The sequence below is a fragment of the Hermetia illucens genome, chromosome 6 (genome assembly GCF_905115235.1).
Source record: "Hermetia illucens chromosome 6, iHerIll2.2.curated.20191125, whole genome shotgun sequence".
Lineage (NCBI taxonomy): Eukaryota > Metazoa > Arthropoda > Insecta > Diptera > Stratiomyidae > Hermetia > Hermetia illucens.
The window spans coordinates 80,062,653-80,134,741 of NC_051854.1; the positions used below are offsets into that span (position 1 = coordinate 80,062,653).

The 72,089-nt window shown below is 41.4% G+C and overlaps 2 protein-coding genes and 2 non-coding genes across 6 annotated transcripts in view; 2 read left to right on the top strand and 2 right to left on the bottom strand.

Moving 5' to 3' along the window:
* Positions 1-1,645: 1,645 nt before the first annotated feature.
* LOC119658754 (C2 domain-containing protein 5) lies at positions 1,646-48,531 on the top strand. 3 transcript variants are annotated; one of them, XM_038066444.1, is made up of 15 exons: positions 1,646-2,260; positions 20,844-21,145; positions 21,210-21,370; positions 24,927-25,111; positions 25,536-26,679; positions 27,487-28,816; positions 38,033-38,047; positions 40,440-40,601; positions 40,756-40,924; positions 42,165-43,217; positions 43,272-43,359; positions 43,476-43,823; positions 43,885-44,052; positions 44,116-44,220; positions 47,563-48,531. In XM_038066444.1, exons 1-15 carry the CDS (start codon positions 2,097-2,099, stop codon positions 47,623-47,625), a joined length of 5,457 nt encoding a protein of 1,818 aa, XP_037922372.1. In that variant the 5' UTR covers positions 1,646-2,096; the 3' UTR covers positions 47,626-48,531. The 3 variants fall into 3 exon arrangements, with proteins under 3 accessions (XP_037922372.1, XP_037922375.1, XP_037922373.1); XM_038066447.1 differs by having other exon boundaries at positions 2,097-2,260; positions 27,517-28,816; XM_038066445.1 differs by lacking the exon at positions 38,033-38,047 and having other exon boundaries at positions 2,097-2,260.
* A 2,806-nt stretch (positions 48,532-51,337) lies between these two features.
* On the bottom strand, positions 51,338-51,411 carry Trnat-agu. Its single transcript has one exon. It is a non-coding gene; the product is annotated as a tRNA-Thr (tRNA).
* Positions 51,412-56,105: 4,694 nt separating this feature from the next.
* Positions 56,106-56,178, bottom strand: Trnaf-gaa. The gene has a single exon. It is a non-coding gene; the product is annotated as a tRNA-Phe (tRNA).
* Positions 56,179-61,592: 5,414 nt separating this feature from the next.
* LOC119658903 overlaps positions 61,593-72,089 on the top strand; it is a 24,325-nt gene continuing 13,828 nt past the window's right edge. The window contains exon 1 of the mRNA XM_038066709.1: positions 61,593-62,187. Coding sequence (XP_037922637.1) covers positions 62,049-62,187 — 139 coding nt within the window. The 5' untranslated portion in view covers positions 61,593-62,048. The remainder of the gene's footprint in view (positions 62,188-72,089) is intronic.

Below are 72,089 nucleotides of genomic sequence, written 5' to 3' on the forward strand. Positions count from 1 at the left end.
GACGAGCAGACGAGCGATGGCGTAGGTCAAATTTCATGGTCCTCGGCGCAAAACTGGGATGCCTGGAGTTCCTTATTAAGGCAGGCCTAGACCGTATACCGGTTGTTGCGCCGTTGATGATGATGATGATGATGGAGAGGAAAGGAAGACGGAGCCACTCGTCGCGTAGGTGCCAGAGTCAACTCAAGGCTAATCCTTCGCCCTCCACGCCACGTTTTCTTTGTGATTTTGTCCCGTCCCTTATTAGGTCATTTCACAGTTCAGCTCCTTTTTTGAAAACAGTTTAGGTGGTATCAACACGCCTCGAGACTACACATCTCTATCAGTAGTTTACCCCGGGTAGGTTTAGTTTTTTTTTTTTGGTATTGAGTCTAGGCACGTGAGTAAAATCTCTGTGTGTCCTGACAAGGAGATAATATTTGTGAAACAAGACCCCGGCCCTTATTTCGCCGAACTACTAGCATTCGGGTTAGCTCGAGCACATGCCGTCTGATTCCACATATTATGTTACACAGTCGGTGTTCAGGACTTGTAAACCTGTTAGGGGAGTTTGGTTGGTTAACAATCTTGGTTATCGTGTTAGTAAAAAAGTGAAGTAACGCCTACTCTCATCGTTACAGATGGGAACCTCTTAGGATGCGCCTCACCATACATTTCAGGCAAAAGTAACACTGATCGAGAATGTGATTCGTCGTGAATCTTTCGTTCTCAATCGCGGCACTCGGGCTCCGGGTTTTACTACTCAATGCGCGCAATAGAACCGGTCAATTTTTTAATTTCATTTCAGATTTAGCTCGCGTGATGTAATTTCGGTGCAGATCCATGCATAGGAAAGGACCCGTGAGAATCTCTCACTGCCGACCCTGGGTAGCGCAAAGTCGTGCAAGTACGCGTGGACGGAGCACTTCCATGGAGCTTCTATATTTGCAGGCGGAACTTCACGGTCAATTTCGCCAGCTTTTTAGATTTTTGGCATATCTCTCCCTTCTTGGTCGTTTTCGATCACTCAGGGTAGTCGTTTGACCATCACCAAACTCCTCAATTTTGCCATTATAATTTGCCTTGAAGGATGAAATTTCTTCTATGGATTGGGATATGTGGAACCCATAAAAAGCACTATCAGCGCTATTCTTCTGACCTATATTCCTATATCCGATTTCAACTAGGATCCTGCAATTTGTATAATCCTATCTCCAGCGTCAATTTACACCTTAACAAAGATTAATGTTTTTTGTTTCCCTTTGCTTTGTCTTTGGCATTTAAATTTTAATTTTATAGATTACTTGTTACTTGTAACTGTCCTTATATTGTACACCTTGCTTGGAAAACAAATAATTTTCTTTTTGAATTCATAAAATATATTTCATTCTTTGAAAGAATCGAAGAATTAATTCAGTTTAAAAAGATTACCGTTACGTTACGTATCCGGTTAATATATCCGTGCACCATAAGGAGGAAACTCTTCAGGCTTTCAATGAGAGCTTCAATTTTTTTAGGTATAGTCAGGCAGATTGAGTATATGCAATTAAAAAAAGGAAATTTAAACAAAAATTATTTCTTTTATATTTTTTTTCGAATTAATGTTGTTTTCAAATTGCAAATCTACCGGAACCATGCGTTCGTGAGAACACAACAAACAACATCTGTTTGGGCGGAGTCAAAACAAACATTTCCTTCTGCGCATGCCAATCGGAACTTGGGAAATTGGAACGATTGGCTGTTTTGACACTGACAGTTCGCACTTTTCCAAATGTTTGACGTTTCACTTGTGAACTCTGCTCTGCAGAGATTCTTCTGCTTTCAGTTCTATTTTCGGTTCCTCCAAAAGTATTTCCCGATCGCGAGGCTATAAATCTTCGATTTTTCGTGCGAGTGGTCATTACGAGGAGCCACGCTACACGTTTGTTTACAATTTCCTCTCGATGTTTTCGCACCCAATGTGAATTTGTGAAAATTTTCGCCCTCGATAAATTCGGTCACGGTTCCTAACCTGAAAGCGGGTTGTGCAAATTTGGTTGCGTAGTTCTATTTCAGCCGCCGAGAGTTCGGGCATTTTCTATTTGCGTCGTGTACAGTGTATTGTTGTGAAGTGAAAAATGCCCGGAAAAGTTGGTGTGAAAATCAAAGCAGGTCGCAATCTGCCGGTGATGGACCGTAGCAGTGACACCACCGACGCATATGTAGAAATCAAATTGGGAAATGTTACTCAGAAGACGGACGTGTGCCGCAAAAGTCTGAACCCACAATGGAATACCGACTGGTGAGTGTCTATACCGTAATCAGCTTAATCTATTTTTATCTGTCCCCGTGAATTGCTCATTTGGCATCCATACTCGGGCAATAATTGGCACTGATTGATAACTGTTGGTTGGTGGGTTTCTCACAGGCGGGGAACGCACGGGGTTTCCATAAATTTTTCAGAGAACGCTAATTACTCAATTTACTGTTGCTATGTAAACAAAACGGCGGATCTATGCTGAGCCTGGAAATACTGCTCAGTTATTCCCAGGCTAGCATCTGGGTGGGCGGGAAATGCCGGACACTTCACGGAACAACTCGCGAATTGTTTACATTCTTGGCAGGAGACTCAGTAGCCTGATTGTGTACATAAATCTGTCAGCACGTCGATAAAATCGAATATTGTTTACAGCCGAGATGAGGGCGACTCACCTTGGCATGGTAATTTTCTTGCTGCAGATTTACACCCCAGAGGCAGGAAGTTGCTTGCTAGCCCCGCATCAGCTCGTGTATTGCTTTATAATATTCACCCGGGCAAACTTTTACGTTGTTGCAGCACGCCTGATTCACCGTATCCTGGTCAGAACTCGCGGGCGATCGCAGTAGCAAATAGAAATTGCGTAGAACTGTTGATTATTTTCGTCGAAATGTTTAAGCACACCTGCCATGAAAGACGAGAATGAATAAACACTGAAAGAAAGAGCTTTCATCACTGGCAAATTTAGATATGCGTGCAAAGCGTGGAACTTTAATAGGCAACAGCTAATTAAGTTTCTTTGGTGAATTTCTTCAGAAGTCTCTACTCCAGATACAGGTGATTGCGCGCGCTTTTCCTCTGATATGATTTCGATTGCCAAGGACACTTCATCCTTTAATAAGTACTGGAAGAAATGATTTTCGATTTAGGATATATATACATGGCTGTGGTAACCTAAATTCTATAAGGAATAAAGAGGTTGGGATGCTAGCCTCTACCAACATTACTCCAGCCTTGCCACTGACGCTTGTGACATTAATATCAGTGAGGGACCCGTTCATAATAAGATCCCTCTCCGTACCTTCAGGAGTCCCGCGATTGAAAGGGCTTTCCTCCGTGGAAAGAGTTCATCGGGAGAAAGCCGAAAGGTGGAAATTCTAACGTCTAAACATCTGAGAGATAAAACATAGCGACTAATTCGCAACGGTTTTCATCACACTAAACAATAAGTTCATGGAACTTGTTAAAGAATGCCGGAATATTCACTAGAATATAAGGACCATAATAAGGAATACTATGTTGTCCTATGGCGAGTTGGTCTGGAAACCGAAAAGAGAAGATTCTGACGCCTCATCCCCCAGCGACGTAAGTTGTAGCAACTAATCGGGAGAGGCCTTTCTCATAAAGCTATACGAGTTTGACTGTTTGCAAAATATTAGGGCTGCTATAAGAGGAATGACAAGCAACTGAAGATACGCCCATCTATAGTACGGACAAAGTAGAGCAGGTGAGGAGAGTATCTGAAACGGTGTCGATACGCACAGCTGCGGTGCCTGAGAGAATAATTAGACCGTTAGAAGCGTATACCAATTTCTGGAGAATTATATATACGGTTGATATTTAACCCTTCCTGGGGTGTAACGCATCAATCACAACTACGTGCCTTCATAACCGGTTCGGTTGAAATGCGCTTCAAACCGAAACAAACAACAAACTTGTTGGCCAGCTTGGGAATTTGGGCTCTATTGCATAGTAGTAGCCAGCAATGCAATTGTCGCCCCTCCTTAATGTATGACTTATTCACTACCACTTTGCCCTCCGATCGCACCGCCCACGAATTATTGGCTTGTGCGCTGAATAAATTCTTTTTTTGAAATAGTATCAGGCCAGCATAATTCGATGATACGTTGCAGACAGGTGTTCACAGAGGTTTGGAGCTTTTCAGTGACGGTGGGGATCACTTCCGATGTGCTACTTCCATACAGAAAGGACATTAGCACAATCTCATCTTGATCTTGATGTTGGGAGAAATGCATTTGCAGATTTTAGAGAAGGCAGCGAAAGCAACTCTTCCTAGATATTGAAATTGATTGACTCTTTCTATGTTCTGTCCATTACTGAAAACAGGGAGAGTTCGTTAGCCCGTCAGAGTGAAAACATTAGTTTTGTTGGTGTTTATCTCTACTCCAACTCTACTTGCCTTTCTTTCCAAATCCAAAGCCATTTCTAGAGCAAACAGCTATCATCAGCGTAGCCCAGGTGTTTGTGGAAAGACATTATAGTCCATTGAACTCTTCTGTGTCCTCCGGACGAGGTAGCATGATGATCGTCATCGATAACAAAAAGAGATAATATCGGTGACAAGATCCTGGCGGACTTCGCTTTGGAGCTCAAATTCCTCTAAGATTTTGCATCGGTGATGATAATGGCTATTAGTTTCTTTTAAATAAATTCTGCGTGAAGCATTCCAGATACACTTCCTGTTCACGTTATTGAAACCTTTCTCGAAATCACTGAAGAGCATATGAAACGAATATCTAAACTCCGTGCACTGTTCCAAAGTGATCCGTGTGGTGTTGTAATCGTGCGGTGATGTGGTCAATACAGGAGGATCCGGATAGGAAACCAGCCTGCTCTCTACCGATGAAGCTTTCTAGTAGTTCTTTCTTGCGTTTTCGGATTATTTTAGCTATTATCTTGTAGCAGAGATCACGCAAATACCCCTCCAATTGTCATATTCAAAACAGATATCCTTTTTTGAATCTGGAACATTATCCTATTTTCCCATTCTCTGGGATAGGCCGTGGATTCCAACGATTCCTGTATGAGTGGAAGTAGCAGACCTGTAGAAACTGCAGGTGCAGCAATGAATAACTCTACGGGAAGACCGTCAAGCCCTGCACATTTACTCTGTTTGAGTGCATTGATGGCTCAGATGATCTCGCCCTTGTTTCGAGAAGCTGTCCGTATACGCATGTTAGCGTGACTAGCCATTTCATCCACAAAAGGTGGAACTTCACCCGATTTCATACGATTGATAACCTTCACTTCTGCACCTGTTCGTTATTGATGAAGGGTGACCGACCGTTAACATCCTTCACAGGACCATTGAAAGGTTTGCGACAACATGCAAGTCTTTTTAATTACGTTGTATACGATTGTGAAATCAATACGATCTGCGGTACTCTCTGCTTCCCTGACCAGCATACCATACAATACAGTCAAAAAATTAAGTTAGTGTTGTATCATATCACCTAATTCACTTGCTTGATAGAATAGGGAAGAGGAAATCTAGAAATATTTGACCGTATTGTCACAGGCGACTACAGGTGATGGTACTGATTGATATATATAACGTGAATATGAATCATAGCGAGCGGCGATACCATCCGGTTCTGGCTCTAGCTGTTTTTTTTGAGGATGTCAGTTGCTTTTAAATTCAACTATTTTTGATGGGTAATTGTCTCCTAAGAATTTTTGGCCTCCTACATGAGGATGGATGATTCCGTAGCCTACATACCGACGAAATCTATGAGCAATACCACGACCGTCAGGTTGTGGATAAAATCCGGCTCAACAGGTTGCGGTGGACGGATCACTTAATCCGTATGGATGAGGATGATCCAGCCTGGAAAGTCTATAAGGGCAATATCTATGGTAGAAAAAGAAGACGACGCAGACTCTGCCTGAGATGGAGCGATGGCGTAGGTCAGGACGTCAGAAAACTTTTAGGAATATCGAATTGATGGACCTCGGCGCAAAGCTTGGAGTTTCTTATTAAGGCAGGTCTAGACCGGATACCGGTTGTTGCGCCGTTGATGATGATGATTAAGAATTGGCCCATGTCAACAATTTTCTCTTGTTGTTGATTACAAAATAAAAATCCATGTTCTCGTCTTCATGTCCGCTGATCCAACAACTTTACTTGAACCATATGGTAATCACTATATCACCACCTTCTCGGTGATTGTTTCTATTTACAAGTGGAATTCAACTTGTGTTAAGACTCGGTCATGCTCCTCATGTAGGGGACTAAAAATTCTTCTGAGGATTCTTCTCTCGAACGCGGGTAGAAGAAATTATCAACGGTCCCAAAGTTGTAGTCTCCTATTTTTAATGTTCTGGTTTCACTAGTGTGATTCGATGTTGTTGGTTCTTTGGTTTTTTGTCCCGACGTTGCTACCATGTACTTCGTCTTGCCTTCATTAATGTGCGGTTAAAGATCTCGCACCGCACGCTCGATCTGGCTGAAGGTAGACGGTACATCTCGGGTTGTTCTTCACAGAATGTCAATATCGTCAGCCTAGACCAGTAGTTGGGTGGACTTCAAGAGGACGGTGCCAGATTAAAGAGGATGCATTATAAGGTATCCCCTTGAGAGTAATCCTACTGCTTTTATCTGGCCTCGCAAATTAGTCAGGGTCAGCCTAATCAATCTTATTGATTTGGTGAGATGCCGAATCCTCTCATGTTCGTGTATAGTTTTTCCCTGGCTATGCGATCATAGGCTTTTTTAAAGTTCATGAGAAGGTGGTGCAACTGTTGTCCATTTTTCAACGGTTTTTCTATCGATTCGTTCTGATTTACCTGGAGTGAAGCCGCTTTGGTATGGGCTGATGATGTTCTCGGCGTATGGAGCTACCCGACCTAGCAAGATAGCGGAAAATATATTATAAATAGTACTCAACAACGTGATATTTCTATAATTGCTGCACTGCGTGATATCTCCCTTTTTATGTATGGGACAGATACTGTCTCGTTGCCATTCATCACGTATTGATTGAGCATAAGTTGATGAATCACTTGCTGTAATTGCTCGCCTATATATTTAACCCATTCGCTGTAATTCTATCGACTCCTGGTGACTTATGATTTTTAAGCCGATGATTTGCACGGACTGTTTCTTCAGTCTACTAATGCCCCATAGAGACTTAAGAATAACAACCGATCCTTCCATTCCTCTTGCCTACCCTCTCTTTTTTCAGCTTTTGTCCTGTTCAAATGCGGGGTCATTCATAGCGCAATCTTCTATTCGCTGATAGCATTGATCCGAGATATTTAAACCGCTCAGTTCTGGGTAGGTCGCTATCACTGACAGTGAATAGTGCTTGTTTCACTGGGATTCGTCGTCAAAAATTCGGTCTATTTCAAATTCAATGTGGGACCGTGCAGCATTAGGCGATCATTTTATTTTAGAACAAATTGTTCAACATAATTTGCATAAAGCAATGTATATGGCGCTGAACTTACTTGCACCGCGTGACAGTGCCCATAAAAAAACTAAGAGGAGTGGTGAGAGGCCGCTTTCCAATTTAACCCAGCTCACGAGTTCTTCTGGCACTAGGTGTTGGCGCAGGGCATACCAACCGAATTCTTGTGGGACACGGTCAAACGTGTCTTCTAGATCCAGAAATGCGACGTAAAGGGGGATGATGCTTCCCATGGTGTTTCTCCCGAAGTAACCGTTACACAAACTCCATACAACTTTCAATATGCCACGCAGAATCTAGTGTTGGAATTATCAGTTTATTTCCAGGGGGAGATCTTCTAAGCATTTCCAGTTAAAAAATACCTTTCCCGACGAAATTAGTCTTGAAAACCTTGCATATTTTGTAATATCAGAGACGACGTTATCTGGAATTCGATACACCACAACCTTGTCTTTGTGCAAAAATGCATAATGCCGGTCGGGGTGAAAGTTATGCGGAAAATCCGGGATGAAAACTGGGTGGCCCGTTGTTATTCTTCTATTTTATTTAAATTTCTATTTCGAGTCCCTGAAAAATTTCCATATTGGGGGAGAAGTATCTTCTTTTCTTGTTTTTTGTCATATCTGGCTAAAAGCAATAGAAATTTCGTTAAATTCATTTTTTCATCACATATTAGTAATTATTAATTTAATTATTTAGCATCAATCACTATTTTCAAGCAAAGGAAAAAGTAAACAGAACGGAAATATGATTTTCAGATATCTAAATCTAATACCCATTATAACTTGTGAGTATTTTTAGAATACCTGATATTCTAATTGTATCTATCCATATTCATTGGCAAAGTCCAAAGTTCATATCTAAATTCTTTCTCTTCGGAAGTGGAAACTCATGGAAACAGTTTAAAGATCACATAAAGTGGTTTTACTTCTTTTGCAATTCAATAATGAACTTGATCTAAATTAATACAAAATTGAAGATACCACAACCCCGTAAACAATTCACCAATTCATAGCCTGTAGCAAGCGCATCGTGAAACATCAAACAGGATAAAATAATTCTCGACACAAGCCGTAATGTAAAAGATTGATTGGCATCTATTAATATTCCGCTCCTGGATTGGCCAACTTGTTCACTCAACCAGAACCCCATGGAAAACTGTTGGGAGAGGGATACTTATGTAGAAAGCGTATGCTGGAAATGAGCACAAGCAGTACAACAACGTGAGCAAATTCAAGGTTGTGATTGAGCGTGCTTTGGAAAAAAATGATGCAACTACAATCGGAAATCTATTCTCTAGTATTTGTGTATTGACGATGCAATCATAAAAAAGTGAACCAATTACTAGCGTGTTGTGTTCGCTTTCCTCGCAGCATCAAAAGAAGTAAACATTCACTTCATCTGCTTCTTTGTCAAGAGTATAGCATGAATTTCATTCGAATGTTCCCAAAAACCCATTTTTCCTATTCTCCAATATTCATTGCTCCTTTATTTGACACGTGTTAAAAGTCTGCAAACAAAATCCTTAAGAGGCTGGAATGTGAGCCCCAGAGTCATATACTCCATCAGGGGAGAGATAGGGATTCCAACGGGTGGGGAGTTTTCTCAGATACCCAGAATGAAAATTAAGTTGATAGCGTGTTTTGTACTGACCAAACTTTTACGGATCTTTGACTTAGGGAACTCTTAAGTTATTTTGGTTTTAGGATTGAGAGAGCCCTGAGTCTAAATCCTCTTGATGACAAACCAAATACGATTTTATTGTTTTGGAAAATCAACCAAGTTTTTTTCAAAAATGAGGACTATTGGCTCTGTCCAAAGCAAAGGCTCATCACACGTTGCCTCACCTCTGTTCTGGAAGTATTCTGATCGAAAGTGGTGTCCGTGGGTTGTTTGCTCTCTTATATTTATCCACAAACATGGAAGTGAATTATATTTAGGACGAAAACCGCCAAAAAAGGTGGGACATAGGTGCTCGCTATTGGTTTGGTCCATCATCGAATAGAAATAAATTCAGAACTCCGTCGATCCTAAAAGAAAAAAGTATTTTGTGTCGACCGCCTTAGGCTACTAGGCAAATTTTGTCCTGAATCTAATTCACATTCATTTCGTATTTATGGATACATATTAGAAGTTGTAAAAAGTTCGGTTTTTTTGAACTAGCGTCAAATGTGGGCACCACCAGTAACAGACATTGTGAACCAAATTTCTATCTGCGAATTGCTGCTGTCAAGTCAACTTATCTTTGAATCACATGATGATTGGTAATTAGAAGTGGATCACATGCACAACCAGAATTGATGATCAGAAAGATTTTACTGAGTGTTTGGTTTAACTGGCAGAGAATTATCTACCATGAGCTCCACCCTTACTGCTAAACTCTTAATTTGCATTTGCAGTATCAAAAAGGACAAGAAGGAAGGAAGGAAACAATCGCGCAGAAATGCCCAGCTGGATCCAAAGGCAGGGGAATTGTATTTCATTAGAACAACGCCAGATCACAGTATTCGAAAGTAATTCGCCAGAAAATCCGATACCTTGCTTTAGAGCTTCATATGCAACCACCTGTGCCTGTCCATAGTCAACGATTTTGCTAGTATAACTTTCGTCGCAATTGAAGTTTGTGAAAATCGACTGCTCCATTTTTTAACGAAACGCCCGATTTATTCGGAAACGGCTGGACCGATTGTGATGGAAATTGGTGTGGTCTGTTGTTCCCTTTACATATAGCAAGTAGCGCAATTTTGTGTTAAATTTAAGTGGGGCTTCCCTTCCCCTCCCCATATTTGACATAGGATGAAACGTAGGGGAGTGAGGGCTCAACATATGACCCTGAAAAAGTGTAACAGGTCTCGTTCTCAAAATCTTTCCAACAGAAAAATCTGAAAAAAAAAATTGCAGTGGTGCATCTAAACGAAATCTGGGTCCCAAAATTCATCCCGTTCCGATATCTGCACAAACAAATTTAATAATAATATATTATCATATTTTAGAAATTTATCCAAAAACCCCCTTAAGTTCATCTTAGATCCACAAAATTTGGCACTTGCATAAGGGTAACATAAGGCATAAGTTTGGGAAGTTCGCTTCGCTTTTTAGCTTTAGTTTTTCACATAAAATGAATACAGAACCTTTATACCCGAAGCGCCAGCATCCGGTATTCCGCCTTGTTTTTACTAATTATGCAAAAAGACACCCTTAAAAATGCGAAGAAGAATAAGGATAGGAGAATACAACTTTGAGACCGTTGATAATTTCTTCTATCTAGGGTCGAAAATCACAACCGATAACAGCTACGATGATGAAATCCGCGCACGGTTGTTGTCAGCCAACAGAGCCTATTTCAGCTTACAAAGACTGTTCCGCTCGAAACGTCTCACCATAGGGTCAAAGCTCTTACTGTACTGTATGATCTTGCCAATCCTCATGTATTCCTCGGAAACTTGTAAGCTAGCAAGAAAAATTGCGAACTCTTGGCCGCGTTCGAGAGAAGAATCCTCCGAAGAATTTTTGGCCCCCTACATGAGGATGAACGATTCCGTAGCCTACACAATGACGAAATCTATGAGCGATACCATGACCGTCCGGTTGTGGATAAAATCCGGCTCAATAGGTTACGGTGGGCCGGTCACTTAATCCGTATGGATGAGGATGAACCCACCCGGAAAGTCTATAAGGGCAATATCTATGGTAGAAAAAGAAGACGAGGCAGACCCTACCTAAGATGGGACGATGGCGTAGGTCAGGACGCCAGACAGCTTTTAGGGATATCGAATTGGTGGACCTCGGCGCAAAACCGGGATGTCTGGAGTTCCTTATTAAAGCAGGCCTAGACCGTATACCGGTTGTTGCGCCGTTGATGATGAAGGATGTGATTTCCTCCGAAGTGTTCTGGGTCATATTCTTGGGAATTTTGTAAAGAATCATACCTCCAAATTTCATAATGATAGATTAATTACCATTTGAGTTAGAATTCTCCCAAATGTGAAAAACATCCAAATGATCCCATGAAATTTAATTCCGGAAAAGATGACGTGCTACAGCGATGTAAAATATTAGATGATTTTGAGGTCCAAGGCGGAGTTCACCAGGGTTACATCCTACCACCGATGTTATTTTTTCTGGTTATCGGTGATGTTCTTCATGCTTACATCTTTCTTCAAACACTAAGCGGCTCTGAATTTGGAAAAAGAGGCAAGTAGAGTTGGACTGAATATAAATCAAGATTCTCAATCTGACGGGACACTGCACTCTCCCTATCTGCATTAATAGGTAGAGCATCGAAAGCGTCGATCAATTTGTATATTAACGGAGCGTTGATTTTCCGACGCCGGTACCGAACTAGATGTTGTCTAACGCATTAACAGCACTAGATCCACTTTCGCTACGCTGTCTAAAATCTGGAAAAATAGATATTGCAAGACTAAGATCAAGTGGAAACTGTTCTGTGCTGTTCTGCAGAAGTGGCAGTGGATATGAGGGGTGGCAATTGCATTGCGCGCTACGCCAAGCAGTGTAATCCACTCTCCCAAGATGGCCGACGAATGGGTTGCCCCAAGGGCACTTGGCGCAGTACAGTAGAGAACGAGTGCGAGCGCCCCGGGAAGTCGTGGGAGAGCTGACGGGCATTTCGGGTAATCGCGAGCAATGGCGAGGCGACACGCTATACCCCACCAAAGGGTGAAGGGGAACCATTTACGATAGCTATAGCATTCGAATAAATGTTGCATCGTAGCTGGGGCTTGACTTTAGAAAACGAAAGTTTATTTGTGAAAAAAGGGGAAGCTATGATAGCTTTTCCAATGCGAAAATTGTGTTTTTCTCTCCCAAAATTGTACTGTTTAGCCCAACTTTCTTCGAATTTACACAATGCCTATTGAGCCGGATCTTATCCACATCATGGGTCATGGTATCGCTCATAGATTTCGTCGTTATGTAGGCTACGGAATCGTCCATCCTCATGTAAGGAGCCAAAAATTCTTCGGAGGATTCTTTTCTCGAACGCGGTCAAGAGTTCGCAATTTTTCATGCTAAGAACCTAAGTCTCCGAGGAATGAGGACTGGCAAGATCATTGTCTTGTACAGTAGAGCTTTGACCCTATGGTGAGATGTTTCGAGCGGAACAGTTTTTGTAAGCTGAAATAGGCTGTGTTGGCTGACAACAACCGTGCGCGGATTTCATCGTCGCAGCTGTTATTGGTTGTAATATTCGGCCTTAAATAGGAGAAATTATCAACGGTCTCAAAGTTATGGCCTCCTATCTTTAATCTTCCCGTTTGACCAGTGCGGGTTGATGTTGTTGGTTGGTTGGTTTTCGGTGCTGACGTTGCCACCATATATTTTGTCTTGCCTTCATTGATATGCAACCCAAGATCTCGCGCCGCCTCTTCGATCTGGATGAAGGTAGAATGTACATTTCGGGTTGTTCTTCCATAATATCAATATCGTCAGCATTGGCCAGTAGTTGGGTGGACTTAAAGTGGATCGTACCCCTTGCATTTACCTCAGCATCACGATCACTTTCTTCAGGGCCAGGTTAAAGGGGGCGCATGATAGGGTATCCCTTGCCGTAGACCGTTGTTGATGTCGAATGGTCTTGAAAGTGATCCTGCTGCTTTTATCTGGCCTCGCACATCGGTGAGGGTCAGCCTAGTCAGTCGTGTATAGTTTTACCCTGGCTATGCTATAATAGGCGGCCTTAAAGTCGATATGTGATAGTGATATCTCCCTTTTTATATATGAGACAGATAATGCCTCTTTGCCAGTCGTCAAGCATTGATTCGTTGTCCCACACCTTGAGTACATGAGTTGATGAAACACTTTGTGTAATTGGTCGCCACCATATTTAATTAATTCGGCTGTAATTCCATCAGCTCCTGGCGACTTATGATTTTTAAGTCGACGAATTGCACGGACTGTTTCTTCTACACTTGGTGGCAGTATTTGTCCGTCATCTTCAATTGACGGGACCTCCAGCTCGCCGATGTTCTGGTTGTTCAGTAATTCATCAAAGTACTTAACCCATTGCTCCAATATGCCCATTCTGTCGGAAATCAGATTTCCCTCTTTTTCTCGGCAGAATGAACATCGAGGTGTGTAAGACTTCATCCTGCTGACTTGTTGGTAAAACTTGCGCGCCTGGTGCGGTTGCTCCCTGTACTTTTCGAGTTCACAGACCTATTGGTTCTCCCAGGCTTCCTTTTTCCGTCTGTGAAGTCTCTTCTCCGCTCGCCAGAGTTAGTGATAAGTCTCCGCGCATGCCCACGTTCTTTGAGAATGCAACATTACTCGGTATGCAGTATTCTTCCGGTCCATTGCTAGCTTACATTCATCGTCAAACCAGCCGCTCCGACTCTTTTTGCGGCTGGCGGCAAGTATATTTGTGGCCGTATCAATGATAACGTTCTTCAGGTGATTGTGAAGATCATTTGTTAATGTTTCATTTCCAGGATCTCTGTTGACTGCGGTTATTGCGGCATCTATTTCCCTCTTATAGGTGTTACGGTGGGCTGTGTTGTGAATGGCTTCAGTATTCACTCTCTTTTGATTGTCAGAGGGGATTCTGGGTGGTGTTGTTATTCGAGTTCGGAGCACTATGCCAACGAGATAGTGGTCCGGGTCTATATTGGCCCCCTATATGTTCTGACATTCATAAAGGTTGAGAAGTGGCTACCTTCGATCAACACGTGGTCAATTTGATTGAAAGTGGTCCCGTCTGGAGAGGTCCACGTATGTTTGTGAACCGCTTTCCGCGCAAACCAGGTACTTCCAACAACCATTTCGTGTGACATTGCAAATTGAATAATCCGCAGTCCGTTATCATTTGTATTTTGATGTAAGCTATGGGAGCCAACGTATCGCCTGAATACAGGCTCCGTCCCTACTTGGCTGTTAAAATCCCCAAGTATGATGTTGATATCATATTTAGGACAGGCTTCGAGGGTTTGTTCTACTGCCTCTTAGGGGCGTGAACGTTAATGAGGTTTATGTTTCTAAACTTGCCTCGCAAGCGCAGATTGCATAGCCATTCGCTTATGTTTTCAAAACCGATAACACCAGGTTTCATTTTTTGGCCAACTAAGAAACCAAGTCGCAAATCGTAAGTCCTGTTTCGTTGCCGGTTTCGTCGTTGTAAAATCCATCCAGTCCAAGGCTCCTGTTGTGGCTTTGTAACAAGTTTTTTTCCGTGTAGGGTTGTCAGTCCTACCCAACCCCTAACCTGGAGGACCAGTTGGTACAATTTGTTCTGTTTTTAGGCACGGGGGACTCGCCTTCATCCTTTTCCGTCTGCAGCTTTTCGTTAAAAAATAGCTCCCAGCGGTCACCACGTGGAGATAAGATTTGGTAGTAGAGCTGTTGGTGTTGGTTCAGTAGGCGTTTCCCATCGTGAGTACCAATCCACATTTCGCCCTGGAACCTATACTACCCTTTGACCACCAAATAGCAAATATACTGAATATATATGAAAAAGTACAAAATTATAAAAATGAATTCTAACTGCCAGGATATCTCTATGTGGAAGGGAAGAAGTATTTGCAAATACCATGTACTGTTTTACTTTCATTTCCCCTGAAATATAAATTTTTTATGGTTGCCCGGTATAATCTACTAGTCCTGGCCTTTACAATATTAAAATCATTCGAAAATCAATCAAACTGGCACACGTGTTCTCTTGAAACTTTTATTACATTTTCACTGCTAATTACTCTAATTGCCTAAAAGGTCTGTTCGATTTTGATGCCTTTCATCAACCACAATTAAGTTTATTTTGTTGATCTAAACAAAGTAGTGTTGTTCAGAAAAATTCAATAGAAATTTATTTTTGGTTCTCTAGAGAAGTTAACATCGAATCATACATACAAACAATTTACTACCCACGTACACTTTTAATTTACTACGCTGAAAAATGAAACGTTATTAACAATTTATCGTCCATGTTACCATTTTATAACGCAATGTTTATTGTTGTAAGTTTGCTTTCTGAGCTAGTGTATTTGTGAATGTTTTAATTTGGCAGAGTTCACAGACAATTTGAAACAGTCTTAAGCGAGTTTATTTATTTTGGTACGATATTGCCGACAGAAAATACACTAGAGGCTTTGTTCGTAATCACAATAATATTGTTTTTTGGCATTTGCTGGCATTGCGCTCGTGTTTAGCTCTTTATATTCATAGGTGTGCATCCATATATGCATGTGAATACCGATGAAATATTGCCTTTAAAATTGCATTACTTTGGTTAATGCTGCCCTAATCCATTGTTTTTGAATATTTTGAATTTTCACTTGACTTTCTAGACAAAAGATTATACGTCCAAAAATAGAACCAAGGACTTTAGGAGAACATTGATGAGTTGCAAATGTAAATGTATCTTCTAAAAGGCAAATACCATACACTGAGTAAATTTTAAGGCAAACAATAAAATGTCTAACAAATATACAAAATTGCATCGCAAAAAGCTGAACTGCAGAAATTAGTGCAGGCGTAACTATGCGGCCTTGACCGAATCTATTTAAGGGGGTCATCCCTTGTGAAGGCCATTTTTTTAGAAATTGTTTGTGAAGAACTCGATAAAGATATAAATACAATTTTTTCACCATATATTTATTGATATCTTGTGCATGCGTAGTAATTTTTTCAGTCCGATACCTTAGTTCATTTTTGAAATACAGAGCAATTTATACACCCATCTCCAAAAACGGTGTTTTTCTGCTGCCATGCTAGAGAACATCTTAAAGAAAAAAAGTAAACGGCATTTTAACGTGCAGACTTAACAAAAATCCGCAAAAATCTTAAAAGGTAAATTTTCGTTGCCGTGTTAAACTTTTTTCTGTAAATTTTGGTGTTTTTTTCGAGGCTTCTTTGATGGGTAAAAAAAATTACTTAATGAATCGCAATTATCCTAGTTTGCGGACCGTAGAAATATGTTCTGAATAGGTCGTGATAATTTCAAAAAATTTCGTTTAATAGATTTGGAGCTATGGTGGTAGCTGATTTTCAATATGCGGTTTCGAGCAAAACCTATTTAAAAAGTAGAATGTGGTTTTTAGCCATAAAATCTTAACTGACCATTAATTTGCTATACCTAGTCCATAAATCTTAGGTTTCGCCAAGAAACACATGTATAGCCTTGGCTCCAATTCTTGTCCTTTTGGCGAAGTCATTCGGTCGACCGATAAATACGCGCTTTATCACGGCGATCGACATAAATCTGGCATGTAACTTATTACCTGTTTGACACTATAATTTCCGAACGATTCCGAATATCAAAAAATTACTTTGCCCATGTATTCCACCCATATCTGGATGCAATTGATGTAAAAAAAAAAAAAAAAAATCGATTCTGCGGATACGACACACGGGATGACCCCCTTAAGGTTTACCTGAGTAGCTACCTCAATGTAGGCCGTGATATGTTGCTCAAAATTATATACGTCTTTTCGGTCAAATACTTTTTTCTTAAAAGCTGATAACTAATGCAAGTAAGGAATAAGAAAGTTCCCCACCTAGTCCAGAAAAGTTACGCTGTCAAATCATACGCTTTGTATATAAAACACAGTAGAAAGAGTTGTCCTTCGCCATTACATGGCATCGGGGACATGGAGATGCCAGTTTTGTTGGAGTTCGATATTTGGTTAACATATTCGTCGTAATTTTTTTCGGTCTGGATCGTCTTTTAAATTTGCCTCGGCATCAGGATCGTAAAAAGAATATTCCGGGCCGGGCGAAAAAACTATGTTCGAGTTTAAAAACCTATCCCCATACATGTCGGTGTAAATTCTACACTTAATAACAAAGTTATAGTAGGTCAAAGTTGCCCTTTTCGCGTCAAAATACTATTCCCCACAAGATAAAATATCAGTATCACGTCGAATTGAATCATTTTCTTCTTTTTTTTACAATAAATGACCCTTTACTGGGCACAAAATGATATTATCCCCTAAATTAATAATTTCACCTTTTTACTATTTTGTTTTCATATTTAAACAACCAAGACCTTACTAAATTCATCATCATCATCAACGGCGCAACAACCGGTATCCGGTCTAGGCCTGTCTTAATAAGGAACTCCAGACACCCCGGTTTTGCGCCGAGGTCCACCAATTCGATATCCCTAAAAGCTGTCTGGCCTCCTGACCTGCACCATCGCTTCATCTCAGGCAGCGTCTGCCTTGTCTTCTTTTTCTACCATAGATATTGCCCTTTTAGACTTTCCGGGCTGGATCATTCTCATCCATACGGATTAAATGACGCACATACCGTAACCTATTGAGTCGGATTTTATCCACAACCTGACGGTTATGGTATCGCTCATAGATTTCGTCGTTATGTAGGCTACGGAATCGTTCATCCTCATGTAGGGGGCCAAAAAATTCTTCGGAGAATTATTCTCTCGAATGCGGTCAAGAGTTCGCAGTTTTTTTTTGCTAAGAGCCCAAGTCTCGGACGAATACATAATGACTGGGAAAATCATGGTCTTGTACACTAAGAGCCTTGACCATATGGTGAGACGTTTCAAGCGAACGAGTTTTTGTAAGCTTAAATAGGCTCTGTTGGCTGCCAACAACCGTTCGCTGATTTCATCATCATAGCTGTTATCGGTTGTAATTTTCGACCCTAGATAGGAGAAATTTTCAACGGTCTCAAAGTTGTAGTCTCTTGTCTTCATTGTTTTCGTTTGACCAGTGCGATTGGATGTTGTTTGTTCCTTTGGTTTTGGCGCTGACGTTGCCACCATGTACTTCGTCTTGCCTTCATTATTGTGCAGCCTAAGATCTCGCGTCGCCTGCTCGATTTGGAGGAAGGTAGGCTGTACATCTCGGGTTGTTCTTCCCATGATGTCGATATCGTCAGCGTAGGAGAGTAGTTGGGCGGACTTAAAGAGGATGGTGCGCCATGCATTTACATCGACAACGCGAATCACTTTCTCTAGGGCCAGGTTGAAGACGACGCATGATCTCCTTGGCGTAGACCGTTGTTGATGTTGAATGGTCTCGAGAGTGATCCTGCTGCTTTTAGTCTTATCAATTTCTTTGGGATACCGAATCCTCTCATGGCCGTGATAGTTTTACCCTGGCTATGCTGTCATAGGCGGCTTTAAAGTCGATAAAAAGATGGTGCAACTGATGTCCATATTCCAAGAGTTTTTCCATCGCTTGCCACAGAGAGAAAATCTGATCTGTTACTGGTTTGCCTGGAGTGAAGCCTCTTTGGTATGGGCCAATAATGTTGTGCGTATGAGGCTACCAGGCCTAGCAAGATAGAGGAGAATATCTTATAGATGGTACTCAGCAACGTGATACCTCTATAATTGCTGCACTGTATGATATCCCCCTTTTTAGGTATGAAACAAATAATGCCTCGTTGCCAGTCGCCAGGCATTGATTCGCTGTTCTATACTTTGAACATCAGTTGATGAACCACTTGGTGTAATTGGTCGCCTTCATATTTCACCAATTCAGCTGTAATTCCATTGGCTACTGCCGACTTATGATTTTTGAATTGCACGGACTGGTTCTCCTATGCTTGGTGGTGGCAGTATTTGGCCATCGTCTTCAATTGACGGGACCTCCGACTCGCCGATGTTCTGGTTGTTCAATAGTTTATCAAAGTTCTCAACCCATCGCTCCAATATGCCCATTCTTTCGGAAATCAGATTTCCCTCTTTGTCTCGGCAGGATAAGCATCGAGGTGTATAAGGCTTGATCCGGCTGACTTGTTAATAAAACCTCCACCTTCTGCGCCTGGTGCGGTTGTTCCCTGTACTTTTCTAGTTCACAGATCTGTTGGTTTTCCCAGGCTTCTTTTTTTCCGTTTGTGAAGTCGCTTCTCCGCTTGCTGGAGTTCGTGATAAGCCTTTGCACGTGCCCGCGTTCTTTGAGAATGCAACATTACTCGGTATTCAGCATTCTTCCGTTCCGTTGCTAGCTTACATTTATCGTCAAACCAGCCGTTCCGACTCTTTTTGCGGCTGGGGCCAAGTACGTTTGTGGCCGTATTTATGATAACCTTCTTCAGGTGGTTGTGAAGATCATTTGTTGATGCTTCATCTCCAGGATCTCTGTTGGCTGCGATTATTGCGGCATCCATTTCTCTTTTATAGGTGTTGTGGATGGCTTTAGTGTGAACTGTCACCTGATTGTCAGAGGGGATTCTGGGTGGTGTCGTTATTCGAGCTCGGAGTACCATGCCAAGGAGATAGTGATCCGAGTATATATTGGCCCCCTATATTTTCTGACATTCATCAAGTCTGAGAGGTGAAATAATGAAATAAATTTCGATATGGTACATGCGGCCAACGAGTATATGTATATGATGTACAATATCTCCTAATCGTTCCCGGCTCAACGAAATACGCTTCAATTTCCCCCAAGACATCCCGAGGACCTTTCTGTTCTGCGTCAAGTGATTCTAGGGCGACCCACGCGTCTGTCACTGTGGAAAGTGGGGTCCATTGCATGGCATAGCCAGCTATACACTCACCGACTTTTCATAAAGCGTGACCTATCTGCCACTTCCTCCTTCTAATCAACACATCTGCCGGCAAAAGGCTCGTACGCCGACTTCGATCAACATTTGAGGTTTTCTCAGGCTTGATTACATCGATGATACAGGGGGAGACAGGTGTTAACGAAGACGTGGAGTAGCCTTGGCTGTGCTACTCCCATATAATCATATGGAGAAAACTTTGACGCGGAATAACCTCAACTTGATGTTGGTGTTGAGCTCTAACTGTAACATCAAGCTCGTTGCCACCGTTGACAGGAATGAGATCAATCGATTGATATCTTCGATGTTCTACTCATTGATGGAAGTAGGGAGAGTGCGATGATCAGAGAGAACCTTGGTTTTGTTGGTGTTTTCTTCAGTGCGGCTCTGCCTCTCTTTCCGAATCCCAAGTCATTTTGCCAATATCCCTGACTGGGTGATAGAGTAGACAGATGTCATCAGGGTAGTAGAGGCGCTTGAGGAAAGAAGTTCATTGAATTCCTTCAGGCAAGGCAGCATGGAATATTATCGGCGACAGAATTCAACCTAGCCAGACCCCGCTTTGAATTTTTTTACCCATTTCTAATACTTGCATTTAGACAGAAATCACTGTGACTGAAGAAAATTGGCAAACATTGGTTGGTTAGTTGGTATGACAATAACCATGGTGTCGCTAGCTACTTACTATGTTTATTAACGGATTTCTTTAGGAAGTAATTATTTCGTTAAGAAAGGGATTCTAGAAAATAAGGGCAAACAATTGAAAAAAAGGTCATAAAAACATAATTGACACCGATTTGCAAGGTTTAGACTGTTCTTGAATATATTAGGAGTGAAATAAATATTTACTTAAATATCTTGTCAAGTTGTATATAAAATATCTATATAAAATGTGTTGAATCTAATCTTGTTCAAATTTATTCCTCCAGGTTTCGGTTTGAACTAGATGATGCTGAATTGCAGGATGAACCTTTACAAATCCGTTTAATGGATCATGATACATACTCAGCCAACGACGCTATTGGCAAAGTGAATATAAGTTTAAACCCCCTATGTCTGCAAAACTCAAATGTATCAAGTCACGGAAAAGGAGTTGTCATGTCAGGGTGGATACCCGTTTTCGATACCATGCACGGAATACGTGGTGAAGTCAACGTTATCGTAAAAGTTGATTTATTCTCAGATGCAAATAAATTTCGACAAAGTTCGTGTGGTGTGCAATTTTTTCATTGTAAGTTGATGAATACATGTTTCAAGCACGTTTCATTGCACGGTATTATGTATTCTGATTACAGCTCCGAATGTACCTCATGGATATCGAGCGCAAGTTATACATGGTTTTGTTGAGGAGCTGGTTGTTAATGACGATCCGGAGTATCAATGGATTGATAAGATTCGAACTCCAAGGGCATCGAATGAAGCCAGACAAGTTGTGTTTTTGAAATTATCAGGACAGGTAAGTTATTAGAAGTTAAGCCTTAATGGTATACCTGAGTCAAATCAGGGTAATAATCTCGGGCGAGTGTAATCCTGACCATATTGCCTCCTACAGTATTCTGTAGTGTACCGTTACGATCTTGAATGAAGTGCTCTAACACACTTCAAGGTCCTGATCCAATATGGATTGTTGTGCCAACGATTATTATTATTATTGGAATATAAAAAAATAAATTATATATATTTCAAAGTCCGGGAGAATATGTGTACTTGATGTAAGTACAGCGGGATAAAGTATAAGAGACTATTTTTCCAAATTAAAATAAGTCGGAAAACGGGAAGCTCAATGCTTCAGGTATCAAAAGTTTTGTGTATTGCTTGGTACTTAGCTCCTAATATTTAAACATTTAATTTTTCATTTATCCGACGACAGCTATCCGCACACCCATAATACTTATAATAAATATGGTAACACACTATTATTCACTTTAATTAAACAAGTATCGATATGGAGAGTATTTTGAGTCCTAAATATTGTGTGCATGACCCACATTATTTTTTTTTCAGATATTTAGGTTAGGAAGTTTCTGAGGACGAGTCCTTAAAGTAACTGACCCCTTTCGAAACTTCGCACTTATCTCCTTTGCAACGAATGTCAAAACTAATACTGGTTTCGGAAAGTACTATCCCACATGACCAAGTTCGGTAAAAAAAATGAACACCCCCCTTCGCATGTATAGGCATAACCCTTCCTTCTAAGTCGGAGATTAGATGGAGCGGAAGTAGGAAAGGTCTGAGGCTCGTGATGAGCTTCCTCTTGACGGGGTATGTTAGTTTGAACGTATTCCTCTTCTCGCGAAACCTCGCCATCAGTCAGGATTGTGTTCGGTGTGGGGTAGATTCAGAGGAATAATTTCATATACTCTGTGTCTGTTCAGCGTACTGTGACATCCGCAATCTAGACGACATGAACACTCATGCAATATCTGTGATTTTGCCATAGTCTTGCTAGCAGTGATATGCTTCGATGCGTTAGGCGTGTGTTATCTTAACATAAAGGATTGAGTTTGCAAGAAACTCATCTGGAAAAGCTCTTGTCATTGGTCGTTATCTGGTACTATGGGATCTTCGATGGCCACCTGAAAGCAAATGCTCCAGACAAATTCCTAGAAGATGTGATCTTGGCCTGGTAATATGCAATTGTTCCCTTGTGGGGGTTTCATGGTAATTCTGATTGCGCCCATATCGCGGGCTAATGCGTTTAGTTAAACTATACATACTCGGGCGCTATACCACTTAATTGCGGTAGAGACCTAGCATTCGTTTAGTAGAAACCAGTAAGGCGGTGCTGGTCACCACGAATTGTAGTCTCCAAATCAATCCGTGTCCGAAGAGGGCCGCGAAATTATGCCTATACGGCACGTACTCATGCTAATCCCCCCGAATCTTCATGCTAAGTTGTGTTGTATGCTTCGTGGTGATATGTTCTTTTCGATAGCAATTTTCCCGCCACTTGGACGTATATTTCGCTCATTTCTAATCTGCACTTTCCGAATCTCTTCTTCAATTGATACTATCTTGTTCCACGTCATAGTAAGTTGGAAGTGCTGGGTGAGTTCTTGCTGCGTAGGCCTAATTGTAATCACTTTAGATGAGTCCCTTCCTCGAGTATGTGGGCGCAACACCCCCTAACGACTAACACATCTTAACAGAAGAGCATTTGGATGGAGCAAGCAGTTTTTTCAACTTTTCTTCGTTCAAATCTTGTATCCATGGTATAGGGTTACGACGGGACAGAAATTATGCGCCAATGTCTTCTGGGACAATGCATTATGCGATCTCCTACAAATTATTAACAAGTCGGGAAACCGGAAGCTAGACCCTTCAAATTTAAAAGGTTTGGTGTTTCCATATGTGTTTCCCCTCGAGATATTTAAATCGCTCAGTTCTGTTAGCGGCGGTCACCTGCCCAAATCGGAGAACTTGGTAATGACATTGCTTCACGCATTAACGCAACCTGGATGAAGTAGCATTTCGCAACTGGTGTTCTTCGTAATCGACGTATCAGCGAACGTCTCAAATCTAAAATTTACCGCAATGTCGTCCGTCCTATCGCTCTCTATGATTCTGAGTGTTGGCCGACTATAAAAGACAATGAAGAGCGTCTTGCGGTAATGGAGACGAAGATGTTACGTTGGACTAGTGCCGTGACACGTTTTGATTACATTCGAAATGAGGATATCCGCGATCGATATGGGGTGGAACCGATCGTGGGAAAACTGCGAATGAAGCGTTTTCGAAGGTATGGTCACGTAATTCGCGCTAACGAGAATTAATTTACCAATATTGGTGTGAACATCGAAGTCGACGTTAAACGATGAAAAGACCGGCCGAAACAAGGGTGGGTTGATACGCTAGATGGGGATCGAAAAGCCTCGCGATAACATCCAGATCAGGCGTTTGATAAAATAAAATGCCGAAATCGATCACGACGAACCAACCCCGCTAGTGAAAGGGACAAAGGCTGAAGAAAAAGAAGAAGAAGTGGGGAGCGACGAGTGCCTGACAGCTCCGTGTCACATAGTTAAAAATTCCATTGACCTCTAGTTTTTAGAAAGCGATTTAAATAAATTATTTGTTGTATTGATAATAGTCAACCTCATACGCTTCAGATTCTGATTTTAATATTATTAGCAAATGCGAAGAATTTAATCTACAAAAATACAAAAAGGGCTAGGGAGAAGTAGATTCTTCATGAATGGAATTTTAATATTTCATTCGATTGTCATTTATTCTCGTTAATTATGACGTCAGCATCTTATTCGTATGGCTTAGGATGTGGTAAATTTGCAGGAAATTGCATCTTATTTGCATGGCTTTAGAAGTAGTAAATTCGCGCGAAACTGCTAAGTTTAAACTGCTACAACGTTAATGGCCATGTGTATGCGAAATATGATCCTAGTGCTGGTGCGAAATTTGGTAGTCCTTAGATGAATTTACGGGGGAGGGGGGTTTCAGTAAATTTCTAAAAGTTGGTAATATATATAGTATTAGACCGTGCCTAAGATGGAGCGATGGCGTAAGTCAGGACGCCAGACAGCTTTTAGGGATATCGAATTGGTAGACCTCGGCGCAAAACCGGAATGTCTGGAGTTCCTTATTAAGGCAGGCTTAGACCGGATACCGGTTGTTGCGCCGTTGATGATGATGATTAGTAAGTTAATTTGAGCAGATATCGAAATGGGACATATTTTGAGGCTTAGATTTAATCTAAGGTCACGATCCTGATTTTTTCGAATTTTTGGGTGTGGTAGTTTCCGAAAATGAGCCCTGTCTCACTTTAAGTGAGTACATTTTGACTCCTTACTCGCGCACTTTCCAATTCACGGAAAGTACCAATCGAGACCTTTCATTTGATATCCTACACGACTATATCCGGTGATTTTTTTTTTAAATCCCCCATTTACATGTATGGGGAGCCCCCCCAACACAAAACCTTAAAAATTAATTTATACCAATGATAAACAAACAAATACTAACAATGACTCTAAATCTGCATTATTTTGAAATTACAGGTGCAACGAAAAATCGGTCTCAAAGCAATCAATTTGGGAGCAAATGCAGTCATTGGTTACACCCAATGTTTCGATCTAGAAGGTGACGTTGGTGTAGTAGCTCGGGGCATTGGAACAGCAGTGACTTTGGTAAAAATACAGGAAATTCCTCAACAGCCGATTCAGGATAATGCTCTAATAGAAGAGTAAGTATCATTTGTTTTGTAATTATTCCATCCAAACCAATAATAAAATTATATTTCAATGAATTCTATTACCTTCACATTCCCTACGCACTATCCTTTACCTTCTCCTGCGTGTTTATGTGTTCTGCTAAAAAATACCAAACAATTTCTTTGATTTGTTGTTTTCAATTCTTTGGCGATGTTTTATTATTCTTTTTGCTATAATCGATTGTATCAACGAAACCTTTTCTTCGTTTTTGTTCTCGTTTTGATATTACTTGGCTTAATCCGTTAAAAAATCTGCTCGATTTTTTTCGTATTTATTATTTTTGCTGTGTTATTTTGTGAATTTATTTATTTAAAAAAAATAATAATACACTATGTTTGTCCTTATTACTTACATAAAACTCTACAAACAAAATGTTTCAATTATGTGGTAAAAAAGGCCTGCCGTTGAATATTTGCGATCCTTCGAACGCGGCAAAAGGCATGGGTCTATTAGTAAATTCGACGCAGAGTCGAGTAGTAACTCCTCAAATGATATTGTTAGCAAAATTCTCGGAATAGACACAGCAGAGAAGGCTGCGACTAATATTGTTTTGAATAAAAAGTGGCAAGAAAATCAAAACACCTTGAAGGAGATCAATGAAAACGAGGATGTAAAAGACATGCAACAGTTGTTCGATCAAGAGGATCAGAGAAACGAACAACCCAAGCGTCGTTTCGGATATCGAGTCCAAAATATCAGAAACTCAGCTAAGAATTTATATCATGATAAATTAAGGAAATTGAAGATGAAAAAAATGAAAGAAGACCAGTCGGAAAATACGTCCATGAGCAGCTCGTATTCAGACTTATCGCGTTCTCGAACTTCTCTTCAAGATTTGAAGAATATATTCCCGTTCAACAAAAACAAGTCTGCAATCAACAGATCTACTAGCGAAGGAACTGCAATGGCAACTTTAATCGTAAGCTCAATAATCCGTGGTACAAGCTTGCAATCTATATCTGAACACAATGACGGGGACTCTCAGCAATTAGATAAAAATGAGCATGTAAAATCTGAATCGCTTTCAGCTCTGCCAACATCTAAACGGGCTTCAACTCGTCGCAAACTAAAGCAGACGGAAGCATCTGAGGAATCTATTTCAACATCATCTATTTCATCTTCTACTACTGAAGAGGAAGGCTCAGATGCATGCTCTCGCCCAGAAGTTCCCAATGAGATTGTAATTGTCGATGCAGACACAGTGAACATGGTTATGAAAACCGTATTAGCCCAAGACGACGAAGAAGAGAACGAATGGATTCAGCCGGGGACGACACGTGGCCCAGGCAGTGAGTCACAACTCGATAGACTTTCCGATTCCAATCACAAATTGCATCGTATTGGAACTAAGATTTCAATGAGAAATGATGAACCAATGGTGGTGAATTTGGGAGCATTGCAACCGGTCGATCCGGATGCGGCTGGTTGGATTGAACCTGGCTCTACAACCGATGAGCCTGAAGTGGATGAAAAGGATCGACGTGGTTCGATATTGCATGATTTAAAAGAAAATATTTCAGAAAAGATTCATTCTTTGCAGGTTAGTTGGATGTTGAGCGTGGCAGATATATTTTGATTATCTTTGAAGTAGAATTAATGGTTCCCAACATCATTTTGTTGATGCTCAATATATACGATGTGTACGTTAAAAATTTCATAGATTTTCGTATATTTTTTTAAGACTGACTTTTTTCAGTCAATTAAAAATTATCATGAAATTTTCAATCTCTCTTCCTAATATGCCCCCAATCTTTTCCCAAACTTAGAGCTGAAAAACGAAACTAACCATGCGTAACGGACTATATGCCGCTCTGCTTCTTTTAATCGCAAATACCGATACAGCAAAGCATGCTTACAACACGAATTCTCAATACAGGATGCTTGCTGGAAATGTACCTCTGAGCCATGTCAACGGCTAAAATTTGTATTTCATAAAAATAAACAAATAAAACAAATGCATTCGCTGTGATTTCGTAAATTTTATCATATTTTTATGTCGTATTGTTAGATTTTATAAACTATCTATCTAATTTTCTCCCCAATGTGTACATTTAGTGGTAAACCTAATCTTCAAGTGATCCTTTCCGATTACTTCATCAAAAAATCAATGTGGTCCTCACTAGTAATTGATTGACTTTAAAATATGTTGGGAGCCATTGATAGTATAATAGTACCAATCACACTCTTACTGAATAAAATTGTAATAATCATTGTCCAATTTAGAAGCTCGTAGAAAAAGCTAAGGGTCCCCGAAAATTGATTATCACTTATTCATCAACTCATTGGCCTTGTCCTCTGACTAATGGTAGTGTTTGTGTTCTCTTCTTTTTCTTTTGCTCTGGAGCAGTCTATTATGAGATTACCTATTCGTTTCCAGGAGCATATGCATCTACCAAGTTTTACAGAAGGCAAACATAAAGATCATACACACGGTTTACTAGAAACGGCTATGGAAACAATGCTTATAGAAAAAGCCAACATATTAGGTGTCGAGGCAGCTGCTGCGTCTTCCGATGAACCAGTAGAACAACCAGAAACGACCGACTCAAAATCTGAGACCAACGTTTCACCCCTTAAAGTGAATCGACCCTCAATAAAAAAATTTAATTTATCAACTTTTCGAAGGAAGAAGAAAGCAAATGGAGCGCTTGTTAATAACTCAGGACTTGTTGGCAGTGCAATGCAGACAATGCTTTTAGAGCAAGTAAATTTGGCTGAAGAATTTGGAGACCTACCGAAATGTCTGCCACAATTTGATTCAGCAAGTGAAACCGAATCGAATGCTGCCTACGTTGCTAGCGATAAGGATCTGTCCCAATCCGGAGAATCATATGAGTCTAGGGATCGACCTACGGGCTATAGATGCGCTCCACTGGCCGAACCAGAATCCTCAGAGATCGGCCGTATTACTATACCAGCTATGTCACTCACTCAAATTGCATCTCCGACAAGTGAAAGAGGTTCCTTCTATTCATCTGAGCCTCAATTGAGTCAGAATATAGGGGAAATCGATCGTAATTTAGATGCAGATGGACTGCCGTTTATTTCGCTAACAAATTTGAAACTAAATCACGAAGTTCCCGAATCGAAACCCTTGCAATATCACAATCATGCAGTAGATATCAAATCGGAAACTTCCCCTATCCACACACCCGATTCAATACCCAATCCACACATCAAATCATCAGATTTATCAGTACCTACTGCACCATTGCCATCACAATCTACCAATTATTCTCCTTCATGCCCACAAGTAGATCTTCACAATCATCCACCAGCTGCAAACGAAAATAATTTAAAAAATGCTAGTGATACTATCAAATCATCATCTTACACTGATTTAAGTACTAACAAAGCGCCATTGCTTGCCCCATCTCCTTCCCTTAATCAACATAGATCTGAATTAGCATCAGTAACAGCTAGTCCTGGCGGAGCATCACAAACGGCGACTGTTGTAGGAACAGTAGTGGAAGCAGGTCAAACTCCTTCTGATGGCGCTCCCATAACGACTCAAATGCAACCTGAATCAACGAGCGGCAAAATAGCACCAGCTGCCGTACAAAGCCCAGCGAAGATTTGTAATAGCTCCGTTCCCATTAGTTCCAGTAGTGCAAAGAAGGACAACAGTGAAATTTGCCGACGTTCATCGGATTCAGATTTGAGTGTCACGCCAAAAGGTAAGGTTTCCTTATTCTATACTAGAATTGAAAATAGAATAACTAACATAACATAACAATTTAACGAAAGTTTTTAGGACAGACAGAACTTTTTTTTCTGATTTTAAGTTAATGATTTCTATTAGAAGTTCTTGTGGTAGATAACAGTTTGTGTATAGATACGTTTCGCAGTTTGTTGAATTCCTTTTGCTTAACATTCGTTGATTTTTTAAGGCATAGTGTATGAGAATTTAAGGAATGCACACCATTGATGATTATAAGATTAGTAGGGTCACCTGCACTTTAGTTATTCAATGAGATGCCACAATCATATCTTGATTTGAAGTTATAGGAAATGTGGCTTTGGTTACTAGGCATAAAAAAACAAATAGGTTTTTTCAGTTTTCCACTTTGATTTCCTTCTAAAATCTTTTGTTATTAACTTCTATATTATCAGGAGACAGTAACAACATCGAATCTTTTTTAAGGTTTTGTGTAAACACAAAATCTTTTTAAAATCGGTGTACTGTCTGTCTGTCTGTCCGTCGCACGCATTTTTCTCGGAGACTGTAGCAGCAATTGACACCAAATTTGGTGGAAAGGTGGGAACTGTGAACGCTCACACATACATTCTTTTACGTTGAATTTAAAGGGGGTCCCTATACATGCACAAGGGGGGTATAAATTTTTTTTTCATCAAATATAGTCATGTGGGGTATCAAATTAAAGGTCTTATTTTTCGAAGCCGATCTTAGTTTTGACATTTGTTGGAAAGGTGAGGAGTGCGGGAGGTTGAAAGTGATCATTCCTTTAAGGGGACCATTCTCAGAAACTACCCAACCGGAAAATCTGGAAAAAATAAGGAGGCTGCCACTATATGGTGCCTGGGCTCCGAAATGTCTTGCATACTGATATCTGTACAAATAAAGTTAATAATAGTATATTACTATACTATACTTTTAGTAATTTACCGCAAAACCCCCCTTAAGTTCATGCTAGTACCACGAACAATATAGGGTATAACATAAAGCATGATCTCACCAAGTTTGGTGGAAATCGCGCTATTACTAACAAAGTTATAATACGTCAAAGTTGTTGCTTCTTTGCAAATTCAAGACTACGAATGTCAGTATCATCCGAAAGTGGATATTCTCACATAATATATGCATATATTACGTGCTACGTACTACTATGGTCAGATTGTGTGGAACACATTGTAGCGCCTTGAGAAATGGGTTTGATTTTACCTAGTCGCAAACGTTAGCATAAAACGTGTCGTTTGTCGTGTCGTGTCGAATTTTTTCTCATCTGTTTTTTTTTTGGTAACGCAAGACTCTGTGGGTAATGGCTTTAGAATACACTGAAAGTTTTCCTTGCTAATAGAAGGCGACTAAAAGAGATAGAAATTTGTGGGCTAGCAACTTGCAGATTTTAAAACTTTATTGCTACCGAAACGTCAGCAACGCCTCAGATTGGGTTTGACCTCATGCCGAAGGCCCTTGACTATCGAAAACAGACTATGATTGTTTTCTGGAACGGGCGCACGCTCCTCGACAACGGTAGCGGCAATCCTCAGAATGTTCGCTTTCTTCAACTTGAGTGGGAATTTCAACGATATAAGCTGGACATTCTGGGCCTAAACGAAGTAAGATGGTAAGACTCTAGAGGGAACTCCTTTCCCTTTTGTATCAATTAGCTTTTGCACTTTGCAAAACCAAGTGGTAGCAGACGCGAATCCGGTGTCGGTTTTTTTCTGATGGTTACCGCAAGGCTCGTTCCCTTGACGTGGGAATCGATTTCTGGCAGACTTCTAACTGTAAGATTCCGGTCCAAGTTAAGGAGCATCACAATTGTACAATGCTATGCACCAACGGAGACTTCCGACATAGTGGAGGAGGATTTTTTCTCCAACCAATTAAATGCAATTTAGGGGAAGCTTCTTAAAGATGACATTGTGATTGTGATGGGTGAACTGAATTCCAAGGACATATGATGCGCCTTGGTGCCGGTAATGATCCGCGGACTTCACCACCTTGTCATTGGTGGCACGTTGTTCCAGCACAGAACCTACCATAAGATCAGTTGGGTTTCAATTGAACGACGCCGTACGAGCAATCAGATCGACCACTTCGCGATCAGCAGTAGATTTAGGGGTTGTGTTCTGGATGTGCGTAATAAAGGAGGCGCTGACATCAGCCTCGAAAGGGATCATCAGATGGTGGTTGCCTACATTCGCTTAGATGTTGTGTCCGGCAATTGTTGCAGGATTGCTGCGACTCCGTCATAAGATCTGGCTGACCGCAGAATTTAAATAGCTGATCGATGAACGAAATTGGTTAAAGGTTCTATTCCGATGTCGAACGAAATTCCGAGAAATCCAGCGTAGTGTACCCCGTAACAAGAGAGAATTTGCTATTGTGCTAGTCAGGGAAGCGGAAGATGCCGCAGAACGCAATAATTTCAGAAGTATATACCGAATCACGAAAGAGGTTACATGTGATCGAAAATGTTTCAAGGGTCCTGTGAAAGACGTCAGCGGTCGACTTCTTATCCACGATAACGAGAAACTAAAGAGGTGAAAAATACATGTCACCACGGTTCTTATTCGTATCACACCCGGTGAGGTTCCTTTCCTTGTGGATAAAATGGTTAGTCATCCTAGCAGGCGGATATGAGCTGTTCGTCGAAGCAGAAGAGAAATCATTCCGACTATCAATGCACTCAAAGGGAGTAAAACTGCTGGGCTTGACGGTCTCCTCGCAGAGTTATTTATCGCTATACCTGATGCTAATACAGATCTGCTGCTTCCACTCGTACGGAAGTGTTGGGAATTCGAAACCTCTCCCAGAGAGTGGTAAGGGGATTATCGTTAAGATTCCAAAGAAGGGGACCAATTCTGAGTGTGACAATTGGAGGGATACTCCCTGCCGTTGCACTCTCTCAAGACGGCCGACAAGTGAGTCGCCGCAAGAGCGTTTGGCGCCTCAGAGTAGAGGAGAAGTGCGGGTGTCTCGGGAAATCGTATTACCCTTACTTTTTTTGGGATTCAAAGGGAGTTCGTTCGTGAATTACCTTCAAGTTGTTAGAAAAAATTAACTCAAATTATTATTGTAGCCTTTTCCACCAATTAGATTTTTACAGAAGATTAAAGACACATTTCATCAAGAAAACGCATCACAAAAACTATCTCTAAAGTCAATGGATTAATATACCAATTGTTACAACTCTCTCCGATTCCTTACTGTTCTCACATCTTGAAAAAGCATATGTGGAAATCAATTTTCAATCTTCCAAGTTTTCACTTTAGGGATGAAATAAGTGTATTGAAGTTTAGGGAGAATATAAGAATAAAAACTTATTGAACAATCTAATATTAATGTTCACTTCATCTACCAACTGATGCTTCGTTAGCTAAATCTATCTAGGGATGGTTCATTAGTGTTAAAGTTGTGAAATAAATAAAAGGAAGCATGATCTAATCTATACCATAATCCTAACAATATCTTCGGTATAACTATTTTCGTTGCTAAGATAAAGGGGAATATCGTCGCCTGCGTTGGAACGGGCTATGTATAGGTTTCGGACCATAGATCACATCGTATCCATTGCCTTGTTCCAAATTGTAGTCTTCTGCGTTATTTGCAGGGGGCCTATTAGTGGAAGGATCCGTTTCTTTATTAGGGCCTTGCGATCGCTATACATTTGGTGGTTTTCGCGTTGCCTTCCAATCTGCTCTAAAACATAACTAATTGCTAAGACGATATCAAAACCATCATACTAATAGTTAATGATCCTGTTGAAAATAGGAATATCCAGGATGAGTAGGATGAGTCCAGATCGGTATTCTCGACTCCAGAAAGGCAAATTCTGCAAAAGGTCGCAGACTACCGATGAATTCATGGCTAGACGAGTACACCTTAGCATTTCATGCAGATTTCGACTCTCAGGATCGTATGCCTCCTAAACACTACCAAATGACATTAAAAATCGGCTAGGTGCCTCAACTGGGTCCCCTGCTGCTGCTACGTGGTGAAATCTGTTGTTGTTTAATAAGCCCAAACGTCTTTCTGGTTGCTCCTTATCAGCGCGAGGCCACTTTACCTCCTTCATTCGAAGTCATGTTTTCATTTTGTTGACTTATTCCACTTACATAATCTTGCCTGTGCTCTCTCCAAAGTTTTTAGGTTGTCGTCAACTGGACTCTCTTCTGTCGGATCATATTCGGTTCGGCTTAGCGCATTCCCAACTCTAAATGGCTAAATTGTAATCAAATGGGAGCGGCTTTCACACGTGCAATAGCAAGTAAATTTCCTTTAAGTATATATGTTTGTCGAGCTAAGAGAATCGTTTGTCCCCTTCTTATTAACATGAAAATGCAATTCAAGGCAATCAAAATTGTCAACGCAGGGACAGGGGAAAGGGGATTTTTGTCATTTACCAAAAAAAGGGAGCCTTTTCACTCTAAGCTGAAAGTGTCAATCTAAATAAGCCTAGTGTACGTTTGTTATCCTTTGTTTAGCTGAACTTTCTTGTCCCACGCCATTTGGGCGCAATACAGGCCTTTAAGATGCCAACGAGTTACCTGGGATTGTTTAGGATACCTGACTCAGACGAAGAACAGAAATGGTTTTGACGTTTCGACAGAATTGGTTCTTTAGATTGGCCCTGCCCCAAATTTCTAGGCGGAGCGGCCTTTGAGGTTCCACTCTTCCCCGGCATCCTCGCGCCATAAAAATGGAAGATAGCCTTTAGTTAGTGCGAAGCCTTTCCCTAGCATTAAGGACTCATCTAAAAAATGTGTACTTTTGCGTTCATCAACAAATATGTAAATTTCGTCTAAGCCATGTAAAGAGAGAACTAGGAAATTGAACGATAACGGGGGGTTTCACGACTCTTCAACAAGCTTTAATTTTTTTTTCAGAACAAATAGTAGGCAATAAGCTAATCCTTACAAAAAAATACTGTTGAACATAAGATTTATTAATAAGCTAGGGTGTAAATATTTCAACTGAATAGAGTACCTTATAAAACTTATAGTCAGTACAGCTTGATGATTTGTTATAAATTGGAGTTAAATGTAATTAAATGTTATTTATATACGTTTATATAAAAATTATAAAAGGAGTTCCTGTAGATAGTGTGTTTAGAATTTTCCAAGCAGGTTGTTTCGACGCGGGAATATTTCGCCGCAAGGTTTTTCGCCCTTATTTGTTTTATAATATAAGCAATCATCCTTAAGTTGATGAAAAAAAATTTCCCCCTCGTTAAAAAGGTGCTTGTTTATTATATTAAAACATAGCTTTCCGTAACCTACATAACGACGAAATCTATGAGCGATACCACGACCGTCTGGTTGTGGATCCGGCTCAACAGGTTGCGGTGGGCGGGTCACTTAATCCGTATGGATGAGGATGATCCAGCCCGAAAAGTCGATAAGGGCAACGTAGGTCGGGACGCCAGACAGCTTTTAGGGATATCGAATTGATGGACCTCGGAGTAAAACCTTGGTGTCTAGTGCTCCTTATTAAGGCAGGCCTAGACCGGATACCGGTTGTTGCGCCGTAGATGATGATGATGAAAACATAGCTTTATGCTGGTGAAAAAAATTAGTAGAATAATTGAAAGTTGCAATTAACAACGTTCTTGGGACCGAATGGGAGTTGTAAAAACAACATGGACCCAAATAACAGTGCCGCATCGAAATGTGCGGCGAGAAAATGTTCGCCCCGAAATAAAATGGATCCTAGAATTGCGTATCAGGAATTCAATTACAGTCTTGGAAGTCTCAGGTTTTTACTTGGCGATAAACAATCCCTATACCAAAGTCTCGTCTGCAAAATTTATCCACCAAATATATACTTAAAAGTTTGGGCCTATATCACCGTAACGCACTGTATAAAGTATTGAGGTATCTATCATTCAAATAAAATAGATAACTAAAGTTAATTATTCATTGGTTTTATTTTCCATGCGAACTAGTGCTCAATCTGATTAGATTATTTTAGCAACCCATATCTATTGGTCTATCTGCTGACTAAAACTTCTTGCCACGCCAAAGTAATTTCCTTTCTGGCCATCCCTTTGAATGTTAGATCACGAAGCCCACTCAGAATCTGTACTGTACATCAATTTTCTCACCTTGAAGCCACTGGCGAGTACTTGGACTTGCATGGGTGGATATCTCATTTTGCTAAGAAGTGATATTCAATCGGAAAACTAAAATCACTACAATCAATCAATTACGGCGAGGGAAATGTAGCCCCCTGCCTTACATCTCTAAAATCATCAATCAATTTGTTGTGAAGATCTTCGCAAAATTATTTGAGGCCCTCATGCTTATTTGCAACAAAGGAAATGGTGTAATAATTTTAAACAAAAAATAGGAATAGTGCCCGATTCCAGCACTGCAAAGTCAACTTTTCTGGGGCAATTGTATTATGGGTAGAGTAACAATATAATTTTAACAGACCATTGGCTTCCCTGATAATTCATTATTTGCAGCTTCTTTTTTTTTCAGCCTTTGTGCCGTTCACAAGCGGGGTCGGCTCGTCGTGACCGGTTTCACCATTTGGCTCTATCGAATGCCTGATCTGGGTGCAATGTCGAGGCTTTTAAATCCCCATCCAGCGTATCAGGCCACCGTTGTTTAGGCCTGCCTTTTGGTCATTTACCATCGACTTCGATGTTCAGACCAATCTTGGCAAGTGAATTCTCGTTAGCACGAATTGCGTGACCATACCATCAAAGACGCCTCTCTCGCAATTTTTCCACGATAGGTGCAACCCCATAATGATCGTGATATCCTCATTTCTGATGGATCAAAACGTGTCAGACCACTAATCCAACGCAACATCGTCTCCATTACCGCAAGACGCCATTCATTGCCTTTTGTAGCCGGCCAACACTCAGAACCATAGAAAGCGACAGGACGGACGACATTGCGGTAAATTTTAGATTCGAGACGTTCGTTGGTATGTCGATCACAAAGAACACCAGTTGTGGAATGCCACTTCATTCATATTGAGTTAATGCGTGAATCAATTTCATAACGCAGTTCTCCATTGGCTGATAGCGTTGATCCGAGGTATTTAAATCGCTCAGTTCTGGGCAGGTCACTGCCGCTGACAGTGATTGTGCCTGTTTCATGGGGATCGGTCGTTAAAAATTCAGTTTTATTTAGATTCAATTGAGACCGTGTTGCATGAGGCGATCATTCCATTTTTGGACAAGTTGCTCGAGATAATTTTTACTATTAGATGCTAGGAAAACATCATCTGCATAAAGCAGTGTGTAGGGCGCTGGACGGTGGATATCCCCTGTGACGGTGTCCATAACAAGAACAAAGAGGAGTGGTGAGAGGGCGCTTCCTTGATGAACAAACAGGGGCACGAAGCGGTTTTGATACACTCGCCATACTTCGAACTTTACTTTTCGGATCGTGGTAGAACAATTAAACTCAGCGCACGAGTTCTTCTGTCACTGAGGTCCAAATGTAGGCAATGATTGTGGAAGTGGAGGATGAGCAAATTCTTAAGTTGAAATCTGCTCGAAGTATTCTCGCCATCTATCCGTTGCGGCTCGACGGTTGAAGTGTTCAATATCCTGTGTACCTTCGTTACGGTTTTCGAAAGTCGATACAGATCTCTCTCGCCATCCCGAGTGTCTAGTTTATCGTAAAGATTTTTGTAAGGGTTCGCTCGGGTGACAGTGACTGCTTTCTTTGCTTCCCGGTAGGCATTCTTATAAATTTGCTAATTGGCCGGTGTTTTACTGTCGAGGTAGAGGCGTTTCTTTTCACGGACCTTCATTCTTTCCACGATTCTTCCACATTTGTAATGGTCGGTAATCGTGTGAGTGAGATAATTTCTTCTTTGTTCCTCACGCTTAATTCGACGGACGGCAATCAACGGCCGATGTTGAGGTGCGATGGTTTCTTAGGGAACGACTTCGCAGTCAGTGACAGTGGCAAAATGTCGGCGTCTTATGAGAATATGATTGATTTGCGTTTTACTGTTCCCTACTACTATAAAATGTAGCAAGATGAGACAAACGTTTAATGAACCATGTATTCATAAGTACAAGGTCAGGACTATACGCTCGCTCCGAACCCCTTTCCCCATGGCACCTGTTACCGTCTGCCTTTTCCTCACATGACCATTGAGGTCGCCGGCAATGATGATATAGTCGTCAGCAGACACTTAGACAAGTCTTATCATCGAGAAGTTGCCAGGAGGCATCTTTCACGGCATCATGTTGACCTGTCTGTGGTGCGTACGTGGTGAAGAAGTGAATAGTGCGATCAGCTGATATAATGGTGAGCTTCATCAGCCGATCATCCAATCGTTCGACTTCTTTAATAACATCACGGAAACCCTCTGAGATGACACTGTGAACACCATATTGAGTGTGTGGGCTACCAAAATAGAGAAGTTTATAGCCATTTTTACCGCGTTCGCGTTGAATGTTGCGGCTTTTGGCACTAGGCTATCGGTTTTCTTACAGAGCGCAGATATCAATGCGCCTTTTCCGAATGGCTCTTGCGAGTTCCTCGGTTTTTCCAATCAGGTATCAACATTTAGCGTGCAGACACGTATTTGTTTTGTTCGGACTAACTTGCTTGCATCAAGAACCCTTGCCCATTCTTTGACAGGATCGGGGCCCGTCCTGCTGCGTCGACTGAGGTGGAGGCCTTAGCATTTCTCCGAGGCTTGTGACTCAATCCGATCATATTGTTTGTAACGACATTGTATTGCATTTTCTTGGTCGTTTGGTCCATCTAAATTGAAGATGAAAACTTCTTCGCATGGTTTTTGTATTCCTTACCTGGGACTCTTGATGCATATTTTTTTTATCTTGCGAAGACTGCATGATAGCTCCATTTTTTATACGAATTTATTTCTTTCATTTATGGGGGAATAACACTCAAATTTGATGGTGTCCTAGAAGGGTAGATAACAGTGTTTTATTCTTCATTTTTTTTTCAATAGTTGAAATAGTCAGAATCTTGTATCATTATAAGAAACTAGGTTACACTCTTTAGAAAGGACCAGAAAAGGTTGGAAAACTCAAATCAGATTCAAGTAAATACTTTGAATAGTAAATAAGTGAAATATTGAATCGTTCTGCATTATTCTCAGTGTATACAATTAATTTTAATCATACTTTAAGTCTTACTAACTACAGAGCTTATATTTTTACTTTTATATTAAAAAAAATACATAAATCGCATGTTTACAGTATTGGGCCGCAAAAGTGAGTACAATAACACAATAGAAGCTGCTCGGACGAATATGATGTGACGAATGCCATTTTATTTTATTTCACTAGCGAATGAGTTATGAAGAATAAAAAGCACGAAGTCGGACAAACTATCATCTTATTCGTATTTTACATATTTCTATTTTCGTGTGGATTAATCGTGAATATGCAAAATAATTGTGTTTTGCCTTTGTATATCTTCTGATGGAGTTTTGTGATACACTCTCTGTATTTGTGTCTAACTTCTGTCTGTCAATTCTTCCTCTACAACACTGTAGCACTATAATTATCCTGCACTCAACGAAATCTGACCTTTGTATTTAGTTATTTGTTATTTATGAAAATTAACTTCATAGTAGTGTTTGTGGCAGAATAGAGTTCTAACTTATTTTCTGAAGTCTTTTCCAGCGCAAATATGTAAATAATTTCACCTATTATTAGGTTGTTGCACATGAAATGGCCGATTTGGTACTTAAATTTGAAACGACTGTAAAGCTTACAAAATTTTTTTAAATTAATCAAAGTATGTCCCAGTCGATTCAAAACACTTCTGCCATCGAGATTCAAGAGCATGTATATCACTTTCGTAGAAGTCCAACTGTCGGGTGTTGATAAATTCGTTCCTAAATTGTTTTTCCGCCAAAAAGTGATCCAAATGCTTAAAAAACTGGTAGTCGATGAATATGGTGGATCGGCGAGTCTCATACTGCAATTCGTTTAACTTTTGAACCGTTCTGGATACATGAGATCCTGCATTGCCGTAAGGAGTATCACACTATCTCTGTTGACTAATTTCGGTCGTTGAATACTCAATTTTTGGTGCATTTCCTCAAGTTGGGCAAATTATTTCTGTGCATTTATCGTTTCTCCAGGTGCCAAAAAAGAAAAATAGATAACTCCAGCTGTAGACCACCAAACAGTCACCATTACCTTCTTCGGATGAAGGCTCGGTTTCAGCATATGCTTCGGTGGCTCATCAGCATCTACCCATTGCCCTGATCGGCGAAGATTGTCGTATAATATCCCCTTTTCATCACATGTCACTATTCTCTGCAAAAAGGGATCACTTCTGTTGCAGGAGGGTAAAGAACTGCAAATTTTCATTCGAAGCCCCATGTTCTGCTCCGTCGAGCCTTTTCATCTTTTCAAGTTGTTGCGAGTGCCGGGAAACTATCGAATAGTGTACACCCAGCTTCTCTGCAATGTCTCTCACAGGCAGTGTCGGATTCGACTAGCAAACGCAGCTCGTCGTTGTCAATTGAAGGTCCTGGATGTCCACGAGGCTCACATTGAAGGTTTACGTCACCTGACCGGAATTTTTCGAACCACCGTCATGTGATTCGTCCGCTTGCCGTATCAGCTCCAAATGCTCTGTTAATGTTCCTGGTTGCCTCCGCTGCTTTATGGCCGAAGATTGAACTCATACAGAAATCTTTTTTTCCTTTTTTTCATTGTTATCACAACGATGGTCAAAACTGAAATAACTCCTTGATTAAATGGAGGAGTATCTATACTTCATTATCCGACACCAACAGCGCCAATTGGTGGTGGTTTGATACAGCAAAATCACAACTAACTTCACTTGATTGTCAAATCGGCCATTTCATGTGCAACAACCTAATATCTTTAAAAATATATCAAAGGGCCGTTCTCTTTTTAGTACAAAATACACGATCATTTTTATTTTCATCCCAAACATTCCGTTAGAATCAATGTAGTCCAAATGAGTTCTGAGACTATTCATAGTACGTAATTTTAGCATGCGCATTATCCAAAATTATTATAAACTAAATTAAATTCCTATTGAAATCAATTTTCAATAAAAACGAGGGGCTAATAGGGAACAAGTGTAGTTTCCTAGAATGGAACAAGTTTAATTTGGGGTTGAATATCATACGTTTTTTTAAACATCAGAAGACTTGTATGTGTAAATCCTGATCCGTTCCATTTTTTGGCGTATACGCATGAATGTAGTAAACGATCAACGGTTTTGAAGCGGATAGTATTTTGACCAATCTGCACGACAGAGCATGAACGGATACCCATCGTCATCATCAGATTATCAAAAATGTCACAATCAAGATATGACTTCATATGAATTAACACAGAAATAATACAAATCAACTTCAATCTAAAAAAAAAAACAATTTACTGGACATTTCACCTCAACTATAAACTGTCAATTCATCTTTCTGGCGGAATATGTTTTGAACTATTTTAACAAAGAATACCAAACATAGTGTTTCGTTCGAAAAACATTGTTGTGTATGTCCATAACTGTAAATACATGGTAGTAATCATGGTTCTAAATATTTTTATTCGATTATGTATGCTAAATTTAATTCCTTTATTAATCATATATAATAAAATATATTCTCAACTGTAGGAAATTCTATTTGCGTCGCAAGTGAACGTCTCGCAGCGGCCACCGCCGTGATGCGTGTCAGTGGCCCAACGAGGACTTCACTGAATCAAGATTCCCTAGATATGTTAGAGTACCCATTTCTTACAATGATCAAATATCCATCCGGATTCATCATTCATTTAGGTGAGTATTTAAAAAGTACTACTATGTATCTGTTGAAAATATTGTTCATCTTAATTTGTTGACCAAAAGATAATCATAATTAGAAATAAAACAATTTTTTTATTTTCAATATCGGGCAAATTTAAAGTTAACACTTAACCTTTTATATTGTTAGGTGCAACTGTGGCAGCGCGGTCGGTTAAACTGCTGGAACGTGTACCAAATCCAGACGAACCAGAAGTACGAGATTCGTGGTGGAAAGAAATCAGAATGGAAGTTCGATCCCATGCCAGGTCATTAGGATGCAATGTTGTTTTGGGTTACACGGAAGTTACTGCTATATCGTAAGTAATCAACTTTAAAAATGACTTCTTGTCCTTTTTCATAAAGGATTCATATTTCCCATTCGATAGTTAGTGTTGGTATGCAGCATTTTTGTTGGTAATTTTCAGAGTGTTCCAAACAGAGAAAATACCAGGTGTACAAGTTTAAATCCGGGGTTTGCTCACAGATCGTGAGTCTGAGAGCGTATCAAGCTGATATCAACACGCCATATTTTTTTTTTTAAATATGACATTTGTCAACAATTGTCAGTGCATATCATCAGCAATTTCATGCAAAAACATATTTTTTCTCGTCAATAATCATGTCCAGTTATGTTCCCGGAAAGAAGCATTTGCGGAAAACTCTGCTTTTTTTGCTTCAATTTGAAGAAATCAGCCGCTTAATCGCATTGAATGATCGTGGAGACCTACGACGACAATGCGCTATCGGAAAAAACGTGCCCAAACTGGTTCCGTTGGTTCAAAGTAGCGATTTCGTTCTGAGCGACCAGGAGCGTCAAAATCGGCCCAGGAAAGTTAAGGACCACGAATTGGAGGCTCTTTTGGACGAGGACGATACTCAAAGCAGAAAATTCTCGCCAAGCAATTAGGTGTCTCTCAACAAAATCGTGGGTTGATGTCGGCCAACCAGCGACATCTTCTGCAAGACCAAATCGCTTCGGACGAAATACACTCACAGAAGAAGCAAACAAAACCTTTCATATCTGAAGCGCGGAGCTTCCGGTTTCCCGACTTGTTTAGTTTTTTCCTAAGAGCCGCTATTTCAACTTCCACCCGAACAATATTTTCTATTATCATCCCTAGCTTGGAGTTGCCGTTCATCGTTTCCTATTAGTAGCATTTGAACTAATGAAAAAATATGAATCCTTGTTTGGGAGTCTGCCTTTTAACAAAAATCATTATTCCAAAAAGAAATAGCTAATGGTTTTCGTTGAGGATGCTGGGAGTCCTGAGTCCGCACCCACTTGGTGACACATCGGACCACTTGGCAAGCAACTTACTTCCTCTTTTGTAGTCCACGGACTCCTCTTTTTTGAGTTAAACCCAAGTTTTCAAAAAAGATCGAAAAAGTTGACTGACGAACGGGCAGAGGTGAGGCAGCGTCTGATGAGTTGTCTCTGCCCTGGACGAAACCGTCAGTCAGCTTTTTCGTTCTTTAATGATTTTAGTTGTTATTGATTTCATTCAAAAATTTTCAATTAATCACTTTATAATTGACATTCACTACTCACATTTGCAGGGAAGATGTTTGTGTACTTTCTGCTACCGGTACAGCAGCCGTTATCAATATGTCCCACAATAGCGATCCAATGCAAATGGAAGCGCAATCCTCCTCAAAGAAAGACTTAATGGTATCATCATTAGAAGAAGCTCGCAACAGTTTACGAATGCAAGAGAGAAACGAGATGAGTGCTTCGCTTGGAAGCGGTCCCAAAGGCGTCCCGTCTAGTGCTTCTGTTCACAATTACCGTTGCTTCATGTGTCACATCCCATATAGTCAATCGTCAGTTCCTTTCAATGTAAAAATGAAGAAATGTGCTGTATGTAAGCGAGGAAAGGTACCAGATGTACTTCTAGCAACAATAGAAATTCCCGAGTGTCTGCAAACTACCGGCAGAGGTTGCTTTATCCAAGCTCAAGTTGTACGTGCCAAAAAAGATCTACGAGCTGAATCGAATGCGAAAGAAATTTCTGATGGTTTGCCGTTTCTAGAGTACGAATTGCATCGATTACTAATCAATAAGTTAAAAGCAAAGGGCATGAATGCAATATTTGGCCTTAAGACACAAATAGCTGTGGGTGAGAAACTAATGGCTTTGATTGCGACCGGTACGGCTGTATATTTATCAGCTCTGCCATCACCCACTTGCCCAAAAATCGTGGCCGGTAACTCGTGGACAGATACGGCGAAGTTGAATGATCTTCAAAAGTCATTGTTAGAGACTTTCGAACGAAATCGAGAAATCTATCAACTGAAATGTATAGATCCGGACTTGCAGAATGGGAGACATTCAGATACAGATGATTCAGAAGACGAAATGCCCGAAATGGATTTAGCGACTGGAGGAAAAGATGCTTGTGTTTTAGAAATAGATGATATTGAAGATTTAGAGATTATTACTTTACTAATGGAGCCTGTACCGCCAGATGGTTTTTACGTAGTCAATACACAATCGATTCCTGGTCTCCAAGATCTTGAAGTTGTAAAAAATTTACAAATGTTTACGCAAGTCTGGAAGGCGAAACTCACTCTTGGGCATGGTATTGGGCATTTTCCTAAACACTTTCAAAGGTAAAATGTTGCAGTTTGTTACGCCTGAGATTTGATAATTGTTTACTTTTGTAGAATTCTTCAAACTATTTTCTTCAAGTTAAGAACGTTAGTGCCATGCGCAATTTGTGATCTTAGGTTTAGGTTAGAGCTTCCAGAGAGCGTAAGTATCTTTCAAATTAAAGTGCAAACAGTTATGGGCCGGTAAAATATCGTTACTTTTATATTTTTATAATGCTAACACGCAATTTTAAATGATGTCCCTATATATTCTTACAGGATGAAATTCAGTTGTTAGTAACTGGCATGGCTCTTGGCCTGGGTGAACCCTCCAGATACAACAGAGCCCGTCGAAAGACATTTTCTGGGGGAAATAGTACAACAAATGATAATTCAAATGCATCGTTTGGCAGTGCGATTGCTAATATTGCCGCAGCTCAAAAGCAGTCGGATGAAGAACTTATCTTCAGTTTGGATGAAGACCAAACCATGGTTAATGATCAAACAGCAGCCGTAAATCAACCACCCTTGTCCAGTTCCAATTTCGGCGCACATTCATTGCGGTTGCGTAAGGCGTCACCAACCAGAACGACCAGCTTGAATCCGACATTTCGATATTCACGACATGTAAGATACGCATTTAATAGTGACGCAAATATATTATTTAATGTTTGCTTTTATTTTCAAGCTTCCTGTTCGAGATAGATATGGTGTCGACATAACACCTTTGAGTTACGTGACCGGAGGTCGCATCGAAAAATATTTAGGGAACTTGAATTTCTTTTTCATTAGAGAGAGTACGTCGGTTAGAGAAAATGGCGGTATTAGCGGCTTTGTTCATGGCTTTATTACGGAAGTAAGCGTATACTCAAATGTTCCAAAGAAATGCATGGAAGTTATTCATTTATTTTCTCCATAGATTTTGTCTGTAGTTCGCGCCCATGTTACAGCATTAGGTGGCAACGCAATGGTTTCGTTTTATATGACAGAATTACTTCTAGTCGACAATCAGCACAAAAATCAGGTTAGTTTGTCGTCATTGAAATTTTTAAGTTGAGATATTTTTTCTAATTTCGTTTGGCAAGAATTTTGGCCTATTCAAAGACATAGCTTTACTAAATTCAGTTTGCGTACAATACTAAACTCAATGCAATGATATTAGCCGAATGTTTTTCACATTGAACATAGTGGTTTCAATTGCTTGTAAGAAGAATTATATTATTATAATTGTGCATCCTGGGAATTGGGGCTTAAGAATACACTCAAAGTCTTCTCTGCTTGTCGTAAGAGGTGACTAAAAGGGACAGAAATTTGTGGGCTAACAACCTGCAAATTTTGAAACTTTATTGCTACCGAAACGTGAACAACGCTTCGGGTGGGGTCTAATCTCGCGGTCACGATCTTTGGCTATCGAAAACGGACTATAATTGGTTTCCAGTCCAGGTTAAGAAGCGTCACAATTGTACAATGCTATATGAGGTTAGATAGTTAAGTAATAAGTAATGAGACTGATTCCATAAAAACCGTATATTTAAAAATTATTCTACAACTCTGCCATCCCCTTCAAAGTAGTCCCCTTGGGAAGCTATACAGCGATTCCAGCGAGTTTTCCACTGTTCGTAACATTTCTGGAACGCTTCGACTTCGCTTTGACTCGATCAAGCAGCGTGGGATCATTTTCTACTTGTTCCAAACAGTCTTTTGCGACGGTCATTCGATGCTGCTTTTGCTCCTCAGAAAGGTTCTTTGAAACGATCTTCGCACACAACTTTTTCATCCCGAAATCGCCTGTTAAAATTTGTCTGACTGTTTCACGGTTCATACCCAGTTCGGAGGTCAACATTCGAACTGCTAAACGCCAATCTGCACGGATTGCGGCGCGCACACGCTGTGTATTCGCGTCAGTCTGCACCTCGACTGGTCTCCTACTCCGCGCCTCGTCTTCCACGCTTTCACGCACCTCCTTAAACTCGTTATGCCATCGAAACGCCTAGGCTCGACTAAGAGCACTATCACCATGCACTTTTACGATTTTAGCGTACGTTTCCGAAGCTGTTTCGCCCAATCTGGCGCAAAATTATATCACGACGCGTTGCTCTACATTTCGTTTCTCCATTTTCGTGACGAGAACCACCAACACACTTCTACTCAACACGACCCAGCAGGCGAACTAAGCAAGCTAGAGCGATGGTGAATATATCAATGGAAAGGGGGCGGATGCCGGGGAAGGGGAAGAGAATTTGAAGATTGCAGGTTTACCACAAGCGCGGCAATAAAATTAGTCTCATTACTTAATTGTCTAACCTCGGGTATATAGTGGAGGAGGATGGTTTTTACGAACAGTTAAACGCAGTTAAGAAGAGGCGTCTCAAAGTTGACATTGTGATCATGTTGGGTGATCTGAATATCTGAATGCCAAGGTGGAATTTGGCAACACCTTGCTGGGACATGTGATGGGGAATCATTGTCTTGACGACCGCAACACTAATGGTAGGAGGTTCGTAGATCTATGCAACATCCACCGCCTCGTCATTGGTGGCCATTGTTCAAACACAGAGCTTGCCCTAGGGTCAGTTGAGTTTCAACTGACCGAGGCTGGATCGACCAGTTCGCGATCAGCAGTAGATTTAAGAGCTGGATGTGCGTAACAAGACAAGCGCTGACATCGGCCTCGGAAAGGATCATCATCTGTCGCTTACATTCACTTGCGTGTTGTGTTCGCTGCTTCTTGCAAGGTTGGGGAGCTGCGACCTCCTAAACTCAACATCGACCGCTTGTATAACCCAGCTGTCGCTCGACAGAGCTATCTTGCTGATCGGAGTAGCTTGCCTTAAAATATCGATTAGCATTGGGCCACCATCAAAAATGCCCTTTTCTCGAGTGCTGCAAAGGACTCATCCCGAAGAGGCTTCGTAAGATTTGGCTAACTCCGGAATCACGGCTGGTGTGACACACTCCAACTTCGATACCGGGCGAAATCCCGGAAAAATTCAGCATAAGAGAGAATTTGCTATTGCGCTAATCAGGGAAGCGGAAGATACCGTAGATTGTAATTATTTGAGAAATGTATATCGCATCACGAAAAGGCTTACATGTGGTTGCAAATCTTTCGATGGTCAATGGTTGACTTCTCATTCACGATTATGAACAACTAAAAAAATTGGAAAGCACACTTCACCATGGTTTTTAACCATATCACATCCGGCGCGGTTCCTCTTCTTGCAGATGCAATGGCTAGTCTCCGTAACATGCGGATACGGACTGTTCCTCCAAGCAGAAGAGAAATCATTTCGGCCATCAATGTCCTCAAACGGAGTAAAGCCGCTGGGCTTGACTGTTACTGCAGATCTGCTGCTTCCACTCGTATGGAAATCTTGAGAAAGTTATCTGCCAAGAACTGAGCGATTTAAATACCTCAGGTCAACGTTATCAGCCAATGGAAAACTGCGTTATGAAATTGCTTCACGCATTAACGCAACCTGGATGAAGTGACGTTCCACAACTGATGTTCTTTGTGATCGACGTATCAACAAACGTCTCAAATCTAAAATTTACCGGAATGTCGTGCGTCCTGTCGCCCTTTATAGTTCTGAATGTTGGTCGACTATAAAAAACAATGAACGGCATTTTACGGTAATGGAGACGAAGATGTTGCGTTGGACTAGTGGTGTTTTGATCACACCCGAAATGAGGATATCCGCGAACATTATGGGGTTGCACCGATCGTGGAAAAAATGCGAGAGAGGCGTCTTCGATTGGTATGGTCACGCAACGCTAACGAGAATTCACTTGTCAAGATGGGTGTGAACATCGAGGTCGATGGGAAAGGACCAAAAGGCAGGACGAAACAACGGTGGCTTCATACGCTGGATGGGGATTTAAACGCCTTGAAATTGGACCCAGATCAAGCATTCGATAGACGAGCCGACGCCGCTTGTGAACAGGACAAAGGCTGAAGAAAAAGAAGATAAGATAAGATAAGTGTAGTATAGACAATGTTTGTTTAGGGTGAGCACAATATCTGCCTTAATATGTAATTATATCTTAGAGTTTGGAAATATAGGGAGTTCCTCATATAAGATGAACACAAACCATTTATTCCTGGTGCGCCCAGTTTCTGGTAATGTAGTTTCTACAAATTCCTGTACAAAAACCACATCTTTCTCTATATTACCTTCAACATATTCACGCATGAGCAAGTTATCAATCATTGTCCAATACAAATCCCTGGTTTTTATAAAAAAATGTATTAAATATTGCTGATGGATTATTTGGATATATTGTATTAATCTGGGTACTTGCTGCTAATACTTTTTCACTTTAAGAGTTTCCAATAAGCCTTAATTTTGAATATTTCCAATTGCAGGGTCAGTGTCTTGTGAATATCGGTGGTGATGCAGTCCATGTTTCTTACTTTGCCGATGACTGATATATAAAATTGCGAGGCATTTAGCGTTCGTTTTATCTGTCACGGCCAAAAAGTGTTCTCTAGTAAGAAAGCGAAAGCCTCCATTTTCCTTTTAGAGGATAAAAACGAGAAGGCCTAATTGTAGGATCAAGGCTCGAGTACTTTAATGAATGTCGGAATCGAAATGTGCTGTATGTTTTTTTTATTTATTTGAGTTTGTAGCGGCTCTTACATGACATATTATCGACAATTTATGTTGATTTTGTCGTGATTTATTGCGCTCAGTAGTTGGGCTGGAAAAGTTTTTCCAACGCAACTATTGATATGTTAAAAAAGTTGCAATATTAGTATTATTGTATATTATCCTGTCAACGAAATACTTAATTTTAAAGAATTTTTTAAACAATTTTTCCCTTTTTTCGAAAATATTTACTTTTTACAAGGCAAGTTAACATTCGTTGCGTTTAAAGTTTTAAATCTTGCCTAAATGAACAAATTGATATGACATTCAAATTATGGCACGAGAAAAAATGTTATCGATGTGTATTATTTCAAAAGTATTTTTGCCAAAAATAAATCGTTGTTGTTTGGTAATGAATTCGCTCTTCAATAGAAAACTTGAATTGCTCAATAACGGAAGTCGACTGGACGTTTCACAGAAGTTACAATATTTATAGGAATTTTCGAACTGGACCACATACATATATAGTTATATTTTTAAATGTTGCGTAACAGAGAACAATAAAGTGAATTAGTATTTTTTATGAGATGTAGTCGAAAAGTGTACTTTCAAGAGATTGCCATAATAACGAAACGACCTAATCTGAAGAGACATCCAATTAGTTTTCTATCGAGGCGAATAGTTTTCCTAGGATTGTAAGTAAAACAATAATGTTAAATAGCATCACAATAATTCAATAAAACGTTTATGGAAAGTAGAAGTTAATAAGTTTTGTTTCTAATCTACAATCAAACATTCACATATATTACATGTGTCAGTTTAGTACCTCAGGCATTCCAGTCGTACTCAAAGAAATCTGATCAGAATCATCAGATTTATATAAGATAAAACAAATTAATTAATTAATTACGCAACAATCAGTATCAGGTCTAAGTCTGCCTTAATAAGGAACTCCAGACATCCCGGTTTTGCGCCGAGGTCCACGGTCCACCAATTCGATATCCTGTTATCGGTTTTGAAAATATAAGCGAAAGGCTATGCTCTCTGTGATTGCGAGGCAAATTTAGAAATATAAGTGTCATAAACGTTCACGCCACTACAGAGGAGACTGCAGAGTCGGAGAAGGATACCTTCTACGAGGCAGTTGAGCGAACCCTCGAAGCCTGTCCCAAGTATGATATCAAAATCATACTTGGAGATTTCAACAATCGACTCCCATAGTTTACATAGGGATATCAATGATAACGGACTGTCGATTATTCAGTTAGCAGTATCGCACGAAATGGCTGTTGGAAGTACCTGGTTTGCGCGGAAAGCGTTCCATAAATATACGTGGGTCTCCCCAGACGGGACCACTTTCAACCAAATTGACCATGTGTTGATCGAACGCCGCCACCTCTCAGCCTTGATGAATGTCAGAACATTTTAGGGGGCCAATATAGACTCGGACCACTATCTCGTTGGCATGGTGCTCTGAGCTCAAATTACGACACCACCTACAATCCCCTCTGACAAGCAGGTGAGAGTGAATAATGAAGCCAACCAACACAGCCCTCTGCAACACCTATAAGAAGGAAACGGATGCCGCAATAACTAGAGATGAAGTATCAACAAATGATTTTCACAATCACCTGAAGAACATTATTATAAATACGGCCACAAAGATACTTGGCCCCAGCCGCAAAAAAAGTCGGAACGTCGGACGATGAATGTAAGCTAGCAACAGAACGGAAGAATGCTGCATACCGAGTAATGTTGGATTCTCATAGAACGCGGGCACGCGCAAAGACTTATCACGAACTCCGGCGAGCAGAGAAGGGGCTTCACAGACGAAAAAAGGAAGCCTGGGAGAACCAACAGGTACAGGGAGCAACCGCACCAGGCACAGAAGGCGGAAGTTTTACCAACAAGTCAGCAGGATGAAGCCTTATACACCTTGATGCTCAATCGCGAATTGGAGGTCCTGCCAATTGAAGACGACGGACAAATACCTCCACCACCAAGTATAGAAAAAACAGTGCGTGCAATTTATCGGCTTAAAGACCATAAGTCGCCAGGAGCCGAATGAATTATAGCCGACTTGGTTAAATATGTAGGCGACCAATTACACCAAGTGGTTCATCAACTTGTGCTCAAGGTGTGGGACAGCGAATCAATGCCTGACGATTGGCAACGAGGCATTATCAGTCTCATACATAAAAAGGGAGATATCACGCCGTTCAGCAATTATAGAGGTATCACATTGCTGAGTACCATCTATAAGCTACTCTCAGCTATCTTGCTAGGCTGGATAGTCCCCCATACCCTCAGAACATCATTGGCCCATACCAAAGAGGCTTCCCTCCAGGCAAATCAACAGCAAATCAGATTTTCTCTCTGCGTCAAGCGATGGAAAAACTGTTGGAATATAGACATCAGTTACACCATCTTTTCATCGACTTTAAAGCCGCCTATGACAGTATAGCCAGGGCAAAACTGTACACGGCCATGAGGGAATTCGGTATTCCGACGAAATTAATAAGATTGACTCGGCTAACCCTGAACAATATGTGAGGTCAGATAAAAGCAGCAAGATCACCTTCGAGATCATTCGACATCAAAAGCGGTCTAAGACTAGGGGTACCCTATCATGCATCCTCTTTAACCTGGCCCTGGAGAAAACGATTCGCGATACAGATATACAACTTTGAGACCGTTGATAATTTCTCCTATCTTGGGTCGAAAATTACAACCGATAACAGCTACGATGATGAAATCCGCGCACGGTTGTTGGCAGCCAACAGAGCCTATTTCAGTTTACAAAAACTGTTCCGCTCGAAACGTCTCACCACAGGGTCAAAGCTCTTACCATACAAGATCCTGCTAGTCCTCATGTGTTCCTCGGAGACTTGGGTTCTTAGCAAGAAGAATTACGAACTCTTGGCCGCGTTCGAGAGAAGACTCCTCCGAAGAATTTTTGGCCTACCTACATGAGGATGGACGATTCCGTAGCCTACATAATGACGAAATCTATGAGCGATACCATGATCGCCATTTTGTGGATAAAATCCGGCTCAACAGGTTGCGGTGAGTGGGTCACTTAATCCGTATGGATGAGGATGATCCAGCCCGGAAAGTCTATAAGGGTAATATCTATGGTAGAAAAAGAAAACGAGACAGACCCTGCCCGAGATGGATCGATGGCGTAGATCAAGACGCTAGCCAGTTTTAAGGACTTGAGTTCCTTATTAAGGCAGACCTAGGCTGGATACCGGTTGTTGCGCCGTTGATGATGAAACATGAAAACATATTCACGTATCTCATATTTGGCTAACGATTGAGAATACATAACACCGGGCAGTTGTAGGAAATTGTCTAATAAATCAGTTATTAAAACGGAAAATTCTACCTCAACCAAACATAAACCCAAAAAGTGGGAAGTTTATGAAGCGTTATTTTCAATAATCAAATCAAAAAGTTATATAAACTAAGAAATTTTTAGATATCACCAAGTTGAAGAGCTTCTGTTGTAAATAAAAAATACAAAAAAAGCAATCGTCTCACACTTCGACTAGGCCCCGGCGAGATTCGAACTCGCGATCTCCTGTTTACTAGACAGGCGCTTTAACCAACTAAGCCACGGCGCCGATGTCGTCGTGGGAAAAAGAGTTTTATTTCAATTAAACGGTAAACATCACACAAATAAAAGAAAATTCAATTGATTTATTTACTTTTTATTCAGGATGATGAGTGCTCAGTGTACACAGACTAGACAAGGTAATATCAATACGAAACGTCAAATTAATGATAACGTCACTTGGACCAATATAATGTATAGTGAAATTTAATGAACATCTTGTAGCCCTGGAACTATTATGGCTAAAGGAAAGTTATGAACTAAGATGTGAAGTTAACGCCAAACAGCTGTTAAGGGATATCGAATTAGTGGACCTCGGCGCAAAACCGGGGTGTCTGGAGTTCCTTATTAAGGCAGGCCTAAACCGGATACCGGTTGTTGCGCCGTTGATGATGATGAGGTAACATCTCTATCTATGAATAAAGTCCATATCTATGAAAATTGGTAGAAAAGTCTCGAAGATATTCGATTTTGAAATTCCAATTTGGTAAGATGATCACAGATTTGTTAATACTGTAATTTAAAATGAAGTCATCACTAAAATTTATTGTTAGTAAATCGAATGTTGCATTCAATTACGAACAACAGAACACCTCACTTCAGAAATTCAAAAAAAAAATGGGCAAAATTCATTCATAATAAAATCAATCAATCATGTTTATGTTCAATAGAGAACATAAACGTAACATGAAGACAGGCCAACAGGTGCATGCAGCCCTCAACCGAGAGTAAAATGGGCATTTAACTCGTTCCATAGATACAAGTCTGCAGGTCCGGATGGCATAATTCGTGCGCTAGTAATAGAGGGAATGGATGCCCTGGGTCTACATATTCGGAATATATATCGTGCATGCCTAGCACACGCTTAAATTCCAATTAACTGGCGTGATGTGAAGATGTTATTCATTTCCAAACCAGGGAAACCCACCTACACAGACGCAAAAATCTTCCGACCGATCAGTCTAACGTCGTTCTACTAAAAGGACCAGAAAGACTACTAGATCGGTTCATAAAGGATACACACAATCCTAAGTGGCCAGGTAAATGCACGGAGACAGCACTCCATTAAATTACGGCAAAAATTGAAAAGGCCATGTCGGAAAGAGAATACGCCTTATACACATTCATGGACATAGAAGGTTCGCTCATTTATGCCTCATTCGCGGCAATTTGTAATGCGGTAAGACATCATGGAATCGAACCACTGCTAATCAGTTGGATCCTTCACATGCTAGAGTGGAGAAAAATCCACATACCGGTCGGCCAGAAGTCTATTGTAGCAGGATGTCTTAGGGGCTGCCCACAATGGAAAGGTTCTGTCTCCACTGTTATGGCTCTTGGTAATGGATAGCCTACTGTGGCTCCTGGAGGACAAAAAAGTCTCTGCACAAGCATTTGCGGACGACCTAGCCGTAATAATTACGGACACAGTATGTGATCGCTTGAATGCAACTCTGCTTGAAATCCACAGTTGGTGCCTCCGCAATGGACTCACGGTGAACGCTAGGAAGACTGGACTAGTTATGTTCACTAGGAAAGGCAGGTGGGGCAGCTATACGCTACCCACTTTAGCAGGGGCCGAAATCCAGCTGGCACAAACAGCCAAGTACTTAAGGAGTATATTTCGACTCCAAGTTAACGTGGAAGCACCATATCCAAGAACAATATCAGAAATCCTGCAGATTGCTGTTGGTGGAGTGCGTGTTGTAGGAATGTGATAGGTATGACCTGAGGATACACTGGATGTATAATAATAATAATAATCGTTGGCACAACAATCCATATAGGATCAGGGCCTTGAAGTTTTTTAGAGCACTTCATTCAAGACCGTAAGGGTACACCAGAGAGGTACAGAGTCACTCGAGATTATTACCCTGATTTGACTCAGGTACTCATTCACAGCTGAGTCGACTGGTATCCGACATAACACGATAACAAATCCCTCTGCCACCAGTGAGATTTGAACCGTGACTTTTTGCTACGACAGCCCAGCGCTCTAACCACTTGAGCCATCCGGACACTGGATGTATACATCCATAATAAAACCCATTTTGATGTATGCATGCATTGTCTGGTAGCCGAGACTGAACTATGCAAACAGCAGGAAGCTGGCGACTGCGGCACTTGAAGCTATCTTAAATTTATCCCTCATTCACTTGGAGGTGAAATGGAAAGCAGCCAATGACGCATATGGACTCGATACCATTGGAGCGTGAAAAGGCGACCAATCAAACGGTCATGCGTCTATCTGGAAATATTTTGACAAACATCCGGTAGCCCAGATGCCGACCAATCCAGATTCGTCTTTGAGAAGACATACACCGTCGTAATCACGGAAAGAGAAGAATGGTCGATAAATAGCCATTAGTATTTTCAGATTACGGACTTAATAATCTTCACCGACGGGTCAGTCATGGAGGGTGGATCGGGCGTAGGAGTGTTCTCGTGGAATTCGATTTTAGAACTGGCCCGACCCCTCGGAAAATTGACAATCATATTCCAGCCATTTCATTGGCAACAGAAGAATGTCTGCGACAAAAATGGAGGGGTCGCACCATTCGAATCTGTTCCGATTCCAGTTAGTGTGGAGTTGTCATCAGGTGCTTCTGAAACTTGGCCGACTGAACGAAACATTCCTGATGTGGGTGCCAGGACACTCAAACATCGCTGGTAATGAGAAGGGTGACAGACTGGCCCGCCGAGTGTCTGGATGTGAGGCCAGAACCAACTCTTGGAATCCAACCATCTATTGTCAAGTCTACTCTGAAGGGTGAAATTGCAAGGATTCACGCAGTCGAGTGGAGAAATTTGCACTCTTGCCGGCAAGCGAAAATCCTTGTGAAAGAGCCTAAGGTGACTAGGCGGTCTGTGTACTCGCTTCTCCGCTCGCCAGAGTTCGTGGTAAGTATCTGCGCCTGCCCGCGTTCTTTGAGAATGCAACATTACTCGGTATGCAGCATTCTTCCGCTCCGTTGATAGCTTACATTTATCATCAAAACAGTTATTGCGACTGGGGCTAAGTATGTTTGTGCCCGTATTTATGATAACGTTCTTCAGGTGATTGTGAAGATCATCTGTTGATGCTTTATCTCCAGGATCTCTGTTGACTGTAGTTATTGCGGCATCCATTTCCCCTCTTGTAGATGTTGCGGAGGGCTGTGTTGTGGATGGCTTGAGTGTTCACTCTCACCTGATTGTCAGAGGGGATTCTGGATGATGTTGTTATTCGAGCTCGGAACACCATGCCAACGAGATAGTGATCCGAGTCTCTATTGGCCCCCCTACATCAAGACTGAGAAGTGACGGCGTTCGATCAACACGTGGTCAATTTGATTGAAAGTGATCCCGTCTGGAGAAGACCACGTATGTTTGTGGACCGCTTTCTGCACAAACCTGGTACTTCCAACAACCATTTCATGTGACACTGCTAATTGAATATTCCGAAGTCCGTTATCATTTGTATTTTGGTGTAAGCTATGGGAACCGATGTATCGCCTGAATACGGGCTCCTTCCCTACTAGGCTGTTAAAATCCCCAAGTATGATTTTGATATCATATCTGAGACAGGTTTCGAGGGTTTGTTCTACTGCCTCGTAGAAGGTATCCTTCTCCGACTCCGCAATCTCCTCTGTAGTGGCGTGAACGTTAATGAGGCTTATATTTTTAAATTTTGCCTCGTAAGCGCATAGAGCATAGCCTTTCGCTTATGTTTTCAAAGCCGATAACAGCAGGTTTCATTTTTTGGGTGACTAAGAAACCTACTCCGAGCACATGGTATAGTGGATGGCCACTATAATATATGACGTAGTGACTCTTCTCCAGGAAACCGGTCCCTGCCCAACGCATCTCCTACAATGCCGTTACATCAACCCTATATTGGGACAGGGTATCGGCTTGCTGCTTGGCAGCTCCATCTTAGTACAGGGAACGTACGTTCCATGAGAAAATGCGCAAATCGTTATTCCTTTTTCATCGCCAGGTTCGTCGTTGTAAAATCCATCCAGTCCGAGGCTCCTGTTGTGGCTTCGTAACAAATTGATTTCCGTGTAGGGTTGTCAGCCCTACCCACCCCCAACCTGGAGGACCAGTTAATACAATTTGGAGGTGGAGATAGGGTTTGGTAGTAGATCTGTTGGTGTTGGTTCAGCAGGCGTTTCCCAGGATTTATGCTCCTTCTTGGGTACCAATCCACGTTTCGTCCTGGGACCTATACTACCCTTTGACCATGCACGGGCAAGTACCCAATGAAAAAAAAGGTGGAAAAAGGCTAGACGGTTTCGTCCAAGAAGAAGGCACGCCGAATAAACATAAACAGAATACAATACCTGACTATTACTTTTTGGTCACGCTACTGACTAAATGGAAGCCAGGTAGCATCTGATGAATTATGCCTCCATCTTGGTTGACAGCATCTAGCCTGAAATTAAATGATTGAAGGTGTGGAGAATTGTAATTTTGTTGAAAATGACAAATTTTTTGAAAGTATTCCTGAAAAACGCTATAACTCTGCAACGGTAAAAGATAAAGTACCCATTCCAGGGATCAATTTTCCTGAAATTAGTGGTACTATCACCAATAAAAATCTCTACCATTATGAACAGGACACTTTGTATAAAATAATAAGGCAATATACAACGCATGATAGAAAAACAAGAGATGTTATACGCAATATATTTCAGCCAATGCATTCAAAAAAAGAGTGAATGCCGAAACCCGGGATTGAACCGGGGACCTTTAGATCTTCAGTCTAACGCTCTCCCAACTGAGCTATTTCGGCACATACAGGGCTTGTTGAGAGAGTGAAATAGAAACTGTTTATCATTCACTATTTCTTGCGATTATTATTATGACAAGGGATCGTAGTTACTCTGATGCCAATTTCCACCCAATAAAAAATATTTGAAACAAACAGGTTTATTTTTCAGTCATAGTTAATGGCAAACCACCAGTAAAATAATTAAAAAACGCTAGACCTTCTAGACAACAAGAACTACGAGTACAAGTAACTAAAAAGAATGGTTTGACTGAAATCTTGACCAGCACGTCTAAATATTTTATTTATCAATTATTTGTAATGAAAACAACGAAATATGTATGATTATGCTAACATAGCAGTTTCAAAATCTTAAGAAAAAAATTGTCATCATTTTTACGCGATTGCAATACTTGCAAGTTTGTCGTGTATTCAACTTTATTTCAAGAGACTCTAACAGCAACTGCCTAATTTCGGAATATGATGATTCTTACTTTATGTTGAAAAGAGCCGATGCTTTCAGTTTCATACAATGATTTTACTGTTAATGGAATATTATTTCATAAAAATGGAAAAGTGCATAACAGTGAAAATATGATCAGCTGTGTGATTACACAGTGGCGGTGTACGTTGCGAACGTAGTTCAGTGGTGTTGTATGTTGGGGATGTACTTCGCGCTTAGCAGGGCAACGAGCACAAATACATGGCAATAAAGTAAAAACAAAATGATTTGTATGGAATTGAACTTTTTTAGGTTTTGTGTAAACACAAAACCTTATTAAAATCGGTTTACTGTCTGTCTGTTTGTCTGTCCGTCCGTCCGTATTTTTTCTTTTTTTAAGGAGGTGGAAATTTTCAAAATGCTCTGGCCTGGGCACGCAGAGTGTGGGGTTTTTACCCACTAAAACCACCCCCGACTCACCCCTCACTCCCCCCCTACCCCGTGGAACCACCTTTAGGTATTCCATCACGGAGCGGAGTCAGCTTACTTTAGCTAGGTTTCCTTCCGTCTTCCGCGGGGTTCGTAACCGCGCCTTCCTCATTTCTTCTGCTTTTCACAGTTTCTACTGGATTCCTGCGAGCATGAAATTTATCGCATCCCAGTCTTCCTGGCAAGCTACCATTCTCCGGATAAAATTTTCCAGTGATAGCACTTCACCTAGAGTTTCCTCTAGGTTCCTTCTTTCTCCCACAAACCAAGGACATTGGAAGAATACGTGCGCTGGGTCCTCTGGGACCCCGTCGCAGTTTGGACAATTAGGTCCGGTGTCCAATTTAGACCTGTACAGGTATTGATGGTACCCTCCATAGCCGGTAAAAAGCTGGGTGAGATTATAATTGATCTCCCCATGCGTTCTCTCCAGCCACTCCCTGATGGAAGGGATCAACCTGTAAGTCCAACGACCCTTTTTTTGACTGGTCCGATTGCTGTTGCCATCTGCTTATGGATCTCTCTCTTTTGGCTTTTTTTCACCTGCGATAAGGGGGAGATGGACCTGGTGTTATAAATGTTCATAATTTCGGTTGCCAGGATGTCAATTGGCATCAATCCCGAGATGACGAACGCTGCATCGTCTAAGACGGTCTTGAAGGCAGAACACACCCTTAAGGCTGTTCTTCTGTAAACCGTACTCAGTTTATATGCATTGCCTAAAACCTGCAGCGCGTTTCCCCAAACTGGGACTGCATACAGCAGGATAGAACTCACCACCCTGACTATGAGCAGCCTGCAAGTATGCCGCGGTCCTCCTACGTTCGGCATCATCCTTGCTATGTGTTGCTTAAAATTGAGTTTTCCGTCTATCATCACCCCCAAGTATTTGATGGCCGGCTTGAAAGTGATGATACGATTCCCGATTCTAATCGCGTAATTTCTTCTGCGGCGCTTAGTGATGAGGACCGCTTCCGTTTTTTCCTCAGCGAGTGCCAGTCCAGCACTCTCTAACCAAGCCTTAACAACACTGATTGCTTCGCTTGAGTACAACTCAGCATTCTCCAGATGCTTTGCGACCACAACCAGCGCTATATCATCGGCGTAACCCACCACCGTGGCCTCCTCCGAAACCGGAAGGTTAAGCACATCATTATACATACATGATGTTCCACAGTAGTGGGCCTAGTACAGAGCCCTGTGGGACACCTGCGGAGACAACGTACTCCTTGGGTCCATCATCGGTATTATACCAGAGTGTTCGCTCACGCAAATAGCTATCTATAATATCGGGGAGGTAGGTAGAAACACCAATCGTCGCCAGAGACTTTCGTATAAGGTTCCAAATGGCCGAGTTGAATGCATTCCTCACATCCAGGGCGACCACCACACAATATTTGCTGGTACAATCCCTTCCGTGAACTGCATTTTCGGCCAAGCCAGTAACCACTTTGATGGCATTTGATGGCCCGCCCAGTATAGTTCCCTCAACCGTTTCTCTTCATTTCTTAGATTCATAGCCATGAAACCATTTCCGATTCCACAGAAAGGCTCTGGCCCGAGTAAGGGCGTCCCTGCTCCCTTCTTGGCTAGTTCGTCCGCTGCCTCGTTGCCTTCCAACCCAGCATGGCCTGGAACCCAAAGTATCCGGACCTTGTTGGACGAGCCGAGTGTATTCAGTCTCTCAAGGCATTCCCATACCAGTTTAGAGTTCACCTGGTTGGACCTAAGTGCCTTGATCGCTGCTTGGCTATCGGTGAGAATAGCTATGTTTCGTAGATTAAAGGAGGCACATTTGTCTATGGCGTATATTTCCGCCTGGAATATGCTAGTGTACCTGCCCATTGGCTCAAAGTACATTTTCCTTGGACCAATGACACCGGCACCCGCTCTCTCTGCTGTGAGGGATCCGTGAGTGTACCAAGTAATCAGTTGCTGGTTTAAGCCGTATGTTACAGCCACGCTCTCCCAGTTTGCCTTGTTACTCCAACGTGTTTCAAACTTCTTATCGAAGTGAAACCTCGTTGTCATGTTATCCCTCGGTATCATGTTTCAAACTTCTTATCGAAGTGAAACCTCGTTGTCATGCTATCCCTTGGTATCAGTAATTCGGGATACCGCCTAGAAAGAATATCAATCTTCCTTCGATTTAGGCAGCTCTCCGCCTCACTCATACTACCGGCCATCCTGAATATTGATCTCCTTGCCTGCATCTGTATGTGCAGATGGAGAGGGGTTAATCCCAGAAGGACCTCCAGGGATGCCGTTGGGCATGTCCTCATTACCCCACTGATACACACGCAAGCCAGTCTTTGGAGCTTATGTAATTCCCTCGCTTGTGTGCTGAGTTCAGTTCTTTCTGCCCACATTACCGCTCCTTAGGTAATCATTGGCCTTACTATTTCAGTATATATTCAAAGTAGTATCTTCGGCTGCAACCCCATTTTTTCCTGCTATGGATCTGCAAGTCATCAGAGCCCTCGTGGCTTTCCGACAAGTGTTTCCGACATATGTCTTCCAGAGTAATTTTTGGTCTAGCGTAATTCCCAAATATTTGACCTCTGTTTCTCGTTTCACCTCCATATCATGTATTGTTATGGCTCTCAGGTGATCCAGCTTACGCCTCCTAGTGGATGGTACTACGGTGGTTTTGGTTGGATTGATCCGCAGTCCCACCTTCCTGCACCAAGCACTAGTAACCCTTAGTCCAGTTTGGATTCTATCACACAGGGTATTTTCATATTCGCCTCTACAGATTAAAACAATGTCGTCCGCGTAACCCTGGACTTGTATTCCAATGTTTGTTAACACGTCCAGGAGTTCATCCACTACCATACTCCACATCAGCGGCGATAGTACTTCACCCTGTGGACAGCCTTGAGTGGTGTTCATGATAATAGAATTTGTACCTGTCGGTACCTCTATTTGCCTGCTTTCTAGCATCTTGCCCATCCAGAGTGCCAGGGTGTTGTTCTCATTCCTTTACAACTCGTAACCATTTTTCTTCCTAAAAATCGCTGGATATCCTACATTCTTCGTTTTCTGGCTCCTTCCCTTTTGTTCTATTGAAAAAGTTGGAATTGCGTGAAGAAGTATTCAGTATTCAATCAACTTGATTAACTTTTTATTATTTTTAGTTGTTAAAAATGAACTTTTTACTCTATTTATTTATAACAAAACTTTCTAATTCTATTAAAAATGGAAAATTAGTAGCATATCTTTACTTCGTGATTGCAAAGCAAAAATCTCTATTCAATTATTTTTCTAAAATTTTTACACATTAAAATGAACTGGCAAGGCCTACTTCATATGATGACGATTACTCCATGTAAAGTAGCTTCACTCTTTCAAATCGGCTTTGTGGCAGGATGCGTTTTCCTTCAGTGGGCCCGTTGTTCAAAGGATAGAAGCTCTCGCCTTTTCAATGGTAACAACCGTTCTTGCAGGGTGCCAATTCCCCATCCGGCTGATGAACTTCCAAGAGAGTCAGTACAGACTCATCTCTGGAGTTCGTGAAATCCCACCCGGTTTTCTAAGTGAGTCCAACTTGGTCCACTCAGCTTTTTTAAGGACTCTCCACAGCTTGCATGTCGCGGTTTCTCCTTCTAGTTCCCCACAGTCAGGAAAGGATATGAGTCCTCGCTTCGAACGTTTTACGATTCTCTTTTATTCACGGTGTGAGTTCCGGAAGTTTAACTATTATAGTTTTCATTCTAATTACTTTTACAAGCACGATTCAGAAGTTGTCTGGTAGATTTCCTAAATCTTTGCAGTTCTCGGTTCCATCACGGAATCATTTTATCGCTTTAACCTTGGGAAACAGGACAAGCCGCTTTAAAGCACTCCAAAAGTGTGCAATTCAGAGTCTCCAATTGATCTTCTATCGCCAAGCTAGTTGCCTACGGAACTGCACCTTATTGCTTAGACATTCATTGAACTTTGTGCAATCCGTTTTCCTAGGATTCCGTTTTCCTATTACAGACTGTTCGCCTGCGATAGTCAGATTACATTCTGGACGGTGAGACTAGCGCTCGCTAGTCTCTAATCAACTTTAACAACTTTGAAGGTTGTTAGATCAGTGACGGTTGTTAGATCAGTGACTTCGCTTCTTCTCGGCCTCACGAACGGGTCAGAGTAGCCTTTCGAGAAACAGTAGTAGTCACTTTACATGTGCTGCCCCCATATAGCAACAAAGAGAGATCATTGCCGTGGAACAACCTCTACTTAATGTTGGTGTGAAGGTAACTGCAGCGCGCGGCTAATCCTATTTTTTTTACTATTTTCCAATTTCTGTTTCATGCGTGAACTACACCCTCTTTCCATGATTCGATATTTCAATTTATATATTCAATCCCTTTAGTAGCCTTCAAGTCCTGGGTTGAGTCCATGGTTAGAAATTATAATTAGCATATGCACGCACCAAATTTCAGCGGAGTCATGTTTGGAACGGCATAGTTTAGTGCGTCGCCCCATGTAGGCTTTGAACGTACTTCATGCGCAATGGCGATCGATGAAACAAGGAGGACAATTTTCCGTGCAAGATTTCTGCTTTGCTTTTGAATTTGCGGTCGCTTTGCATGTTCATTTTCCGCATAAAAGTGGACGCACGTGTGTAGAAATTCTATAAACGAGTAGGCCAACCGTGAAAACCAAGTGAAATCATCAGAAACCGATTCGGAAAACGTCGCGTGTGCCTGTTGTTTTTTTCGCGTTTTCTGACAATGGCGTCAGAATGAAATAGCGCTCCCGGGGTGCGAATCAAGCGCGCCGCGCATCACGTACCGGGCGTTTCAGTTTCCGTTTAAGCTAATTTCTACGTGTATTCGTCATGGTTCGCAATAAAGATTCTTGAGTTCGATTTTATTTTAGCCGTGATAGTGCACATCTGTTTGGGAGTAAGTTCTTTGTGAGGCCGAGTGCGTGCTGTGCTTGCGGCAGTTTAGACTGCAATATTCGCTAGAAGATGGCCAGCTCTGTGTTTGCTGACAGCCCCGTGTCAACGAACGACTCGCGAATGTGTGGCGAGTCGCAGTCCGACTTAGTGGTGGTCTACGGCAAAAAAGGCGTCAATGTCGACAGCAATGGACTGGACAACTTATTAGGTAAATTGCCAGTGGAAGTTCGATAAAAGTTTGGATCTATTGTTAAAATGGGAATATGGGGATCTCTTTAGAGACGTTTTTCGGGAATTTGACGGTCTTGGCAGACAAAACCGGTGAACCAATAACATTTCCCGCCAAATGACAGTTCGCAACGTTGACATTTGTAGTGGAAAAAAAAAGAATAAAATTCCACAAGTGAATGCCCGCAGTCCTACGCCTTCTGACAGAGTGCTGTGTCGTTATATGGGGCGACTGCATTAAAATGTCGTATTTTATTATATAATCCCATTAAAGTTTGCGGAAGCAATAGCGATTAAAGGCAAGTGGGAAGCCCTACGACACCGATATTCCCACGTTGATTAAAAGCACTTCTATTCCTTTTGTTGTCTTTCACGTTCTTGAAGATTCCCGGCTACGATTTTCTCTCAAGTTGTGGCCATCGGAACAGCCAATGGCTGTGGCAGTAGAAGATTCTAACTCTCAAGCTCATCACTGGTTAAGCTCTCATTCTGGATGTTATATTTCAGGAGCTGGGTCACATAAATCTTCAATGATCTCACGGCCCAGAGTACCAATCGCTCCCGGACCAGACATAGAGGCTTAACATTTCGTTTGCCATTTGGGAGCGGAGATATAGACTATCTTCTGACACCTTGGGTCTACATGATTTCTATCACTTTCCATAGTATTTGGAGAAACCCGCATTTGTGAGAAGATCCAAGGCATTCAAGGTTCTCGTTGGTTAGAATCTTGCATATTAGTTAATGAATGGAATTTCTAACACGAAAAATACAATAACTCGCGGATATTGAAAGTTTGCGATTTGATTTTCTCGAAAACCAACGATTCCTCAACGATGCTTGTTTAGTTCAAAGCCAAGCCAAACAAATTGATCCTCGTTTCGAACGGCATCAGTGTACCATTGATCATAAAAGCTTATCAGATGGAGAAAGGTCCAAGCTCCTTTCTGATAAGGAGGGAATCAATTATGCTGAGTCAGGGATCTTCTTCGTTGGCACGTTGTTCGAATCAAACCACATTGCTTATAACTTCTCCTCGGTCCCCAACCCGTACAATTTACCAATTCCTATTAAAAAAGGTCAAAAACTGCTAGACGAGGCTGATTCCAAGTTGCTCAGAATGATAACAACCTCAGGTTTTATAATAATCGTAAATGTTGGAGATTGTCAGAATGACTGTTCGGGCTAACTATCGTGAATTACGAAGGCTTGACTAAAAAATGGCCATAGTTCTGCCACTACCTATGGATGTGCAACTCCAGTTCACTCCCTTAGGACGATTGCGACTAGTTCTACTTGTCTGGTTTGAAAGGTCAAAGAATATATTGTCTGTAGGCCTGATTCAGGTCTTTCCAAACCAATTTGGAATTCTCCTTTCTACCATAGATATTGCCCTTATAGACTTTCCGGGCTGGACGATCCTCATCCATACGGATTAAGTGACTCGCCCATCGTAATCTATTGAGCCGGAATTCTATCCCCAACCTGGCGGTCATGGTATCGCCCATAGATTTCGTCGTTATGTAAGCTACGGAATCGTCCATCCTCTTGTAGGGGCTAAAATGTTGCTTCGGAGGATTCTTCTCTCGAACGCGGCCAAGAGTTCGCAATTTTTCTTGCTAAGAACCCAAGTTTCCGAGGAGTACATGAGGACTGGCAAGATCATTGTCTTGTACAATAAGAGCTTTGACCTTATGGTGAGACATTTCGAGCAGAACAGTTTTTGTAAGCTGAAATAGGCTCTGTTGACTGCCAACAACCGTGCGCGGATTTCATCATCATAACTGTTATCGGTTGTGATTTTCGACCCTAGATAGAAGAAATTATCAACGGTCTCAAAGTTGTAGTCTCCTATCTTTATTCGTGCGGTTTGATGTTGTTGGTTGGTTGGTCTTTGGTGCTCACGTTGTCACCATATATTTTGTCTTGCCTTCATTGATGTGCAGCTCAAGATCTCGCGCCAATCGGCGCCTGCTCGATCTGGATGAAGGCAGTTTGTACGTCTCGGGTCGTTCTTCCCATGATGTGGATATCGTCAGCATACGCCAGTAGTTGGGTGGACTTAAAGAGGATCGTACCTCTTGCATTTAACTCAGCATAACGGATCACTTTCTCGAGGGCCAGGTTAAAGAGGGGATCACTTTCTCGAGGGCCAGGTTAAAGAGGAAGCATGATAGGGCATCCCCTTGTCTTAAACCGTTGTTGATGTCGAATGTCTTGAGAGTGATCCTGCTGCTTTTATCTGGCCTCGCACATTGGTCGGTGTCAGCCTAGTCCGTCTTATCAATTTCGTCGGCATACCGAATTCTCTCATGGCCTTGTAGAGTTTTACCCTAGCTATGCTATCATAGGCGACTATAAAGTCGATGAAGAAATGGTGCAACTGATGTCCATATTCCAACAGTTTTTCCATCGTTTGCCGCAGAAAGAAAATCTAACCTGTTGCTGATTTGCCTGAAGTGAAGCCTTTTTGGTATGGTGTTGGGGCCAATGATGTTGTGGGCATATGTCGCCTAGCAAGATAGTTGACAATATCTTATAGATGGTACTCAGCAAGTGATACCTCTATAATTGCTGCATTGCGTGATATCTCCCTTTTTATGTACGAAACAGATAATGTCTCTTTGCCAGTCAGGCATTGATTTGTTGTCCCACACCTTGAGCAGAAGTTGATGAACCACTTGGTGTAATTGGTCGCCTCCATATTTAACCAATTCGACTGTAATTCCATCGGTTCCTGGCGACTTATGATTTTTAAGCCGATGAATTGCACCGATTGTTTCTTCTATACTTGTTTGTGGCAGTATTTGTCCGTCGTGTTCAGTTGGCGGGACCTCCAACTCGCCGTTGTTCTGGTTGTTCAGTAGCTCATAAAAGACTCAACCCACCGCTCTAATATGCCCAGTCTGTCGGAAATCAGATTTCCTTCTTTGTCTCGGCAGGATGAGCATCGAGGTGTATATAAGGCTTCATCCTGGTGTGGTTGCTCCCTATACTTTTTTGGTTCACACACTTAGTGGTTCTCCCAGGCTTCCTTTTTCGTCTGTGAAGTCGCTTTTCCGCTCGACGGAGTTCGTGATAAGTCTGTGCGCATTCTTTGAGAATCCAACATTACTCGGTATGCGGCATTCCTCCGTTTCGTAGCTTATATTCATCGTCAAACCAGCCGTTACGACTTTTTTTTTGCGGCTGGGGCCAAGTATCTTTGTGGCCGTATCAATGATAACGTTTTCCGGGTTGTTGTGAAGATCGTTTGTTGATGCTTCATCTCCAGGATATTTGTTGACTGCGGTTATTTCGGTATACATTTCGCCCTTATAGGCTTCAGTATTCACTCTCACCTGATTGTCAGAGGGGATCGTAGGTGGTGCCGTAATTCGAGTTCGGTGCACCATGCCAACGAGATAGTGATCCAAATCTATGTCGGCCCCCCTATATGTTCTAACATTCATCAAGACTGAAAGGTGGCGGCGTTCGATGAATACGTCGTCAATTTGCTTGGAAGTGGTCCCGTCTGGAGAGCCCCACGTATGTTTGTGGACCGCTTTCCGCACAAACCAGGTACTTCCAACAACCATTTCGTGTGACACTGCTAATTGAATGATCCGCAGTCCGTTATCATTTGTATTTTGGTGTAAGCTATGGGAGCCAACGAATCGCCTGAATACGGGCTGTTAAAATTCCCAAGTATGATTTTGATATCATATCTGGGACAGGCTTCGAGGACTCGTTCTACTGCGTGAACGTTAATGAGGCTTATATTTCTAAACTTGCCTTGTAATGCAGACTGCATAGCCGTTCGCTTATGTTTTCAAAGCCGATAACAGCAGGTTTCATATTTTGCTTGACTAACAAACCTGTTCCGAGCACATGCTTTACTGGCTGGCCACTATAATATATGGTGTAGTGACTCTTCTCCAGGAAACCGGTCCCTGTCGAACGCATCTCCTGTAACGCTGTTACATCAGCCCTATATTGGAACAGGGTATCAGCTAGCGGCTCCTCAGCTTCATCTCTGTATAGGGAGCGCACGTTCCATGAGAAAGTGCGCAAATCGTTATTCCTTTGTCGTTGCCGGGTTTGTCGTTGTGTAATCCGTCTAGTCTGAGGCTCCAGTTGTGGCTTCGTAACAAGTTGTTTTCCGTGTAGGGTTGTCAGCCCTACCCAACCCCCAACCTGGAGGACCAGTTGGATGAAGAGCAGGTGGAGCGAATATCTAAACTTCACGTGGCGATCCAAATTATCCGAAGGGAGTTGATGTGATCAATGCAGGAGGGTCTGAACCAGAAACCAGCCAGCTCTTTGTCGATCAAGTTTTCCAGATGTTTATTTTCCAGGATTATATTAGCTATTATCTTCGCGACCGAAGGAAGCGTGCAGATACCCCTTCAATTGTCACACTCAAAACGGGCCCCCTTCTGTGGACTCATAACGATCATCTCCCCCTTTACTGTCTGGGAAAACTCTCGGCTTCCTTAGATTTCCTTACAAGTGGAAGCAGCAAATCTGCAGTAATTGTAGGTGCAGCGATAAATAACTCTGCAGGAAAGGCTTTATTTCGTTTGGGTGCAATGATGGCTCCATTGATTTCTCTTTTGCTTGGAGGAACAGTCCGTATCCGCATGTTATGGTGGCTAATGATTTCATCCATAGGGGCAGGAATCTCATCGTATAAGATACGATTAAGAATCATAGTGAAGTGTTCTTTCCACTTTTTTAGCTGCTCGTCCTCATGGGGGAGAGGTCGACCGTTAAGTCCTACACAAGACCATCGAAAGATTTTCGACTCCATGCAAGTACTTTCGTGATGCCGTATACATTTTTCAGATCATTGTGTTCTTCGGCATCTTTCGTGACCGCAATAGCAAATTGCCTTTTGTCGCGTCTCATATTATGGTAAGCTTCCCGGGATTTTTCACGGTATCGGAGTCCGAATACCACACGGTTCTATCACTCACAGCGGTGAATAGAAACTTCATTCCCTTCAATTAGTGCTGTGATGCTACAAACTTTTAGGACCATGGCTGCTGTAAAAGCAAGTGGTAGATTCTTCAGAACCAACCCGCAGCATTTATAAAGGAAAGCAGCTTTCCAAGTGCAGTTAGAGATCTCTCTGTGGTCATCGAAAAATGGTTTGTTCATAGCTTGGCTCTAGCTAGAGTTGGCAAATTCAAGAGAAGTGTCTGATACACTGGGCGTAGCCGGGATAACTCCCGCAACGACGGCACACACATGTGAAGAATACTGTGCCATAGCCTTGCAATGTGCCACCGGTCTTCCACTCTGCCCTGGTTGAAAAGTCCACAGTAAAGTTTTTCGTGAAGTTAGCCTTTCGTGTGGAGAATGCTCACAACTCCCGAGGTACTTCGTCTAAGATGTTGCTATGGCCGTAGGACTTTGCTAACCAGCATCTGGACTCACGTATTCTGACTGCATGTCATATGGAGGTCTAGGAGGAGGATGTGTTAGGGTTCATTGAGAGCATCTGGTCGGGCAGAATTGCAGAGCTTCGGATTCAGGATTACACCCAGATACTTTACATTGGAGGAAAGAACCAATCTTTGTTGATTTAGCCGCAGGAGGTGGAATTCGGGTATCCTTGCCTTGGTGGCCAATAACATCAGCTTCATTTTGGTTGGATTTATGCCGAGTCCGCATTTGCAGCCCACAGGCACAGGCATTTTTCTCAACACACCTTCCATGATATCACTTATAATTAAAGGAAACATCCCCGCCACGAATATCACTAAGTCGGTGCCACCATCTTCACTTCGCTCCTGTCCCGTAGAATTTCGTCCATCACTATTAAGCAGAGCACCGGAGAAATTACGCATTCTGAGGCGTACCTCTGCTCACAGCTCTAGTCAAGTGGTCGCTTCCCAGATCAGACTGCATTATCTTGGTTCTTAACATAGATATTATCCAATGCGTAAGATACCCCTCCAATCATCCAACACTGGTTAAGGCTTCCTTGATGGTGTTGATACTAACAAAAATGAGGAAAAAGATGTCAATACTGACGCATCAACTCACTGTGTGCACTGCAAGTTGATGCGTCAGTATTCATCAATGTACTCCCTCGAATTACGTCTGTTGTTCAACAATCACTTGCACTCAAGTCCTGTGTCCTAAGGCAAATGACGTAGGGAGCTTCGTTATTGAGGCGGTACGTCTCATCTGTATGCTCGACCAATTGGTGGACATACAATGTGGCATTAAACGGTTCGACAACGGTAGCTGATACTTTTGGCTATGGTACAATGGAATATGTTTTCATTATCCTACCTGGGTATTCTTCACGGATCTTACCTTAACCGGTACCACTATCCAATGCCAGTCTGTTAGAATCCTTGTAGATAATCACAAGATTCTGCTTCTTTTCGTACAGCATCCAATACTAAATCAACCAATATGGCACTTAGCACATATTTACCGCTGGGTGCATGTTCACCAGAACTTCGGCTCTAATTTTTATTTATTTTTATACACCATGTCGATGTTCCCCAGGACTGCCTCTGGACAGTCTTGATGGTCGACTTGTATTTCAGTTCTTCAGGAAGTCCTTATATGGCTGCCGTAATTTGTTATTGTAGCAGATGTGGAAAATCTCCCTGATCAGTTTCCTGAGGCTGGACAGATTTCCATTCCATGTCAGTGTCTTCTTGCTGTATTCTACAATGCCTTTTCCAGAGCTTCGATCTTTGACTCCAGTTCATCTGTCATGTCAATCTTATCGATTTACACATCGTTCAGGGAGCGCACGTTCCATGAGAAAGTGCGCAAATCGTTATTCCGTTGTCGTTGTCCGAGGCTCCTGTTACGGCTTCGTAACATCGGCTTTCCATCTAGGGTTGTCAGCCCTACGCAACCCCCAACCTGGAGGATCAGTTGGTACATTTTGTCCCGTTTTTAGGCGCGGGAGACTCGCTTTCATCCTTCTTCGTCTGCAGTTTTCCGTGAAGAAAGAACTGCCAGCGACCATCGCGTGGAGGTGGAGATAGAATTTGGTAGTAGAGCTGTAGGTGTTGGTTCAGCAGGCGTTTCCCAGGTTTTATGCTCCATCGTGGGTACCAATCCACATTTCGCCCTGAGTGACCCGTTAAAGATGTCTTAATAATGGTCATGCTGATCGTTACTTATATCTCCCATGTTTTACAGTTTTTAAGGTTTTGTGTAAAACAAAACCTTATTAAAATCGATTCAATGTCTGTCTGTCTGTCTGTCACACACATTTTTCTCCAAAACGGCTAAACCGATCTGAACGGAATTTGGTGGACAGATAGGAACTATGAAATCCCACGCATACAGTGAGTGGCATAAATTTAGGTGGAGTTTAAAGGGGGGCTCCCCATACATGCAAAGGGGGGATTCAACAATTTTTTTCACCGGATATAGTTGTGTAGAGTATCAAATGAAAGGTCTCGATTTGTACTTTCCGAAACTAATATTAATTTTGGCATAAATTGCAAAGTGCGTGAGTAAGGAGTCAAAATGTACGCACTTGAAGTGAGACAGGACTCATTTTCGGAAACTATCCAACTTAAAAATCCGAAAAAAATCAGGGTGGTGCGCCTAGATGAAATCTAGGCCTCAAAATATGTCCCAATCCGATATCTGCTCAAATAAACTTACTAATAGTATATTACTACTTTATAGAAATTTACTGAAAAACCCCCCTTAAATTCATCCTAGGACTTCCGAATTTCGTACCAGCATAGAGCACAATATTTCGTATATACATGCAAAATTTCGTAGAAATCTGGCAATTAACGCCAAAGTTATAGCAGTTCAAACTTAGCAATTTCGCGCGAATTTACCGCTTCCAAAGCCATGCAAATCAGATGCTAACGTCATAATTACCCGGAATAATTGACATTCGGGTGAAATATTAAAGTCGCATTTATGAAGAATCTACTTATCTACAGCACTTTTTAAGATTTTGTGTAAAACACTTATGTGAAATCTAATCTTCGAGAGATGTCCTATTCCGGTATCTGCTCAAAAAATTTACTAATAGTATATTATCAACTTTTAGAAACTGACTAAAAAACTCCCCTTAAGTTACCCCTAAGTGTACTAAATTTTGCACCGACATAGAGGACAGCCTCGTGCATACACATGCCAAGTTTCATGAAAATCCAACTATTATTGGGAAAGTTATAGCAGTTCAAACTTATCAATTTCGTGCTAATTAACAGCATCCTAAGTCATGCAAATCAGATGCTGACGTCATAATTAACGAGAATAATTGAAATTCGAGTGAAATATTAAAATTCCATTCAAGAAGAATCTAATTCTCCCTAGCCCTTTTTAAGGTTTTGTGTGAAACAAAACCTTATTAGAATCGAGACGGTGTCTGTCTGTCCGTCTGTCTGTCTGTCTGTCACACCCGATTTATTCGGAAACGGCTGGACCGATTGTCACGAAAATTGGTGAGAGTATGTAATCTGGTGTTCCCTTTACATGCAGTAAGTGGCGCCATCTTGTGTTAAGTTTAAGGGGGGCTCCCCGTACATGTGAATGGAGGGTGCAAATTTTTTTTTCACAGAATGTAGTCATGTAGGGTATCAAATGAAAGGTCTCAATTAGTACTTTTCGAATCTGGTTCAATATTTGATATTAGATGAAACATAGGGGAGTGAGGGTTCAAAATATGACCCTCAAAAATTGTAACAGGTCTCGTTCTCAGAACCTATCTAACCGAAAAATCTGAAAAAAATCACAGTGGTGCATCTCTACGAAATCTAGGCCTCAAAATATATCCGGTTCAGATATCTACACAAATAAAGTTAATAATAGTATATTTCCATATTTTAGAAATTTACCCGGCACCCCCCTTATGTTCATCCCAGAAGTACAAAATTTACCATGCGTGTAATGAAGAACATAATGCACGGTTTGGTCACGTTTGAAGAAAATCCAACCATTATTAACAAAGTTATAGGGGTTGAAACTTCACAATTTTTTGTGAATTTCGTGCACTCTATAACCTGCATGACGTCATCATGACATATCAATTCAATACCACAACGAAATGAGTTCTTATGAATTGGGTCGCAGAGACAACCAGACATGTGTGTATGTAGGTATATAATATATGCGTGCTAATAAACTTTGCAGGTAGTGTCTAATCCAAATAGATATAAGAAGTAAATCGGAAACATGGGTACGAATTTATATAGGTGCATATATGTGTACAGTATTCGGTAATAGGCAGCTTGTTTGTTTAGGGTGAGCGTGATATCTATGGCTGTAATATGTACGTATGTCTCGTAGTTAGGAAAAATATGAAGGATTATGTTGGATTTGTAGCTATATACGGACAGAAAAATGTGCGTTGAAGTTTCTTACACAAGATGAACACAAAACCTTTATACCCGAAGCGCGAGCTTCCGGTATTCCGACTTGTTTATATTTGATGTTGGTTAAATTGTTGGCATTTGCTAATAATATTAAACTCAGAGTGTGAAGCGTATGAGGTTGACTATTTCAATACAGGGCTTTCCATCAAATGAATCATTTAAATTACTTTCTAAAAAATAGATGCCAATAGAATTTTTAACTATGTGACACGGAACTGTCAGGCTCATCGCTCTTCACATCTTCTTCTTTTTCTTCAGCCTTCAGTTCACAAGCGGGGTCGGCTCGTCGTGATCGGTTTCGTCATTTTATTTTATCAAATGCCTGATCAGGATGTAATCGCGAGACCTTCAAATCCCCATCCAGTGTATCATGCGACCATTGTTTTGGCCGGTTTTTTGGTTGCTTGCCATTTACTTCGATGTTCTGACCAATGCTGGTTGTTGAATTCTCGTTAGCGTGAATTACGTGACCACACCATCGAAAACGCCTCTCTTGTAGTTTTCTCACGATCGGTGCAAA

Excerpts from the sequence above, each read along its gene's own strand:
- LOC119658754 (XM_038066444.1), top strand. The coding sequence starts at position 2,097 with ATGCCCGGAAAAGTTGGTGTGAAAATCAAAGCAGGTCGCAATCTGCCG. Across the intron at positions 21,371-24,926 it reads TTTTGAAATTATCAGGACAG|GTGCAACGAAAAATCGGTCT; the intron begins GTAAGTTATTAG and ends TTGAAATTACAG. Across the intron at positions 44,053-44,115 it reads TTCATGGCTTTATTACGGAA|ATTTTGTCTGTAGTTCGCGC; the intron begins GTAAGCGTATAC and ends TTTTCTCCATAG.